This window comes from Scaptodrosophila lebanonensis, unplaced genomic scaffold (genome assembly GCF_003285725.1).
Source record: "Scaptodrosophila lebanonensis strain 11010-0011.00,11010-0021.00 unplaced genomic scaffold, SlebRS2 tig00000110-arrow-arrow-pilon, whole genome shotgun sequence".
In the NCBI taxonomy this organism is placed as follows: domain Eukaryota; kingdom Metazoa; phylum Arthropoda; class Insecta; order Diptera; family Drosophilidae; genus Scaptodrosophila; species Scaptodrosophila lebanonensis.
Genome location: NW_022060573.1, coordinates 1,967,237 through 2,039,325, shown reverse-complemented (window position 1 = coordinate 2,039,325; position 72,089 = coordinate 1,967,237). Strand labels below are relative to the sequence as shown.

At 38.9% G+C, this 72,089-nt stretch overlaps 1 protein-coding gene across 4 annotated transcripts; it reads right to left on the bottom strand.

Annotated features, from left to right (window-relative positions):
- Positions 1-26,233: 26,233 nt before the first annotated feature.
- LOC115628160 (neuronal membrane glycoprotein M6-a) lies at positions 26,234-61,030 on the bottom strand. 4 transcript variants are annotated; one of them, XM_030524132.1, is made up of 5 exons: positions 60,769-61,030; positions 51,609-51,842; positions 26,984-27,143; positions 26,617-26,921; positions 26,234-26,561 (listed from the first exon to the last, which is right to left on the bottom strand). In XM_030524132.1, exons 1-5 carry the CDS (start codon positions 60,770-60,772, stop codon positions 26,284-26,286), a joined length of 981 nt encoding a protein of 326 aa, XP_030379992.1. In that variant the 5' UTR covers positions 60,773-61,030; the 3' UTR covers positions 26,234-26,283. The 4 variants fall into 4 exon arrangements, with proteins under 4 accessions (XP_030379992.1, XP_030379993.1, XP_030379994.1 ...); XM_030524133.1 differs by lacking the exon at positions 51,609-51,842 and having other exon boundaries at positions 60,769-61,028; XM_030524134.1 differs by lacking the exon at positions 51,609-51,842 and having other exon boundaries at positions 60,867-61,027.
- Between the last annotated feature and the right edge of the window lie 11,059 nt (positions 61,031-72,089).

Sequence of the window (72,089 nt, the reverse complement as noted above, 5' to 3'; positions counted from 1 at the left end):
GTCCCAAGTCAACTTCATGTCGGAGTCGCTGGCTCAACGCTTGCGCCTACGCCGAGAAAATGGTGCGCTAAACATTTTAACAGTTGGCCAGTCGAACACTTTAGTTCGGCATAAAGTCAATACTTGTGTTCAGTCACGCACCATGGCATACACCTTCGTGGCAGATTTTTGGGTACTAAGCTCAATATCTGCTTGTCAGCCAAGCGATGCCGTGCGTCTCGACCAGTGGAAGGTACCACCAAATGTCGAACTGGCTGATCCTGAGTTTTTCAGACCAGCTAAAATAGACCTGCTGCTGGGAGCTGAAACATATTTTGAGCTTTTGTGTGTTGGTCAAATAAAACTCGGTCCCACGCTTCCAATTGTACAAAAGACGCTGTTAGGTTGGATTGTGTCTGGAAAATGCACCCAAAGGTCACCTTCTGCGTCAGCAATATGTAATATTGCCATCAAAAACAATGAATGTTCTCTCGATTCTCTGGTTGAACGTTTTTGGGAGTTAGAGAAAGTCCCAGAAATATCGAAGGCTGGGTTTTACTCAGCTGAACAGTTAGCCTGTGAGCAAAGCTTCGTTCAAACAGTCCGCAGGCTACCTTCTGGACGTTTCGAAGTAAAACTTCCTTTTAAACGAAACCCTGATTTGCTTGGTAATTCCTTTGAGACAGCAAAAAGGCGTTTCTTATCATTAGAGCGTAGGCTGCTTAAAGATGAAAGCTCGCATGACATGTACAACAATTTCATGAAGGAATAATTAGATCTCGGTCACATGTCAGAGCTTGTTGGTACTCCTCCAGAACCACACTGTTATATTCCTCATCAGTGCGTTCTGAGGCCTGAAAGTAGCACCACTAAGCTGCGCGTAGTTTTCGACGCGTCTAGCAAAACTTCGTCACTAGTGTCGCTGAATGACATTCTTATGGTAGGTGCTACAATTCAGAGGGAACTATATGCCACTCTAATTAGTTTTCGGCTGCATAGATATGCAGTAAGTGCCGACATTTCTAAGATGTACCGGCAAGTCGAAGTGGCTGAATCAGATCGCAACTTTCAGCTGGTTCTCTGGCGACAGAATGCCTCTAAAGATCTGAAAACGTACCGTCTGAACACGATCACTTATGGAACTGCTTCGGCGCCGTTTCAGGCAATTCGATGCCTTTTCGAACTGAGTGATCGGTACAGCAGCTCGCACCCAATTGGAGCGCACGTCATAAAGAACGACTTTTACGTCGATGACATGCTCACAGGAGCTGACACCTTGGCAGACCTAAAAGTCATCTGCAAACAAGTTTCGGAAATATTGGAATCCGGTGGTTTCCAGCTAGCCAAGTGGGCAACAAGTCACGCTGAGTTGTTTGCCAATGGTGGCGACGAAAAGCCGCTGCCGTTCGATATGTCAGAATCGGTAAAGGCATTAGGTATGAGATGGACGCCCCAACAAGATACTTTTTACTATTGTTTGGACAATACCTTTGAGTCGCTGAAGCCCACTAAGCGCAATATTCTGTCAGTCGCGTCCCGTCTATTTGACCCGCTTGGGCTGCTTTGCCCAGTTGTTACAAAAGCGAAGATATTTTTGCAAGAGTTGTGGAGGCAGAAACTTGATTGGGATGAGGCAATCCCAATGAGCTTGCATACGTTTTGGGACACGTTCAAGTCAAATCTGCTTAAGCTCGACCAAATCGTTATACCGAGATATGTAGGTCTCGCCGGAAGTCGAACCATCCAAATACATGGCTTCGCAGATGCATCCAGCCACGCTTATGGCAGCTGCATCTACATTCAAACCGACAATGGCAGCAATGTGGTTTCTGTCTTGTTGACGTCAAAGTCTCGCGTTGCTCCTCTAAAAACGGTGTCAATTCCACGCCTTGAATTATGCGCTGCGCACTTGCTTGCTAAGTTGTGGGCTCAAATGTCGCCTTTATTGTCCCAATTTGATATAGAGAGCGTTAATTTTTGGTCAGACTCACAAGTTACTTTGTACTGGATCAAACGAGATCCGTCTTCATTGTCCACATTTGTCGCCAATAGGGTTGCGGATATACAGGCAACTGCAAGTCAAATGGTGTGGCGTCATGTACCGACCGAATGGAACCCCGCCGATTTAGTGTCTAGAGGCACTAATGTTGACGAGTTGGTATCGTCCATTTGGTTTAATGGTCCCGAATTTTTACTACAACCTGTTGACTATTGGCCAAGCTTACATCGGTTTGAGTTAGCACCAGATTTAAAGTCGTCTGAGGATAAAAAAAGTGTTTCGGCCTACACTGTCACTGAGACGTGCTTAACCCCTATTGAGTCCCTAATTGAAAGGTGCTCAAATTTTAGAAAACTGGTTCGTATAGTGGCATACGTGAATCGGTTCTGTTTCAGTTCGAAATGCAATAGCAGAGGCTTGCTTACTGCAAGTGAGCTAAAGTTGACCTTCCTGAAACTAGTAGAAGCAGTCCAATCAATAGAATTGCGCCAGGAGGTTGAAAATTTAAAGGCGTCCAAATTGCTTCAACCGAAATATCAGCGTTTAAATCCGTTCTTGTATCAGTACAAGCAAAACGGAGTTAGCTTGCAACTTGTGCGAGTAGGCGGACGATTGCTCAACGCTTCGCTACCGTACGACACAAAATTTCCTTTGCTGATGCCACGAAATTCACGCTTTGTAATTCTTTTCGTTCGCATCATGCAGGTGCCAAAGTCATGGTTGCTCTTCTAAGGCAACAAATATGGCTTATTAATGCTCGACAGGCATGCACAAGGGCAGTAAAAAACTGCGTGCATTGCTTCCGCTACAAACCGAAGTTGCTGAGTCAGATAATGGGCAACTTGCCAGCCGATCGCGTGAATCCTGAGCACGCGTTCGCGGTTTGTGGCGTTGATTATTTTTGGCCTCAGAATTCGTGGAAGAGCCCCTTTAAAGTCTTATGTCGCAGTATTTGTGTGTTTTACGTCAAAGGCAGTCCACCTCGAACCTGTTGAAGACCTGTCAACTGATTGTTTTTTAAATTCTTTTAAAAGGTTCATCGGCAGACGGGGTCTTCCACAGCGCGTGTACAGCGACAACGCGACAAATTTCGTGGGAGCACGCAACGCTCTGAAGGAGCTTCGGGCAGCATTCAGCGACCAGAAGGACAGGATGGTGTCGTACGCCGCACAGCGAGGGATAGACTGGGTGTTCATCCCGCCGCGAGCACCCCACTTCGGAGGACTGTGGGAAGCAGCAGTGAAGGCCGCCAAGAGTCATCTTCTGCGAGGAGTCGGGAACGCCAATCTGACGCAGGCAGAGCTGAACACGCATCTGGTGGAAGTAGAGGCTCTACGCAACTCCAGGCCTATCGCCCCCCTCAGCAGCGTTCCAAGCGACGGCGAGGCCCTCACTCCAGGCCACCTGCTAATAGGTCGGCCTCTACGTTCGCTTCCGCACGAATCCGAGCCAGGAAGGGCTGGCAGCAGGACCAGTTCCGGGTTGTTGAAACGGTGGCAGCAACTTTCGGCGCTCAAGCTGCAGTTTTGGCGCAGCTGGTCCAGGGACTACGTCCTCAGCCTACAGCAGCGAACTCAGTGGGACAAAGGAGAGCCCAACGTGGAAGTCGGCGCCCTCGTTCTCATCCACGAGGACAATCTTCCACCCCAAAAGTGGCTAACAGGGCGCGTGGTTCGCACAACCGTCGGGCAAGACGGTAAGGCGCGTGTGGCAGAAGTGCGCACAACAACAGGAGTGGTGAAACGGCCAATTCACAAGCTGGCCGTACTGCAAATATGTTAAAGCCTATCGCTTTAACGGGGCCGGAATGTTGGATCAGGAGTTCCTAATTATAAGTTTAATTATAGATTGAATTGTTAGAATGTAGTTATACTTATTGTAAACGTAATTTGTAAGCCAATGAATTTTAGTATAATAGTAAACGTAGTGCATAAGCTTAAGTTAACATTGTAGCGTAAGGCGCGCTGTTAGAATGTAAGAAAAGCTCGCATTGTCGTAGGCCTAAGCACATGAAAAAACGAATATAACTGGCACTCGTGAAGCAACATCGAAGTAAGCAGCACGAATTTGTCAAAAATAAATTTCGCCTTTTCGCCAGCAACCCAACTATCTCATTACCGCGGTCGAACTAAAATTTCGTTTGTATGTACATAAACATTAAAAGTTTATGTATATAAAATTGCAAAAACGCTTGCAATTTTACAGGCGGTAATAGTTTATCATCCCTAAGAATTTCTTCAGTTGACATGCTGTTGTAGGTTGCTGAAAATCTCGTATGGCTGAGACTCGTGCTTCCAATGGTAGAAATCCATTTGCATTAATTTTATGACCAAGGAATTGGACCTCATTCTTTGCAAACTGGCATTTGTCAGCGTTGATTGTTAACTTGTTGTGCTGAAGTCGTCCAAACACTGTTCGTAAATGTTGCCGTTGTTCCTCCATACTGTTAAAAGCGATGAAAATGTCGTCGACATAAACGAATGCCAATTCGAGATTACGCAATACGTTGTGCACAAATCTTTGAAATGTTTGGGCTGCGCAAACCAAAGGTCATGTAACAAAATTCAAACAATCCGAAAGGTGTGGTAATTGCGGTCTTTGGTATGTCCTTTGGCTGGACTGAAATGTGGTGATACGCTCGCTGCCAGTCGATGACTGAGAATATCGATTTCTTGAACAAAATGTTTGTGACATCATGAACGAATGGTAGTGGGTAGCGATCAGGCACTGTCTTTGCATTTAGTGCTCTATAATCGCCACAAGGTCTCCATTCGCCGTTAGCTTTTCGAACCATGTGTAATGGACTTGCCCAACTACTGCTGGAGGGACGACAAATGCCCCGTTCTACCATGTAAGCAAACTCTTTCTTAGCGGCAGCCAGTTTGTCGCCAGTGAGCCTCCGTGGTCGGGAAAAAACTGCTGGTCCATTGGTCTCGATAACGTGTGTTACATCGGAAGGTAACGGCTGTGTGTTATGGTTGTGAATTGCCAGTTGTTTGAATTCAACAAGTAAGTCAGCAACATCGTCGTTAGTGATGTGCGATACTATCGTCGGGTCGCACGCTTGGACAACGATGCCTCGTGATTGCAGCGATGTTTTTGTGTCGATCAATGTGCGCCGCTTAAAATCAACCAACAGGTCGAAATGGCTCAGAAAATCTGACCAAATGATTGGCATGGAAACGTTTGCCAATATGAATGTCCAAACAAAATCGCGTCTCAGTCCAAGTGACAGTTTGAGGCGCCTTTCCCCAAACGTTTTGATAGACGTGCCGTTTGCTGCGAATAAACTGAAAGAGTTTGTTGGATTAAATTTATCTTTGGGCAAAGCCGGCAGAACTGAAACGTCAGCACCTGTGTCAATTAAAAATTTGTGTTGAGTGCCCTTGTCGTAAATTGTGATGCGTGCTACGTAGCTTTTGACTTCTGGTTCGGTGGGCGGCGGAACAGAAGTAGTTTTTAGTTTTTTGAATCGTTAAATGAGCATGGTGGCTTGCATTTTTTAGCCTTGTTGCCAAATTTCTCATGGAACCAGCAAACTGAGGAAGAAGCGTTACGGGTATTAATTCCTGGTGAACGGTTTCGAGAACGGGAACGAGAACGAATGCATTTCTCCAAATTATTCAAGCGAGCAAATTTTTTGTCTATTGGGTTAGATGGCGTTGCGGTACTAGAAGTAACGTTGACTTGGCCGAATCCTCCAACTTCGAGGACCTTGTCAGCTAATTTCGCCAAACCATGTAAATCATCGCCTGATGCTTGAAGAATGGCACGTGCATGTGGTGGCAGACGTTGCATCCACAAAGATTTGAGCAAATCTTCACTTATGTGGTCTGTGGCCAGTCCACGAAGTTCATTTAGGAGCTGCGTCGGGCGGCGATCACCCAAGTCAATGTCAGAAAGAAGTTTGCGAATCTTCATCTGTTCACTCTCACAAAATCGCTCTATAACACTGCGCTTGAGATTCTCGTATTTGTCATTTGCGGGCGGATTGAGCGTCGGTAATTTAAGCAATTACGTTTGATTCCATTGAAGCCACAACAGTGTGAAACTTTGTTTGGTCAGCTGAAATTCCTGCGATGCGAAATTGCGATTCAATTTGAGCGAACCAGATCTCGGGACGTTCGGCCGAAAATGGTGGGACTTTCACTGCCACACGGTTAACTATGTTGTTTGAATCCATGTTTGGTTCAATCGGAGTTGGATAAGCAGAGGACGTACCTTCAATTACTGTGTCGTCTGAAGAACAATCACTCAGGGTTCGATGTTTCATTAAGTTGTGAAATTATTTGAAGCGTGTATATATATATGTATGTATGAATGACGCGGGTGTGTATGTGTGTGATTCCACAGAAAAAGCCGTAGCATTTAATAGTTTATTTTCTTTAAATTTTGACGTCTCCGCAGAGTTAGATCACGTCGGGGTCACCAATGTGGGATCTTGTTGTGATAATAATAATATTTGTAACAATAACCACTTTATTTAATAACTTTAAATTATACAATATGTGAAATTAACGTGCGGAGATGGTGGACGACGCTGCTGTATTTCGATCAGTCACCAAGTGCTTCTATGCTTTCGATAGCTTGCTATCGATTAGGGGTGTATACATTGGCCGACTGCATGTAACCGCCACAAATGCATCGTGCACTATTTAATCAAAATTTTGATTTTTTGGCCCCCCTTTGGTAAAAGCTGACTACGCCCTTGACATTTGGCATTAGGGTTTTCATTAGTAACTTTATGCAGCAACAATAAATTACAAAGAACGCAAATATCAAATAGTTGGGGACATCATATACACTCATATACACACTCACACGCAGAACAAGGAACAGTTCGTGTTTATGTGTGCGGTTCTCTACGTACGGTTGAAAAAGTAAAGATAAACATGTATGTATGTATGCCTGTGTACGTACATATATAGCATGTATGTACATTCGTATGTATGTATGTATACATTGGACAATCGAGCACTGTTGTTTGATTGTAATAAGTAATGTTCTATGGTTTTAAATCAAATTTTTAAAACGAAAAACAACAACAACTGCAAGTCATTGGCTCGCGCTTCTTCTTTCGTTTTGATCATTTACGCCTGTTAATTTCAAAGGCAAAATGCCAAAAGTTTACAGTTACCGTCGCTAGGCAACGATTGCGTAAGCGATAGTAAAGCAGAAACCGCGTTGCGGGCAGATGTACATATGTATGTTTGTATATGATTTGTTCTAATTGATCTCAATAAATTATAAGATATTATTATTTAAATTTTTTGTTAATTGCTTTCAAACTTCGATGGAATTATTGATTGTATCGACGGATTCAACTATCGATAGTTTTGATGCTCTAGCACATTGAGCATCCGACACATGCCCATCTCTAGCATCTCAGCTGATCGCATATTTACAGCGACTTACCGTTTTAGTGTTAGCTAACAACGCTACAAATGTATTCTGAACAAATCTAAGAGTCATTTACCGTTAAGCCTGTTTTGTGAGTATATTCATTCGATTTACAAAAGTAGAAACACACCTTTTACATTCACAACAATCATTTGGAATTGAAGACACAAATTAGTGTTGAATTAAAAAATTTAATACATACTTATATATGTATGTATGTATATAGGCGGATAACGCCTTCATGAAAAATTTAAATGTATGTACATATCAGCGTTGCCGAACGCTCCAATTTTGGCGGGACGTCCCGATTTATAAATCAAAATTTAATGTCCCGCGTCTGACTTTTCGGGGATAACTCGACCGTGCGTACAACGTGCTGAGGAAGCACACAGTTAAGTCAGGACTGGCATTCCGCCCTGTATGTATGTATGTACGTATAACCATACATAGTACTTATTGTACTATATTTGCTATTTGGAAAATGAACTCTTTAAAATACTTTAGAGAGCGCCGAAAGATGAATATCACATAACTTATAAGCACATTTTATTTAGCCCAGCAAAGACGGACAAGACCTGCTAGTTTTAAATATAGCAGGTGCCCAAAATTATGCAGCTTTTTTAACCAGTGCACGCCCTCTACAACCAAAAGTGGATGCGACTCACTGTGATTGCGATCAGCTGTTCTGTAGCGCGGTGAATGTTATTTATATGCTGCTTCGGGCAAGTCCGGTTGAGTTAAATGTTTTTCAGATTTTCGCGGCTTTCTCCACTTTTGCTAGCTATTATGATTTTACCCAGGTTTTGCAAATTAAATTTACCGCCAAGAACGTCTGCTGCAGGTCATTCCATCACGCTCCAGTTGCAGTCCGTACCGTCACCAGGGCAGCTACAGCTGACAATTTGTCCAAATTTAATGGACCCTGGCGTACACAAATTTGTAAACAGGAGCTCAATAAAAACACGTCCGTCTTCAATAGAATCACTCAGTCACTCCTCAGCCAGAAAATATATTTATGGCTATAACTTCTTGTTAAATAGGTCTATCATAATGAAACTTGGCATGCGGACACATAATCGCTAACGGCGTTACGAAAAATCAAACAAATAAAACAAACTCATATAGCGTACACACATAAGGCATATTTCTGCCTGTTATATTTTCAGCTCCCGCAAATCTAATATATCTATATATATCTATAAATCTATATCTAATATATCTAATATAATCTAAATCTTGTACATTTTATGTACAGAGTATAAAAATCAGCGAAAAAGGTGGTGCCACGGGTATAAGAAGAAGAATGCATAACAGCTAGATTCACTGTAACAGCTATTAGAAACATTGTATTTTGCATTATGGATACCCAAATATAAATAAGCGGTCATATTTGACCCATATTTAATATTGTGCAACCAAAATTATGCATAACATTTATTAAAGCTAGTGTAATTTAAAATATGAGGCGAGGGCTTGCAATCTTTTTGACTCATTACTAAATTGTGATTTTTTTTGGTTTGAAGCATTTTAGCACACAAAAAGTGGTCTCACTTTGTTATCCCAGGTATACGTACAGAAATGGTATATATTACCCATAGTTTTGTCATTGCCCATAGCTGTTAGTTGTGTATAATAAGCAGTGAATAGTATTTTTATAGCCTGTACCCAGTGTATACCTGTGTACCTGTGTACCTGTGCAGCGCTGCCCGCATTTGTTGTTGTTGTTGCTGCTTTGGTTCAACTTTGTGCTGCATACATACAAGAATATAAATACACATAGACACGTGATGTAAATGTAAAACTGTACATAAACATGTCTTCTATGTATGTATTAAATAAATTTGCTTAATTAATATAATAAATTAATTTAATTTTTTTTTTAAATTTAATTTCTATACTCTGTACTGTACATAATGTACAAGAGTATATTAGGTTTGCGGGAGCTGAAAATGTAACAGGCAGAAGGAGGCGTGGCAGACCCCACAAAGTATATATATTCTTGATCAGCATGACGAGACGAGTCGATCTAGCGCTGTCTGTCTGTCTGTCAGTATGAACACCTGGATCTCAGAGACTATAAGAGGTAGAGACACCAAACTTTGCATAAAGATGCGTTATATGTGTACGCTGTGCAAGTTTGTTTTATTTTTTTGATTTCTCCCCCACTTCCCCCCTATGGGGGTTTTTCCGATTTTCCATTCGTATAATCGCCTATATCTCGTAGACTATAAGACCTACGGACACAAAATTTAAGTCCCAGATGCCTTATGTGAATACGCAGAAAATGTGTGTTTTGGAATTTCCCTACCACCCCCCTCTCCCATGCAAATCGCGATTTTCTCTAATTCCCGTAATTATTGGAATTTCGCATATTTTGCAAATGCCTTCAGTTAGTTATTATGTGTCCGTATGTCAAGTTTCACTATGATAGACCGATTTAACAAGAAGTTATAGCCATAAATATATTTGCTGCTGCAGCGCTGCCCGCGGCTGTTGTTGATGCTGCTTTGGTTGACTGCGAACATGCTTACACAGACACGAATAGACGCGCATAAACATACATACACTGACATAGACGCAATTGATGTATATGTACAATTATACACCCTTTACGTGAGCTCGAATACCAAAAGAAGTAAAATCGATCAAACATTTTTTTTTAATTTTCTTACTCTTTTAATTTCTATATTTATTCTATACATATGTACAGAGCATTTCAAAGTCGGGACACCCGACTTTAGCTTTTTTACTTGTTTAATTAATTTTTTTTTTAATTTTTCTTTTTTGTGGAGAGTACAGGCTTGCTCGACTGTAGCGTTCTATCTTGTTAAATATAATTCACGGTTATTATTTCAAAAACCTAAAAAGGTGATTTTTTGGCTCTGCGTAATGTAAAATGTAATAATAAAATAATGACTTAAAATATTTTTTTATTTATTTTGTTTTTAATTTAAAAAAAAATTATTTTTTAACTAATTAATTATTGAAAAATTAAAATATAACATTATTGAAAATAAATGTATCATTAAATGTTTTTTTATGTTAAAAACTTGGCAGTTTTATTAGGCAACAAAATTCAACTTTGAGATTATATTGTGCAGCTTCTAAATATCATAGCACAATTTGCAATGATTTGATTTAAGGCGTACGAATTTCTCTTTCCAACTAAGGGATGAAACCAGTGGATCTGAAGAGATCCTCGTTTTGCCTTATTCGTGACGTCTTGCATGTGTTCAAATATCTGAATCTTTTATAATCCTTGTTCCTCGACTCTTGGGCTTCCTCTGACATTTCTCCAATTTTTAGGCACTGATACTCTATCAAAATTTGACCATAGGCCAAAATTTTATGTACCGTGGGAGTCAGCTTCTTGTCAGGATATTTTTGAAATAAGAACTCTGCAGTCTTCGATCACCATATTTAGATCCGCTGATTTTTTACTTGCAGTTTAAGACATTCAAAATGGTGCCCAATCTTTTGATGATGTCATTGATGTCACTCCGGTGATTCTTGCTGTTATTTCGTTATTATCGAAGAATTTCCGAGATGAGCTTCCATCATTTGTTTTGCCATATCCATATTTGGGGCAGTCAACACAATAAACAATTCATCTTGAATAATTTTTGTTGATGTTTTGTTTTTATTTTGGTTGTGTCTTGTCCTCAAAAGATTCTCCTTTCCGCGGAATGGTATATGCAAGTTTTAAAATGAACTCCATGCATCTAATTCTTGCATACAATATATGCCAGATATGCCATATTCAAGAGTTTTCTCATTAACTAATAAATCATCAAAATTCTTGAAGTCCTTCTGGTTCCTTTTGCAAATAGCGCATGTCAATGTCGATTTTGTGTCTGTAATCTCATTGAGGACCTTACCATCAATCATAGTAAGGAAAAATTAATATTTCACAATAAGTGGGCGACAATATGTCACAGATGCAGGTCGTGGGTTTTTCTAATATTCCGAAGTATCACTCTTCAATATTAGGGTGACAACCGAAGCCATGAACAAGTTTGCAACTGTAATAGTCTCATCGTCCTTGGCAATTTTCTGCTTGTAAGCACTTTGACCAGAAGATCCATCACATCCCCATTTGCCGATAAGTGTGAGACTTTCTAGAAAAGCCTCAATCTCATTTTTGAGTAATCCTTCTATAAGACGTCTCGCTGTGTGATCCATAAGGTCCTGAAGTGATACTTGCACTGATGGTCTTCCTCTGGCTCGCCCAGTTGATTTGGAGGGTACATCATCCATTAATGTATCCAGGAATGTATCCGTTGTTAGCCAGGCTTCGTTGCTTCATTCCAATTTTTGCTTGCTATAGCCCATGTTCACCCATTTTAGTTTAATTTTTAATGAATGTGGGTTTTACACAAATGTAGTTTATTTAATTGATTTACGAAGTGCTTTAAATTTTTAACGATAATATTAGTATTTAAGTATACGTTTACAAAAGGTTTGCTTTAGTTTATTGTATGAAAGATGCACAAAAACACGATTAACCACAAAACTCAACTGGACGCCTTAGCGGACGTATCACGACCTTCTTCTTTAACGACGATCACAAGTGCCGCTCGCTTGTGTAGACTATCCTATCAAATTGTAATATCGATAACCATTCCCTTATTACCCTGTACACTACAACTGTCATCTCCTGCCTATCCTACAGAGTGCTGTCATTAAAGCTTTTTTCCCGCTAGATCTGGCTTTTTTTGAATGCCAGCGTGGGAAAAATTCGAAAATAGCGGGTTTCGGGAATTCTAGCTTGAAAAAAAATTTATTTAGCCAGCCTCCAGGCTGGAGCATAAGCCAATTTTTATACTCTGTACATGAAATGTACAAGAGTATATTGGGTTTCCAGGAAGTGAAAAATGTAACAGGCAGAAGGAGGCGTGGCAGACCCCACAAAGTATATATATTCTTGATCAGCATGACAAGACGAGTCGATCTAGCCTTGTCTGTCCGTCTGTCAGTCCGTCCGTCCGTATGAACACCTGGATCTCAGAGACTATAAGAGCTAGAGACACAAAATTTGCACAAAGATGCCTTATGTATGTACGCTACGAGTTTGTTTTATTTTTTTTTATTTTTTCCCCCACTTCCCCCCTATGGGGGTTTTTCCGTAACGCCGTTCGTATAATCGCCTATATCTTGGAGACTATAAGACCTAGGGATATCAAAATAAAATTCCAAGATGCCTTATGTGAATACGCAGAAAATGTGTATTTTGGAATTTCCCTCCCTCCCCCATCTCCCATGCAAATTGCGATTTTCTCTAACTCCCGCAATTCTTCGAATTTCGAACTAAAATTTTGCAAATACCCCCAGTTTGTTATTATGTGGCCGTATGCCAAGTTTCACTATGATAGACCGATTTTATGTTTAAGTTATTGCCATAAATATATTTGCTGCTCCAGCGCTGCCCGCAGCTGTTGTTGATGTTGTTGTTTGGTTGACTGCAAGCATGTTTACACAGACACGAATAGACGCGCATAGACATTCTTTGCTTTGTATATGTGAAATTACAAGTACACCTAGCCCTCGTTTAACGCGGGGGTTACGTTCCTTAAAAACGTCGTGTTAAACAGACGTAGGTTTAATAGTCTCCGAGATATAGGCGATTGTACGAATGGAAAATCTCCATAGGGGGAAACCCCCATAGGGGGAAGTGGGGGAAAATAAAAAAAATAAAACAAACTTGCACAGCGTACACACATAACGCATATTTGTGCAAAATTTGGTCTCTCTAGCTCTTATAGTCTCTGAGATCCAGGTGTCCAGGATACGGACAGGCAGACAGACAGGGCTAGATCGACTCGTCTCGTCATGCTGATCAAGAATATATATACTTTGTGGGTCCTGCCACGCCTCCTTCTGCCTGTTACATTTTTCAGCTCCCGCAAACCTAATATACTCTTGTACATTTCATTTACAGAGTGTAATGATAGAAGAACCTGAGCATAATGTTCCTAATCTTGGCTCGAATGTGTTAGCGTCCCATGAAATTATCCATCAAATAAATCCCCACCCTATAATAACCAAAGAACTATTACCATTCCAAAACCCGCAAAGATCATAACTTTTCTAAAATTGTACAGACCTTTTGTTGCAAGCCACAGTAACCGACTAACCAGTATGCAGCACAATACTTAACCAAAGCAGCAACAACAGCAACAGCTGCGTGCAGAGCTACAAGCAGAGCATGGGCAGCGATTTTTTTTATAACTATAACTTTCTTCAGAATTGACCTTGGCATGCAGACACATAATCACTAACGGGATGTAGTTACAAAATTTTACAAATTTTAGTTACCAAGAATTACGGAGTTATGGAAAAAATACGAGTTCCGTGGGAGAGAGGGTGTATCAGAATAAATAAACTTGCCTAGGGCTTAGGGGAACCTGGATACAAAGTTTGGTAATTCTAGCACTTGTACCTTCTCAGGTCCTTGCGCTCATACAGACAGACGGACGGATAGACATGGTTATATCGACCCGGCCTGTCACCCTGATCAATAAATTATATATTTTGTGGGGTCTGCCACGCCTCCTTCCTTTTGTTACATACATTCGCACAAAACTAGTATATTTCACCCTTTGGTTGCTGGCTATAAAAATAAAGAAATGCCAACGAGTAAGAGCATAAGCTCTGTAAACAACAAAGAAAAAATAAGCCATAACAACAACAAGACGAACGTCGACTTTCAACACTAAGATGAACTACTACTCCTACCAACTTAAAAGTAGCAAGGGATTACAAGATGTTATCAAAGGAATCGAGCCAACAGTTCCAGTGAGCGAGATAAAAGATGGACTTACAGATAAGGGATTTGAAGTCAAAAGAGCTTGCAAATAACTGTTAACCGTTTCTCCCTTTGCGGTCTAGTCACGAACATAACCGAAAAAAAAACATGCATGTTTGCTCTCGTTCTGAACAGAACACTTCGTTTATCTTCGTTTTTGTTTTCGGTTAAGTCTTTTGCGTCGAGCTGTTTGTTTTACGCTCGTTTAATAACAACTTACAGAGAAAAATCCGATTGACAGTTCATATTTTGAGAATCAGTAGATCAACCGAAAAATGAAATGCTCAGCCCAAACGCTCAGTAATTCACACACACATACACACACACACACACAAAACTCGTTACACTTCTAGTTTAATTAATGAAGTAATTATTAATAATAGTAAAATAATAAAAGTAATGTATCAAGTAATATAATTATTTATTCTGCGTTGAGCTCAGCACATAAGATTTATATTTTGTAAGATTTATATTTTGTAATTCAGTTCTTAATAATCGATTTGGACTGCCGCATCACTGCGCAGTAATAAACTCCAAAATAAAACTCACTCCGTGTTTTAATGCTGCGCCCTTCGACCAGCGACGGTTTTAATCATAACGTTCGGAGTGACTAATTAACTTATACACTTTGTGGAGTCTGCCACGCCTCCCTCTGCCTGTTACATACATTCGCACAAAACTAGTATACCCTTTCACCCTTAGGGTACAGGGTATAAAAACGCGCAAATAAAGGTTTACGCATATAAACTCTATTGAAAACGAATTTTCAAAAGAGACAATTTCAGACGAAAAAAGAGAGTCTACAGCGATACAATTACAATTAAATAAAAGTATTCAATGGTCCACTGTATATATACAAACATATAAATATATGTGTTGGAGCACCCTACTTAGCTTCTAAGCCTTTCTTTTGCGCTCTCTATTGCGCCCTTTACTGCGCTCTCTGTGGCGCTCTCTTTGTACGTTTTTCTTGTGCTGGTCCGCTGACTTGTAGCGGCAGCAGGCAAAATCACTTGCTAAGTAATACTCGCACATTTAACATCGTCCGTACAATTTTCCAAGCCATTAAAAGCCATATTAATAATTGAAAGAATACCGCGTCTCATTTAATAACTAGTTAAATATCGTTTGTTGCAATCGCTAAAAAGCTAGCGATTTTTCAATATGTATGTATGTACATACATATGTAGAGGTATAGCAGGTATTGCCCGTATTAACCCAGTTCAATATAATGTTTCAAATTGTATTTATTTTGTGTGTGCATGACCTACCCATATGTTTTCACCAAAACGCCCTGACAATTCCCATCTCAATTTGCTAAAGTAAAACTTTCGATAGTTGACTCCACTGATACTATCGATATCAATACATCGAAGTTTGAATGTAATAAACAGAATATCTAAATAATAACATCTTATAATTTATAGAGATCAATTAGAACAAATCATACATACATACATACATACATCTGCCAACAATGCGAAGCAGAATATGCGTAGCTCCGTTTTTGCTACTCAGTCGTTGCCTAGCTACAGTAACTGTAAACTTTTGGCACTTTGCTTTTGCAATTAAAATGCGTATGTATATGATAAAAAAATGTGAACGGAAGAATAAGAGCGTGCCAATGACTTGCAGTTGCCGTTGTTGCTTTTCGGTTTAAAAATTTCATTTATGATTTAAAACCATAGAAAACTATTTATTACAATTAAACAACAGTGTTCGATCGTCCACTGTATATATACATACATATGTGGGATTGGGTCTATTTAACTTGTTGAAAGAAATAGACTTGTAGTTTTTGTTTATAATGTTTAATATAAAGGTATTTCATAAAGTGTTAAGTATTGAATTTAAATGAAACTTTGAAATGAGTCGTCGTCTTAAAACCGTCTTGAAATCGTCTTGATCCGCTTGATCACGTCTTTTCGTCTTTAGCTCTTCTTTTCGACTGCTCTCGTCAGCTCACTTCGCTTCTCACTTCAATTGTCTCGATAATTAATCGTCTTTTCAGGGATGTGGTGGACTGGCTGTACATAGTTGCCAGACCAATCCCACAACTCGGCCATCCTTCTATGCATTCGTCCCGAATGCTGCATCCTCGTCGTTAATGCTAAACCAGGACTTCATGAACTCTGCGCATGTGGATGTGCGCCGAGGACCATCGCCGGCTTGCGACTCCTTGACCACATCGTAGGTATCGTTAGATTTGACTTTGATGATGCGGTATGGGCCCAAGTACTTTGGTTTCAACTTAAGCCCAAGTTGTGTGCGCTTGATTGCCACAAGATCACCCTCCTTGTACAAAGTCGCCGGCTTACGTCGAAAGTTGTATGTCTTCTTGTTTTCTTCTTGAATACGGATTATTTGGCGTTTGGCAATTTTTCGAAGTTCATCTCGGTTGTTGTTAAACGTGTGGACCATCTCTTCGTGGATCAGCTCCCTGAGCTGCAGGCTGTCTTGTGTGCGCATCTTCACACCAACTAGCAACTCGAATGGTGTCATCTGCGTGCTCCTGCAGTGGGTTGAGTTTATAGTCTTCTGCACCCTGTCGACAAACTTGTACCACTTGTTTGGTTCGTCTATGGACATCTTGGATAGAACTGAAATTATAAGAACGTTAAGTCTTTCTACCTGTCCATTGGCACGAGGCAGTCCCGTCGTAATAGTGTGGTGTGCAATACTCTCATTCTCGCAGTATTTCGTGAAGTCATCTGATGTAAAGGCGGAGCCCCTGCCAGATATTATTTGGATAGGATTTCCAAATAAGGAGCTTTGCGCTTGAAGCCTTGATATCACCTCTTTAGCCGATGTCGTCTTTGTGGGGTAGAGCCAACAAAATTTGGTAAAACCATCAATGACCGCTAGGATGTGTTTGTATTGCTTATGGGTGGATTCCAAAGGACCCAAAAAGTCAATATGAAACGTCTGTAATGGCTCCTCTTCTTTAGGCAGTGGATGGAGGTCACCTTCCTTTTTCCCAAGGTTTCTGTTTGTCACAATACATGGGATGCAGCATCTTATTTGTCGTTGAACTTTGTCCTCCAGCTTTGGAATGTAGAACTTTTTAGCAATGACGTCTTTCGTTTTCTTTGTTGAGAAGTGTCCTCTTTCGTGCGCCTGTTTTATAATTTCGCGTTGTAAAGCTGCTGGTACCACGATTAGTTCGTTGTCGTCGACCATCTTGTGCAATAGACCAGCTTTCATAAAATAATTGTTGTGTGTAGCCTTTTCAACAAGAACATCTATAATTGCTTTCCGCTCCTCGTCTTGTGCCTGGACGCATCTCAATTTGCTGTGGATATGGTTGTCAGAAATCATCATCATTGGGAAACGGCTTAAAGCATCTACGTGCCGAATGCGGGAACCAGCTCTGTGTTCGACAGTAAAGTGGAACTCTTCCATAAGGAGAATCCAGCGTGCAACTCTGGTACATAAGTCTCGCTTCTCCAAAGTCTTGGTAAAGGCATTGCAGTCACTCACAAGTTTAAAATGAGTGCCCAATAGGTAGACTCGAAACTTTCGTAATGCCTCCACAACAGCCAAAATTTCCAGTTCGTAGCTTGTAAATTTTCTCTGGGCATCCGTAGTTTTTCTGCTCATGTAGTATACTGGATGAGCGCAATTATCATCTGGTGACTTCTGAATCAGCATAGCTCCAAATCCGTCTATGGAAGCGTCTGTGTGAAGTTCGGTCTCGTGCTGGGGGTGGAATATTTTCAGGACTGGTTTTTCTGTAATTAAAGTCTTTAACATATTTAATGAAGCAATCTCTTTTGAGATCAATCGTGCTGAAAATGTTTGCATCTTGGAGTCTGTCCAGCTGATCCTCGATCAACGGCAAAGGGAAATGATCTCGAACTATAGCTTTATTTATACGCCTGAAGTCAATGCATAATCTCGGGGAACCATCGCGCTTTTTTACCAAAACAACGGGACTACTGAATTCGGAATCGGAATACTCTATAATATTTTCTTTTAGCCACTGCTCGACTTGCTCGTCAATGATGCAACGCTCGGAATAAGCAAACCTACGAGGCCGCGAATAAATTGGAGTGTCGTCTTTCAAAACAATTCGCATTTCTACGTTTGTGGATTTCGTGCTTGTTGGACTGTAGTTTTGTACCAGTTCTTGTACCTTCTTTCTAGCGCTTTCACTTGCATTAACATCAATGTCGACATCTGTTGGATTGTGATCAACATTTATTTTCATAAGAAAACTTACTTCATCGTCCTCTGTGTTTGTTGCAGCCTTTTGGATTGTTATACCGTGCCGATTAATTTTTATTTCCGCATCTTTGCAGAATTCTTCGCCCAAAACAATGTCAACATCTAAAATTTTTGATGATACCACAAGAAACATTGTTTTAAACTGGTGTCCATCCACTTCAATATTGTTACAAAACGAGCCGTATGGTTTTACTCTGTTCTCATTACCAAACCCGACCAGATACATATTCGTTTTACATAAATTTGGTTTATTTAGACTTTCATGCAACGTATCATTTACATTGTTATATTTACTGTTATATTTACTGCCGGTATCTATAAGTGCTTCAAATTTTTTACCGTTCATGTCCACTGATTTACACATCAGCGTATGCTGTGTTGACACCTTGTGCACTAAACTCACATTCTTGGCAGTATCGTCGTTCGCGGAACATTCTTTTGCAATATGCCCGAAATTGTTACATTTAAAACATTTCTTTCCTTTCATTTTGTTTTCACAATTTACCGACGTATGGGCTTTAGCACCGCAATTGTAACATTTCACATTTTTCACCTCGTTATTTGTCGAATTTTCTTTTCTGCTTGTAATTCCCTTATAGTTTTCATTATTTTTGGCACTCTTATTTTTTCCGCGTATCTTCTCGTAACATTTTAGTTTGTCTTTAAACTCCTTAAGATCTTTTGAATTATATAAAATAGATTTATTCACGTTTAAATCGTTTATTCCGCCTATTACATACTGCATAAGCGCGTTGTTCTCGATATTACCGCGCGATGCAAGTTCCTTCATAGTAAGTAAATATTCCTGCAAACTCTCACTCTTTTTATTTTCCTCTCTGACCTTAATTTATGTAGTTGCGCACTATTTACTTGAGTTTGAAACTCATTCAAAAGCGACTCTTTAAGCATATGCCAGTTCTTAATACCGCGCTCACTCATAACATATGTTTTAGCTAGTCCCTTTAGCGACCTTTTGGCAAAAATAAATTTTTGAAGTTCATCCCAATACATCATAATAGTCATTTCTTCAAAATCATTAAGCCAAGCCTCAACTGGTAATGAGTCATCACCACTAAATGAACGTATCGAGTCTTGTATATCGTAAAAACTTAACCCGAATCTCGGCGGTTGCACACTTTGCATAGGCACTGTAACGCAATTCTGTTTTACGTTTTCATTAGTATGTTGTTGTTGTACGTTGGCTGTACTACAATGTGACGTGTTACTGTTTTGTCTTTCGTTATTCACATTACTCGCGCGTCGTTCGTTTTCCCTATTCTCTTCACCGTTCTCAATGCTCATACTTATGTAATTATCATCTTCGTCTTCACTTTCAGCATTATCGCTGTCCTCTTCCCTAAAATCTGCGTCTACCAACAAGTTCGATTTTTCAAGGTTACAAAATATGTGTGTAGCCAAATCCTCTTTATCATGCTGCAAACATAACACATTGCAAATCACTGCCAAATCGTAATTCGTTAAATTTTCAGCTATGTATGTGACTTTCCGATCATACTGTTCATTTTCGACGTCATAATTGAAACCCTCAAATGCACGTAAGCGTTTGCGGTTGTCTCGATCGCCGTTGCGTTCAAACACTAATTTGTGCAATAATTCAATTATTTGTTTCTTTTCGTTTTTTAACGCGTCCTTAATTTTGTCCAATTCCACTAGGCGCGTCATATTGTTGTCGTTAGATTTTCTTAACTTCTTAGAATTGTTACTCTGCGTCGTTTTGCACACTTTATACACACATATATATACATAAGTATTATGCACAAGCAGCACCGTCGTTTGCTTGTGTACTAACTTTATTTATGTATCACGTCGTCGTTTTATGTATGTATGTACGCACTTAGAAACGTCTTTTCTACCGCACTACAATTATTTATACATGCACATCAGTATGTATAGCAATTTTCAAAACGCACTTGTCACTCGTTGACCTTCGACACTTTTCTGTTCTGCTTTACTCACAAAACCTCTGCTCATAACTGTTCTTTTGTAGGTGAGCCCCCAAATATGTGGGATTGGGTCTATTTAACTTGTTGAAAGAAATAGACTTGTAGTTTTTGTTTATAATGTTTAATATAAAGGTATTTCATAAAGTGTTAAGTATTGAATTTAAATGAAACTTTGAAATGAGTCCGCTTGATCACGTCTTTTCGTCTTTAGCTCTTCTTTTCGACTGCTCTCGTCAGCTCACTTCGCTTCTCACTTCAATTGTCTCGATAATTAATCGTCTTTTCAGGGATGTGGTGGACTGGCTGTACATAGTTGCCAGACCAATCCCACACATATATGTATGTACATATGTATGTACATATTCCAAAATACCCATTTTCTGCGTATTCACATAAGGCATCTTGGACTAAAATTTGGTGTTCCTAGGTCTTATAGTCTCCGAGATATAGGCGATTATACGAATGGAAAATCGGGAAAACCCCCATAGGAGGGAAGTGGGGAGGAAAATAAAAAAAAATAAAACAAACTCGTATGGAATACACACATAAGGCATCTATGTGCAAAATTTGGTATCTTTACCTCTTATAGTCTTTGAGATCCAAGTGTTCAGGACGGACAGACAGCGCTAGATCGACTCGTCTCGTCATGCTGATCAAGAATATATATACTTTGTGGGGTCTGTATAAAAACTGGTTCTTGGTTGAACTGAGAACGATTTATTCAACAAACGTAGTGAACGGTTCAGTTGTGACTATTTCGCAAAAAGGACCGTCAGTAATAGTTATTTTGTGATGTAGAGAAAAGGTTAACAGTTATTTGCAAGCTCTGCCTATAAGTAAAAATGAAGTTCACCCAATTTACAAGTTGCAATATCTACTGCACCGTAAAATCACCGATGAGGAACCGCATAAACGAAATGGACCTGTTCAATGCACAAACTGCCAGGAATATGGGCACACAAAAACCTATTGCACCCTACGCGCAGTCTGTGTTGCCTGCGGGGATGTACTTCTCAATGAGCCCTGCCCTGTAAAAAATGCTAAAAAATGTAGCAAGTGTGGGGGAAACCACACTGCCGACTATAGAGGCTGCCCTGTATACAAAGAGTTAAAAAGTCGCCTAAGTCGACAAAAATCCGCATCTCGAAATCCAATCATCCGACAAAACTTGCCATACATACCATCAACTACGATTCCAGGAGTATCTTTTGGTAAGGCGTTAAGTTACGCCAACGAGTCGTACGCCTCAGTCTCTAAACTAACCAGGAATAATGAATCGTCAGACACCGCAACCGGGGCCAGAAACTACTGCCCAACATACCAGTGCAAATCCATATCAATTGCCTAGTGGAATTGAATCAATTCTAGCAACTCAAATAAATACAATGGTAGCAATACAACAAACGATGCAGGAAATTATGCGCAATCAAAATCTCCTCCTGGAATTACTACTCAAACAGAAATTAACTTAAATGGCTTCACTAAAAAAGTGTGTCAGGCATGCGAATGGCATTTCACAGCACAAATGCGAGCTCTTGCAGTTCTTCAAAAACATGACATTGACATCAGAGACTCACCTAAAAAACAAAAATTATTTTCATCTCAATGGCTACAACTTCTATGCGACCAATCATCCCAAAAGTAAGGCTCATGGAGGTACTGGCATCCTGATAACCAGACTTGATTGATTTTGCTGTTACAAGAATAGTGCCAGATGTGTGTGGAGCACTTAACAGATCTATCATCGAATCACTCGCCAATCCTTCTTCACCTTTATGACCATCCACATTTCTCGGAGCGTCCACACTTTCTAACTTCTAGAATTGGATTGGCTTATATACAGGAAGTACGTATGTTCCCATATTAATGGCTGCCCAAACATTAACTGCAAAGATGACATAGATACCTCTGTTGAAGCACTAGTGTTTGTAATGTCACTAACGGCAAAACATTCCACTCCAGAAATCACAGCATATAAACTTTACAAAAGCAGTCATGTTCCCAGGCATATTGAAGAGCTGCTACGAAAAAAAAAACCTGACTCAAAGGGGCGATTAAAAATAGCCAACCATCTACTACGCAAAGCCCTAGAAGATGAGAAACACCGAGCTCAAATGGACTATAATTGTCGCTCATTTATAAAAAGCCTACAAACGACATCCAGCAACAAATAGCTTTGTGCTCCCACTAACCAATCATCTTGAAGCTACCACGCCTATGGTATTCCAAGCAGGAGAAGTTACAAGTGTCGTTAAGGGCCAAGTTTCAAAGCGCCGGTCCACGATTTGATTTCCCCCAAAATGATAATTGAATTGCCGACCTGTGCAGTATATTTTCTCACCATCATTTTCAACAGCATGATGAAATGGAGCTCAACAATGGAGAAAATCTGTCATCACAATGATCCATAAAGCCGGAAAGGACAAGTCTTAGCCATCATCATATACACCTATCAGTCTCCTGCCGTGTCTATCGAAGATATTCGAAAAACTACTCCTGAATCGCACCAACCAGCACCTACATAGCAACAGTCACCAATAATCACCAATTTGGTTTTCGCGAAAAACATGGAACCATTGAACAAGTCAACCGAATAACCTCTGCGACACGAAATGCATTTGAAAAATGAGAGTATTGCTTCGGTGTTTTTCTGGATGTCGCCCAAACCTTTGACCGCGATTGGCTGGATGGCTTAGTTCACAAAATCAAAATATTACTTCCACAGAATATCCATAAAATTCTGGAGTCATACCTACAGCAAAGAAGTTTGGCAGTTAGATGCACAGATTTCATCTCCGAATACCATCCAATTGAAGCTGGTGTGCCCCAAGGGAGCGTGCTTGGACCGACACTGTATATCATATACACAGCAGATATACCGACAAACAGTCATACAACAATTTCGACATTTGCTGATGATACTGCCATCCTAAGTCGCTCCAAGTGCCCAACAAGAGCTACAGAACTCTTATCATCTCACCTCGTGGCCATAGAAAAATGGCTAGCAGACTGGCGCATACATGTAAACGAGCAAAAGTGCAAACATGTCACCTTTACCCTTAATAAACAAACTTGTGTTCCATTGTCGCTAAACAACATCAATATTCCACAAAAAAACGATGTAACTTACCTTGGTGTCCATTTGGATAGACGGCTTACTTGGCGCAAACACATCCAAGCGAAGAGGGATCAACAGAAACTAAAAGCTATTAATCTACATTGGCTTATAAACGTCCGTTCACCACTAAAACTGGAGTACTTTTGTACAGTGCAGTTCTCAAACTAATTTGGACATATGGCTCTGAACTATGGGGAAACGCGTCGATTAGTAATTTAGAATTAATCGAAGATACCTGGGCACCCAGGTATATACGGAGTGAAAATATCCAGAAAGATTTAAATGTGAGATCTGTTAAAGATGAAATAGCCAAGGTAAAAGTAAAGTACCAGCTTAAGCTTCGGAACCATCCAAATATATTTGCGCAGAATTTAACTTAGCAGGCTAGCCATATACGACTCCGACGAATAGACCTCCCCACCCAGGAATAACAGATGGAGCTGAAAATGTAACAGTCAGAGACGAGTCGATCTAGCCCTGTCTGTCTGTCCGTATGAACACCTGGATCTCAGAGACTATAAGAGGTAGAGACACCAAACTTTGCACAAAGATGCGTTATGTGTGTACGCTGTGCAAGTTTGTTTTATTTTTTTGATTTCCCCCCCCCCACTTCCCCCCTATGGGGGTTTTCCCGATTTTCCATTCGTATAATCGCCTATATCTCGGAGACTATAGACCTACGGACACCAAATTTTAGAATGCCTTATGTGAATCCCTCCCCCCTCTCCCATGCGAATCGCGATTTTCTCTAACTCCCCTAACTCCCCGAACTAAAATTTTGTAAATACCCCCAGTTAGTTATTATGTGTCCGTACGCCAAGTTTTACCATGATAGACCGATTAAACAAGAAGTTATAGCCATAAATATATTTGCTGCTGCAGCGCTGCTCAAGCGCTGCCCGCGGCTGTTGTTGATGCTGGTGCTTTGGTTGACTGCGAACATGCTTACACAGACACGAATAGACGCGCATAAACATACATACACTGACATAGACGCAATTGCTTTGTATATATGCAATTATACACCCTTTACGTGAGTTCAAATACCAAAAGAGGTAAAATCGATCAAAATATTTTTTTTAATTCTCTTACTTTTTTTAATTTCTATATTTATTCTAAACATAAGTATGTACAGAGTATTTCAAAGTCGGGACACCCGACTTTAGCTTTTTTAATTGTTTTTTTTTTTTTAATTTTCAGGAGCTTTGGTATTCTGCATTTGAAGTAATTCCTTGTACAGACCGCACGCACGCTTCGGCAGCTGTTTCTCTTTAATTTTGGCGGTTGAGTCGGGTGAATTGAACGCAAGCCTCAATAGAATTCGCTTTCCAGCTGCTGTAATCACAGAAGTAGTGGGATGTCTTTTAATATTGTTCAATACCTATACTCATTACTTAAAAATGAGGAAATAACTACGGTTGAGTTTAGTTACCTTTGATATTTTAAGAATCGAGTGACCACACACGCCTAATTTTTGCCTTTTCTGTATCATTCAACGCTTTAGCTTTCCCTATATTAACTCAGTTGAATTGAAAATTGATTAAATTTATTATCGCAAAAATTAACACTGAAATTAAAGCGTGGTTTTTCCTTCCAGTTTAAAGAAAACAGCAAAGAAAAATAACGGTACACTTTCATAGCACAACAGTTTTTGTTTTAGGAGTGTAAATAAAGAAGAATAATATTCAGTTATATAATAATATAGAATAATATTCAGCACTGAAAGCTTACAGAGAGTGCTAATCGGTTGACGAAGCTATAGAGATGAAGAAGAGGAGGAGAGTGTCGAGCACCTTCTCTGTCACTGCCCAGCAATCAGTAGTCGCAGGCTCTTTTCTCTGGGAAAACTATTCTTTAATCATCGCTCAGAGCTGGTAAACATCGAATATGCGATGGCTACAGTAGCGAGGAAAAGGCAAAAAGAGATTATATGGTATCACAATGGGCCTTTAGGGCCTAAGTGAGCGGGTATATAACAATTACTCCAGCCTTTCTAACCTGACCTAACCTAAGCAGAGGAACTTTGCCAGCAGTCCTGTGGGATAGATTTACGCTTACTTTTCGTGGTCCAACGGTTCACGATGACACAACACTCACAATTTCACTTGAAATCGTTCTGATAGGCATGAACAGGTCGCGGTCAGCTAATGCAAAGATGTCGATCACTATTAAAGTATTTCTTTATGTTCCTCGTGTTTCGATGGTTTGTCTAGTTTTAGAGCATTCGTTACAAACTTTTCACCATCCCATTGATCTGAAAATGAATTTGTACGTTTTATAGGAAAATATTGGTATAACATCCCTTCAAAGATTTGTCAAAAGTTGATATCCTTTATGTATGCAGGAATCGAAAAAATCATCAAGAATAACGCGGATATTCAGGGTATGGAGTGTGCTCTAATCAACTCAATGCAATACGAGACCATAAATTAAAAAATATCAATATTTTTTACAAAATATTTCATGTTTTTATGAAGTTGTCTTATTTAAATGGTTTTTTTTTTGCATTATTATTATGTGAAACGTATGCATGTTTTGATATGAAATTAATTCAATGTCCTTAAAAGTATAAATATGTTTGTGCAATCATAACCCACAAATAAAAATAAGTCATTGAAAGTTGCACTATCGAGAAAAAAGGAGCCGTACTAATTAATATGGGTAGGGCTCGTATGTACCTATAGCATGTCTGTCAGGCCTCTTTCTTACAAAAAATAGCTATAATAAGGACCGTTGTAAAATTATGGTAATAATATTTTATTTACGGTACAATTAAAGAAATGATTGTTTTTTAAAACCGATCTTTCGATGTAGCACAATATTCAAGCTCGTTCAAATTTTGAATATCCTGTAGCTCCTGGAACTTCTCATGGTCTCGTATATGTGCGTAGTTAGCAGAAAGACACATGAGGTAATGCACAAGGCTGAGTATTACCAGCAAACTTGAGAGGGTAGCCAAAATAAACATAACTTCAGCATTCTCAACACCATCTTTGCAAAATGCTTTTATTTCGTACTTCTCGCATATTTTCATGTCCTCCAGTTTTGTATTCGGTGGAAACATAAAATCTATAGTTTAAGTAAATAAGAATTATTAGACTTTGTATTAATTAGATAAGCTTACGAAATTGTGTTAAGTCAATGCAGCTTAGCGAATGCTCCACACTTGAACACATGTTCCAGAAGCATGTGTAAGTAAAAGTCACAATAACCAGAAAACATAAGATGAGAGTCCAGATAAAGTTGAGAAAGTATGTAATGCCCATAAGTACAGCACACGATATACGTCCTCCTACTCTAGATCGCCAAGCTCTGTAGACTTTATAACGTGTAGCTCCCGTAGCTAGAAACCCAACAAAAAGTATCATAAAGCCAAGAGCAGCCATTCCGACAGCAATTATAATAAATATCATCTGCACAGCTTCGATCCTAAAAAGAATTTGGTTATGGCATTGATTATAATTGTTGGAAAAAATAAAAATGAAACCAACCATATAAGTCGTAGATGAAATACTTGATCCATCATTATCACTGTTAGTGAAGCGCCGCGATACATAGTCCCACAAAAAATGCCTACACCAAGTACACACATAAGTGTAGCTATCAAAGTAGCATACGGAATCCGCGCCATGCATGACTGCATATAGTCACCTAAAAGATCGTTAATATGGAGAACTAAGTTATAGTTATATACTCGTAGAAGCATTCAATTACTTAAAATAAAACAAGTATAAAAGCTAAAGTCGGGTGTCCCGACTTTGAAATACTCTGTACATATGTTAACAATAATTATAGAAAATAAAAAAAACTAACAAAATTAAAAAAAAAATTTTTGATCGATTTTACCTTTCTCGGTATTCAAACTCACGTAAATGGTGTATAATTGCACATTTACATAACAATTGCGTCTGTGTGAGTGTATGTATGCCTATGCGCATCTATTCGTGTCTGTGTAAACATGTGTGAGGTCAACCAAAGTACCAGCATCAACAACAGCCGCGGGCAGCGCTTGAGCAGCGCTGGAGCAGCAAATATATTTATGGCTATAACTTCTTGTTAAATCGGTCTATCATGATGAAACTTGGCGTACGGACACATAATTACTAACTGGGGGTATTTACAAAATTTTAGTTCGAAATTCCAAGAATTACGGGAGTTTGCGGGGGAGAGGGTGGGAAATTCCAAAATACGCATTTCCTGCGTATTCACACAAGGCATCTTGGACTAAAATTTGGTGTTCCTAGGTCTTATAGTCTCCGCGATATAGGCGATTATACGAATGGAAAATCGGGAAAACCCCCATAGGGGGGAAGTGGGGGGGGGGGGGGGGAACAAAAAAATAAAACAAACTCGTATGGAATACACACATAAGGCATCTTTGTGCAAAATTTGGTGTCTCTATCTCTTATAGTCTCTGAGATCCAGGTGTTCATATGGACGGACAGACAGACAGACATGGCTAGATCGACTCGTCTCGTCATGCTGATCAAGAATACATATACTTTGTGGGGTCTGCCACGCCTCCTTCTGCCTGTTACATTTTTCAGCTCCCGCAAATTTCATTACATTTCATGTACAGAGTATAACAAGATAGGTAAGCTAGATTTGAGCAGGCCCAACAATTTTTTTTCAAATTTTGCTTTATGTACACAGCTGGACAGTAAAATAGGTGAGCATATTTAAAACACAAAGCTTGGTGTTTATATATATTTAAATTTTTTTCGAGGAATAGGTTAGTTTTGAAAATAAACATACTTCAGCGACAAAACAAGTAATAAAAGGCTTTACCAACTATAAACAAAAGAGAACGCCACAGTCGAACAAGCAATCGTTAATACAGACAGTCAGACGGACGGACAGAGAAACAAACGGACATGGGTATATCGACTCGGCTTGTCACCCTGATCAAGAATATATACACTTTGTGCGCTCTGCCACGCCTCCTTCTGTCTGTTACATACATTCGCACAAAACTAGTATACCTTTTCAGCCTTTGGGTACATGGTATAAAAATAAGTAAGCCTTTAGTTAATACATAAAATACAAATGTTTTCGGATGGACAGAATAATAGATGTGTCGAACAAAAAGAGTAATGAATATTGAATTCTTGTTATTTATTTACTGAATTGATTAGAGCACACTTAATACCCTGAATATCTTCCATTATTCTTAATATATCTTCGATTCCTGCAGACATAAAGGATACCAACTTCTGACAAATATTTACAGGAACGTAAAAAATGTATATGCCAGAATTCCCCTCCTTCCTGAGTGGGGACTCACACGCGATTGTACATGAAATGTACAAAAGTATCATCGGGGGCCACAGAAAATTACGGCAGTTTCGGCTATACTTGTTTTTGAAAACTCTGAAAAAATACGTTGGTGCCACAGTACTTCGAAAGATTTAATTTTTTGGAACTTCCTCTCCAATGCAGCTGTGAGACACAGCTGACTGTCGACGCTTACATTTGACTATTCCTATATAAAACATGTAAAGCACTCAGCTGTCAGCAACAGCTGACTGACGACGATTACATCTGTCTGACTAATTGTGCTTAAATTCTGTAACATACTAAGTTAAATAAAAAACAAATATGTCATTTGCTTTAGTATTTGTTATCCCGCGAGCATTTTCGGAAACGCCAATTAATTATTGAAACAAGAGAAAACGCTACAGTCGAGCAAGCCCGACAGTGTAATACCCTGTACCCAGGTAAACTTCCGTCACTGAGTAATATGCGCCCATAGCATCAGCAAAAATAGGAAGAAGAAGAGCGAACTTGTTGCTGCAGTTTGGTGGGGTTGTACTGGCGAGAATTTGTTTCGCTAATAACTTTTCTTAGAATCGACCGAATTGGATAAAATTAGTAGATAATTATATATAAATTATGTGTGCAAAGTTTGGTTTAGGTAGCATTTGAAATGTGGACGCTATTGACGAAATTCTGTAGCGGGGGAAGGGGGGCGAAATTCCAAAAAATAAAATAAACTCGTCCTTTCTCGGACCTAGGAGAATCTGGATACCAACTTTGGTTATTCTAGCTCTTATAGTTTCTGAGATCCTTGCGTTCATCCAGGCGGACGGACAGACCGACGGACGGACATGTCTAGATCGATTTCTCTCGTCATGATGATTCAGAATATATATACTTTATGGGGTCGGAGATGCTTCCTTCTGTATATTACATACTTTGCACAAACCTAATATACCATTTTTACCCTACGGGTACAGGGTATAACAACTACCCTGTAAAAGAATTATATGTGCAAAAATTGTTGTCCTTGTTCCTCATTGAAAAATAACGGTACTCTCTTTTTTGGTATGCAGTTTTTATACCCTGTACCCAAAGGGTGAAAGGGTATACTAGTTTAGTGCGAATGTATGTTACAGGCAGAAGGAGGCGTGGCAGACCCAATAAAGTATATATTGATCAGGATGACAAGCCGAGTGGATATAGCCATGTCCGTCTGTTCGTCCGTCAGTCTGTCCGTCTGTCTGTATGAGCGCTGGGATCTCAGAAGCTACAAGAGCTAGAGTGACCAAACTTGGTATCCAGGTTCCCCTGAGCCCTAGGCGAGTCAAGTTTATTTTTTTTATTCTGATACATCCCCCACTGCCCCGCAATTTGTATTTTTTCCATAGCTCCCGTAATTCTGGGAACTTCGAACTAAAACTTGGTAACTACATCCCGTTAGTGTGCCTGTATGCCAAGTTTCATCATGTTACGTCAATTATGAAGAAAGTTATACCCATAAATAAAATCGCTGCCCATGATCTGATTGTAGCTCTGACCGCAGCTCTTGTTGTTGTTGCTGCTTTGGTTCAACTTTGTGCTGCATACATACACGCATATAAACACGCACAGACACTGTACATGAACATGTCTCAATTTTTGTATATATGTATCGAATAATTTGTATTTAATTTAATAAATTATTTAATATAATTTTTTTTTAATTAATTTAAAATTTTTTTTGCTTTTTGGTGGGAGGTACAGGGTATTTCAGAGTTGAGCCTGATCGACTTTAGCATTCCTTTCTTGTTTTCTTTTAAGTATTTTGTACATGTTTTCAGTGGAATATTCTTCCATCCATGATAAACCATAAAGTCGAGTATTTCATAGAAAATAATTATAGGTGCAAAACGACTTAGCTGTTTTATTTCTGTGTTAAAGTGAACAAATAATTTTAATTTCTTTTTCAAGTATAACTATAGTAAAAAAGTGAGTAAAGGATTGCGTAAAGTTAAGAAAATCTAGAGTTTATTAACATTAGTTATTTTAATAGTAAGAAATGCCACATAGAACGAAATTTTCGGATACGGACAGTGAGCGATGCTGGTATAAAAATTGACCAAATAGCTTCTGCCATAAATCAGCATCACAATGCAGTAGCAAACTTTTCAAAAAGATTGAGATAATTATGGCGTTCCGCAGCCAAGCGGTCAAATTGCGATCGTAGATGAGCGGACTAAAGGGCACATCCGTCACAATAGCATGAGCTGTAGGAAAATAAAGGTGGAATTAGAGCTGACTATCACTAGACAACGTGTGCAGCAAATAATGAAGCACCACCTTGGCTTTGATTATGTCGAAAAGCTCACCAAACCTCGGCTATAGCAACGGAACAAAGATGCACGTATAGCATATATATGTATAGCGCTATACCGAGCACACCCAGGGCGGGTATCATCAGAGCCGTAGGTTCCAGACCAGATCCTCCGTATTTTCCAACTGTGCAATCCGCAACTAAAGACGGACGACTCGTGTGTGGTCAAGGTAGAGCAGACAGCGGGGCCCACACGTCAAGTCGTCCTGGTCATAAATAAAGGCGGAAGAGCTGAGCAAGAATGGCGGTCTGGTGAACTACGGTTACAAGACGGTAATCGTACGAGTCTACCGCGGTGACGGGTTAACCCTTATAGATAGGTTCACCACAGCTTGCGAAACCGTGCAACAAAAATAATGCCCCATCGGCAAGCCGAGGTGAAAACTGAAGCCTCCCTGTTGGACTCCCTAAGAATAAAGGCCAGGACTCTCTTTAATGCAGCCAGATCCCAAAGAGGTAAACAACACTGGCTCGCATACAAAACCAACCCGTCAGAGTACAAGAAAATACTCAGGCAGGCGAAGCGATCCTCCTGGCAAAAATTTTGCTCGGATATCGAAAGCACCTCCGATGCCGCACGGCTACGAAATGTGCTTTCAAAAACTCCCACCCCATTAGGATATCTACAAAAGCAGGACAAGTCATGGACAACCTAAAGGGAAGAGTCACTTCAGCTGCTTCTGAATAACCACGTTCCCGGTTGCGCAAGCACAAAACCAACCAGTAACCCGACAAGCACAGGGATGAACTCAAGTACCTCTGGAATTGCTATCTCACAGCAACATCAGATGGGCTATAAGAAGTTTCAAACCACACAAATCGGCAGGGTCGGACAATATTATTCCGACTCAGCCCGTTCACACAGGGGATACCACCGTCCACTGGCTGGCAGATATCTTCCGTAAAATTATCTCCACCGGAATCATGGCTAAGATCAAAAGTGGTCTTTATGCCCAAAGGGGGTAAAGCCTCTTATACAACTCCAAAAGACTATAGACCTATAAGTCTCTCGTCCTTCCTAAAGAAGACGCTAGAGAGACTACTAGGCCTCTATCTCCGTAGCATAGCCCCGCTCTCGGAGCTATCGCGCTAGCATGCCTACTGCAAAGGCAGATCGACAGAGACGGTACTACATGTGGTCATATCAGATATCAAGGAATATACCCGAGCAGCCTTCTTAGACATAGAAGGCGCCTTTAACAACGTGTCCCCAAACACAACCACACGCTCACTCACCGATCTGGATCCTTCGTAATTCTACGAGTTAGACAGCTTTAAACAAAGCGATCTAGTAGTGCTATGGAACGTGGAGATAAACTCACTGCTTGTATCCTTAGAAGACATTGGAGGATGCCGTGATGTTGCATAGCAATATTTTTTTCGGGAAGATTTCCTCAGAGACTGTGAACGCATGACTGATGCCCTTAGCACATTAACAAAATGGGTGACGCGAGTGGCCTCGGCGTCAACCCCAGTAAAACTAAACTTGTACTCTTCACTAGGAAGTACAAAAAGGCTAAATAAAGTTCAACGACACGCTGAACTTACCACCTCGGGGCGCTAAGCAAGCACCCCAAGTGATTCTCTATATACGATTCTAGCAATTCTCCCTACTCTGCGCATGAGAGAAACTACGCAGTGGTCAATGGTAGTTGCTGGCCCCGCCAACATACTCCAGGGAAACGACCTCATCCCCTCAGTCACTGACTACTACACTCCTAAGGAGTAACTCCACACTCCTTTCTACACCATTATTCCCTCTAGGGAATAATAGACTCTTGGTCCACTGGGCCCAAACAACTATATTAGAGTCCTCACTGATGGTTCCAAGTTAGACAACCGCGTCGGCAGCGGCGGCTACTATGAAACACTCAATATAAATAAACAAATCCTTCAGACTCCCAGACCAGGCGGAAATTCTCGCTATTCAGGAGGCTCTCATTACTATGATAAGCATAGAAATTGAAAACATCTCCATCTATTCGGATAGCCTAGTGGCTATTAAAGCCGGTATTGCAGTAATATCCAACTCAAAAATAGTGCAGAATTGTCGCAGATCTCTTCACGAGCTGACAGCTCTCGGTATACCTCGTTTGGTTCCCAGGACACAAGGACATTAAGGGAAACTGTAAAGCTGACAAGATACGGTACTATCGCCCTTATACTTCCGGATAAGGAAAGCAGCTGTATGCCGATGGCCAGCTGTAAACTAATAGTCAGGAACCACTTCGAATCGAATGTGGACCGGCGATCTTCACGCCCACGCTTAGCAAAGCTCTGCAAGCTTAGTAGAAGCCACTGCTCGGCGACAATCAGAGCCATTACCGAGCACTGGCTGGTAGGCGTTCATGTCGCCGGGCTAGGGCTCCATTACAACGACTTTTGTCCCAGCTGTACAGACGAGGAAGAGGAGGAAACTGTATCTCACCTCTTTTGGGACTGTCCAGCTCTACTAAGAACAAGACGGCGGCTCTTAGGAGAAAATTTCCACCCAACCTTATCGGCATTGTCCAATAAGAGGCCGAGGAATATTTTCAAATTCATCCAAGCCTATGGATGGATATAGTTCATGCGCAGACACGCAGATTCCATGGGTGACGGGACTGTGAATAGTCCAAGCGGTAACACAATGGGCCATAATTTGGCATAACCTAACCCTCAAGTTATTTGGTGATAAGGCTGGTTTCTTCTTTTTCAATTCAAATCGCAAAATTTGTGGTAGATTGTAAAAAGACGATTGGGACTCCACGAATCGGTACCAGCAAACCAGCATGATCTGTGGCAGAGAATCCAGCATGAGCGGCAAAGGAAATTATAGAAAATTTAGTCGAAAGTATGCCAATGGAATGAAAAACGTAATTAAAAATAACAAAGTAAAAAAATAAAATAAAAAATTTTGCTTGGATTCTGATAAGCATTGTTCGAAAGTTGCAAAATGAGTACATCCTAGTTGTTTTTGTTTTTAATTTTTCTACGTTAAGAATAACATGATTATGTTTTGTTTTGTACATGGATGTGTTAAGATATATTGAGAGAATAAACATAAAAAAGTTGGCTTCATTTGCTTTGCTAATAACTTTTTTAGGCGGGCCAATACTCAAATGTTGCACACATGTACTCATTTGTACACGCCACTGTACAAGGTGTGTTCAAAAGTAAACAGGACTTAAAAAAAAAACAGAACAAATGGGGTTTTCGGCAAAAGCAATTATTTTATTCAAAATAGTCTCCTTCTGCTTCAAAACAGTTTTTTGCACGATCTAAAAGCATGTCGAACGAGTGTTTTAGCTCGTTGGCCGGTATGGCCGGCAAGCCTTTTGAATGGCCTCTACGTCTGCATAACGCTTTCCTTTCATGGGCAAATGCATTTTTCCGAAAAGGTAGAAGTCGCACAGTGCCATATCAGGTGAATACGGAAAATAATCGGTCACAAGCTTCGATCGATTCTGAGCAATTTTTGGTCGTCAGTCAATTTGTGCGAAACAAACCGTGCACACACCTTTCGTAAGCCCAAATGTTCGGTCAAAATGCGAAAATCGATGTTTTTGGGATGTTCAATTCCATTTCCATCAATTTCAATGATTGTACTCTTCACTAGGAAGTACAAGTAAACAGGCTGATTTTTGATGAATTCACGCAGTTTCGATGGAATTTTCGGTTTCGGTTTATTGGCCCACATGTTGATCGTCATTTATGTCCACACGACCAATCATCGCCATAAACTTGTTCCATCAATTAAAACGTTTCGGTAAAAGTTTTACCAATTTTAAAACAAAATTTTATGTTGGCTCTTTGTTCGAAGCTCATTTTCGCACCGATAACACAAACATACTGACACTTAACACGCAATAACTTCACTTTCAATCGATGAAATGTCATGAAATTCTCACTGAACAATCGTTAAAAATAGCAGATTCTGACGCACTAGTCGACATATAGATAGCGCCACCAGGGGCGCTAGATTTAAAAAGGTCCTGTTTACTTTGGAACGCACCTTGTAGACGCAATTGCTTTGTGCATGCGCAATTATATACCCTTAACGTGAGTTCGAATACCGAGAAAGGTAAAATCGATCAAAATACATAAAATGTACAAGAGTATATTAGGTTTGTGGGAGCTGAAAATGTAACAGGCAGAAGGAGGCGTGGCATACCCTACAAAGTATTGTGGTGGGGTTTGCACCACAAGTAAAACACACGTCCGCTCCGTTTGCCAATCTGTTATATAGTATATATATATTTGATCATCATGACGAGACGAGTCGATCTAGCCCTGTCTAGCCCATATTTTAGTATTTTGGAATTTCCCTTCCTCCCTGCCTCTCCCATGCAAATCGCGATTTTCTCTAACTCCCGTAATTCTTAGAATTTCGAATTACCCCCAGTTAGTAATTATGTGTCCATATGCCAAGTTTCATCATGATAGACCGATTTTAATTTTAAGTTATAGCCATAAATATATTTGCTGCTCCAGCGCTGCCCGCGGCTGTTGTTAATGCTGGTGCTTTGCTTGACTGCACACATGTTTACACAGACACGAATAGATGCGCATATGCATACATACACTCACACAGACGCAATTGCTTTGTATATGTGCAATTATACACCCTTTATGTGAGTTCAAATACCAAAAGAGGTTACATCGATCAAAAATTTTTTTTTTAATTCTCTTACTTTTTTTAATTTCTATAATTATTCTAACGTATGTACATAGTATTTCAAAGTCGAGACACCCGACTTTAGCTTTTTACTTGTTTTTTTTTTTTATTTAAATATTATTAATAGAAAACAATGTAATTCGTTTTAAAATATATATTAAGAGTATCAACAAATTGGCGTTTAAATGTTTTCTCTAACGTTCATATTTCTATGCATACCAGCCACTTCGACTGAGTCGGAGAGAATGTTCAGCAAGGCCTCATCATTAGCGACAGAAGAGCTTCGCTAAAGCCAAAAAACGTTGATAACGTTCCTCAACAGAAACTTATGGATCTCAAATTGGCACTATTTATAAGTAAGTTGGAAAAATAATGTTAATTATTGTTACATTAGTAATAATGTGACTAATTACTGTGAAATGAAGTGTTCCTGAGTTTAGGAGTAAGTTTAGTTTCGAAGTATTTTTATTTGAAAAAACATTGTTAAGTTTTTTTACATTAGTAATAATGCGACTAATAATTGTGAAATGAATGAAAGTGTTCCTTAGTTTAAATAACAAGAGAGAACGCTACAGTCGAGCAAGCCCGACAGTGGAATACCCTGTACCCAGGTAAACTTCCGTCACTGAGTAATATGCGCCCAAAGCAGCAGCAACAAGAGGAAGAAGAAGGAGTTTGGTGGGGTTGTACTGGCGAGAATTTGTTTCGCTAATAACTTTTCTTAGAATTGACCGAATTAAATAAAATTAAACAACAGTAGATAATTATATATATATATGATGTGTGCAAAGTTTGGTTTAGGTAGCATTTGAAATGTGGACGCTATTGACGGAATTCAAAAAAAATTAAATAAACTCGTCCTTTCTCGGAGCTAGGAGAATCTGGATACCAACTTTGGCTATTCTAGCTTTTATAGTTTCTGATATCCTTGCGTTCATCCAGACGGACGAACGGACATGTCTAGATCGATTTCTCTCGTCATGCTGATTCAGAATATATATACTTTATGGGGTCGGAGATGCTTCCTTCTGCCTGTTACATACTTTCCACAAACCTAATACCCTACGGGTATAGGGTATAAAGAGAATTGCAAATGTTGAAAAAACGATACTATCGATAGTATCGAATTTTTGTTGAAAAACTTCGAGAATATCGAAAGTCTCAATTGTCGATAGTTTCCCAGCTCTACAGTGCAGTAATAAGTTAAAGCAGCAAGAACAATTGTAGTTTGAAATTCCAAGAACAATGGGAGTTATAAAAAATCGCGAATCATACCAGCATCGAAAAAAAAAATAATGTCTCAAATCCTTGCGTTCATACAGACAGGCGGACAGACGGACATGGCCATAACGACTCGTCTTGTCATCCTGATATATACAACATAAATATATACATATACAACAATATACAAGTATGTATATACTTTGTGGGGTCTGCCACACCACCTTCTGTGTGTTACCTGCATTTCCACTAAGCTAGTATACCATTTTACCCTTTGGGTACAGGGTATAATTATATTGATCCGAAAAGGCAAAAGCCTAGAATTTTTTAGTAGTTGATTACATACTCAATGCTTAAGAATTGTAACTCACAACCAGTTGAATCTCACAAACTAGTACCAATTCTAAGGGCCGTATGAAAGTTCTAAAGTCATTGAGAATGATCGATATGTTGTACAAAATTTAGAAGGCTTCCAACAAACATACAAGGTGCGTTCCAAAGTAAACAGGACTTTTTGAATCTAGCGCCCCCTGGTGGCGCTATCTATATGTCGACTGGTGCGTTTGAATCTGCTATCTTTATCGATTGTCCAGTGAGAATTTCATGACATTTCATCGATTGGAAGTGAAGTTATTGCGTTTTAAGTGTCAGTATGTTTGTGTTATCGGTGCGAAAATGAGCTTCGAACAAAGAGCCAACATAAAATTTTGTTTTAAAATTGGTAAAACTTTTACCGAAAATTGATGGAACAAGATTATGGCGATGATTGCCTATCCCGTAGCAGAGTGCACGAGTGGTTTAAACGGTTTCAAAGTGGTCGTGAGGACATAAATGACGATCAACATGTGGGCCAATCAAAATTCGTGATCATCAAAAATTCCATCGAAACTGCGTGAATTCATCAAAAATCAGCCGAAATCATTATTGAAATTGATGGAAATGAAATTGAACATCTCCAAAACATCGATTTATCGCATTTTGACCGAACATTTGGGCTTACGAAAGGTGTGTGCACGGTTTGTTCCGCACAAATTGACTGACGAACAAAAATTGCTCAGAATCCAACATTGGAAGGACATAATTAAAGAGATCAAAAAGGACAAAAACTTCCTTTACAATATTGTGACTGGTGACGAAACGTCGTGTTTCCAATATGATCCCGAAATGAAACACCAGAGTGCTGAATGGAAGGCAAAAAATCGCGCATAGAGAAGTCTAAAGTGAAGACAATGCTGATTTGTTGTTATGATTCCAAGGGTATTGTCCACAAAGAATTTGTTCCACCCGGCCAAAACGTTAATGCCGTATTCTACCTTGGAGTTTTGAAGCGTTTGGTGCACCGTATTCGACGTGTTCGGCCCGAATATCGCGAAGATGAAAGTTGGCGTTTGTTGCACGATAATGAGCCGTCTCATCAATCGACGCTTGTGACCGATTATTTGACCAAAAATCACATTTTAACCATTAACCACTCGCCGTATTCACCTGATATGGCACCGTTCGACTTCTAAAGGCTTGCACCATCATACTGGCGGCCATACCGGCCAACGAGCTAAAACACTTGTTCGACATGCTTTTGGATCGTGCAAAAAGTTGTATTGAAGCAGAAGGAGACTATTTTGAATAAAATAAATTGATTTTGCCGAAAAAACCGTGGATTGATGATAAATCAGTAATAATATAGAAAATCCAAATTTTATTGCAAATGTAACAGAAAACGAGTCCAGAGAGAACACTACAGTCGAGCAAGCCCGAAATTTCAAAGTACACATTTTCTTCGTATTCATATAAGGCATCTGCGACTAAAATTTGGTGTCCCTAGCTCTTATAGTCTCCGAGATATAGGCGGTTATACGAATGGAAAATCGGGAAAACCCCCATGGGGGGAAAGTGGTGGGAAAATCAAAAAAATAAAACAAACTTGCACAGCGTACACACATAAGGCATCTTTGTGCAAAATTTTGTGTCTCTAGCTCGTATAGTCTGACAGAAGGACATACAGGGCTAGATGGACTCGTCTTGTCATGCTGATCAAGAATATATATACTTTGTGGGGTCTGCCACGCCTCCTTATCATTATTATCCTTACATTTTTCAGCTCGCGCAAACCTAATATATTCTTGTACATTTTATATACAGATTATAACAAGTGGAGAAGCTAAAGTCGGGGGTCCCGACTTTGAAATACTCTGTACATATGTGTAGAATATTTATAAAAATGTAACAAATTTAAAAATGTTTTTGGTTCTTTGCACATTTACATAGGAATTGTGTCTATGCGAGTGTATGCATGTCTATTCGTTTCTGTGTGAGCATATATGCAGTACAATGTTGAAACAAAGCAGCAACAACAACAACTGCGGGCAGCGCTGGGGCAATTATCACATTTGTGGTTATAAGTTCCTGCTAAATCGGCCTATAATGATTAAACTTGGTATTCGGTCTCATAATCACGAATTGCGGTGATGAGGGGGAGAGAAGGAATTTCCAAAATTTACATTTTTTGTTACATTTTTCAGTTTGCACAAGGCTAATATACTCTTGAACATTTCATGAACAGAGTATGCATATTTGTTGATGTGGCAACGCTCTGATAGCAACACTCGTCGTAGGCTAGCACCATCTGCTAGCACAGCGCTGCTGGCGTCAGCATCCTCTCTCCCACACATTAGTTAGTTAAGCCTATACGAATGTAATTAGGTTAAGTCAGTACATGATTGCCAATGAATATACGTACAAGTTCACGTACCACTAAAAAGTGAGGAACCGCCATTTTCGTTTTTGGATATTCATCCCCATCGCCCCACGCCAACAATATTAAATGTTACATACTATATGTACATAAGTGCTAATTAATTAAAAATTATTTAACATTTTTAAAAGTAATTTTTTCTTTGTTTAGTACATTTGGCAAGGGTGTAGGCAGGAGGGTGGGCAGGGAGGTGCCGTTGCCCCCCCTAGAAAAAATTTTTCCATATAAAGTCGACCACACGTTCATTATTATGACGCACTATTTCGCCTTAAAATGGATCTGAGTTGGATTTGTTGAATTTTGTTCATTCATCATATGCATAAGGTATTATTTAAATGCATCGTGCACTATTTAATCAAAATTTTGATTTTTTGGCCCCACCTTTGGTAAAAGCTGACTACGCCCTTGACATTTGGCATTAGGGTTTTCATTAGTAACTTTATGCAGCAACAACAAATTACAAAGAACGCAAATATCAAATAGTTGGGGACATCATATACACTCATATACACACTCACACGCAGAACAAGGAACAGTTCGTGTCTAAAGAGAAACATGCATGCATATGTACATACATATGTATGTTTGCCAGTGTACGTACATATATAGCATGTATGTACATTCGTATGTATGTATGTATACATTGGACAATCGAGCACTGTTGTTTGATTGTAATAAATAATGTTCTATGGTTTTAAATCAAATTTTTAAAACGAAAAACAACAACAACTGCAAGTCATTGGCTCGAGCTTCTTCTTTCGTTTTGATCATTTACGCCTGTTAATTTCAAAGGCAAAATGCCAAAAGTTTACAATTACCGTCACTAGGCAACGATTGCGTAAGCGATAGTAAAGCAGAAACCGCGTTGCGGGCAGATGTACATATGTATGTTTGTATATGATTTGTTCTAATTGATCTCAATAAATTATAAGATGTTATTATTTAAATTTTCTGTTAATTGCTTTCAAACTTCGATGGAATTATTGATTGTATCGACGGATTCAACTATCGATAGTTTTGATGCTCTAGCACATAGAGCATCCGACACATGCCCATCTCTAGCATCTCAGCTGATCGCATATTTACAGAGACTTACCGTTTTAGTGTTAGCTAACAACGCTACAAATGTATTCTGAACAAATCTAAGTGTCATTTACCGTTAAGAATATTTTGTGAGTGTATTCATGCTATTTACAAAAGCAGAAACACACCTTTTACATTCACAACAATCATATTTGGAATTGAAGACACAAATTAGTGTTGAATTAAAAAATTTAATACATACTTATATATGTATGTATTTGTATAGGCGGATAACGCCTTCATGAAAAATTTAAATGTATGTACATATCAGCGTTGCCGAACGCTCCAATTTTGGCGGGACGTCCCGATTTATAAATCAAAATTAAATGTCCCGCGTCGGACTTTTCGGGGATAACTCGACCGTGCGTACAACATGGTGAGGAAGCACACAGTTAAGTCAGGTCTGGCAGTCCGTCCGGTGCGCAACGAAGATATGTACATATGTATGTATGTACGTATAACCATACATAGTACTTTTTGTACTATATTTACTATTTGGAAAATGAACTCTATAAAAAACTTTAGAGAGCGTCGAAAGAAGAATATCATATAGTAAATAAACTTATAATTATAACCACATTTTACTTAGCCCAGCAAAGACGGGCAAGACCTGCTAGTTTTGCATACGGGCACATAATCACTAACGGGATGTACCTCATGCAAGGAAGTATATGTGCATAAATGTTTGAATGTCTCTCATCTTTAGTTTTACCGATACATTTGTTATACTCTGTACATAAAATGTACAAGAGTATATTAGGTTTGCGGGAGCTGAAAATGTAACGGGCAGAAGGAGGCGTGGCAGGCCCCACAAAGTATATATATTCTTGATCAGCATGACGAAACGAGTCGATCTAGCCGTGTCTGTTTGTCCGTCCGTATGAACACCTGGATCTCAGAGACTATAAGAGGAAGAGACACCAAACTTTGCACAAATATGCGTTATGTGTGTACGATGTGTAAGTTTGTTTTATTTTTTTTGATTTTCCCACCATTTTCCCCCCATGGGGGTTTTCCCGATTTTCCATTCGTATAATCGCCTATATCTCGGAGACCTATAAGACCTAGGAACACCAAATTTTAGTCGCAGATGCCTTATGTGAATACGCAGAAAATGTGTATTTTGTATTTTTTAATTTTGTTAATTTTTTTTTATTCTATAATTATTGTAAACATATGTACAGAGTATTTCAAAGTCGGGACACCCGACTTTAGCTTTTTTACTTGTTTTTGGTATGCAGAATTGTGTTGTTGTAGTCTATTTTGAGAATGACTGTGCAAAATTTTGCTTTGGTCGCCATTCTTAGTACAGTTTATAAATTTGTTTGGTGTATTTGATTTACTTAGAAAAACAGCGATTAGAGTGCCTTTGACGGTCAGTGTGATACAAAAATTATGTGTTTTCATTAAAACGTTTATAAATTATTTTAAAACAAGAAAGGAATGCTAAAGTCGAGCAGGCTCAACTCTTAAATACCCTGTACCACCCCACAACAAAATAAATTAATTTAATTATGTAATTAATTAATTAAATTAAATATAAACAAGAGAGAACGCTACAGTCGAGAAAGCCCGACAGTAAAATAGCCTGTACTCTCCACAAAAAAGGAAAATTTAAAAAAAAAATTATTAATAAAATTAATTAATTAATTAATTAAAGTAAATTAGAAGACATGTTTTTGTTCAGTTTTAACATACATTCAGTTTAGCATACATTTACATCACGTGCCAATGCGTGTTTATATACGTGTATGTCTACAGCACAAAGTTGAACCAAAGCAGCAACAACAACAACAGCTGCGGGCAGCGATACCGGCAGTGCTGCGCATGAGCACCGATTTTAGTTATGGTTAATTTCAAAATTCCAAGAATTGCGGAAGTTGTAAGAAAAAACACGAATTGCGGGGGAGTGGAGTGGTGTATCAAAATAAAAAAACAAACTTGACCTGACTAGGGCTTAGGGGAACCTGGATGCCAAGTTTGGTAATTCTAGCTCTTATACTTTCTGAGATCCTTGCGTTCATACAGACAGACGGACATGGCTATATCGACTCGGCTTGTCATGCTGATCAAGAATATATATACTTTGTGGGGTCTGCCACGCCTCCTTCTGTGTGTTACATGTACACTCGCACAAAACTAATATACCCTTGTACAGGGTATAAAAACCGAGGTAAACTGGTGCACTGATTTTTAATATTGAATGTTCATACGAAATGTGGATTTTACCACCTTTCCTTACCACGTAGAATGCATTTAACAGCGGATGATCGTGGAAAATAAGATGAGAGGAAAAGTTACAAAAACAGCTGATATAGCTGCCAGAGTCAATCGACACCGAAACACAATAAAAAATTTTCTTAAGAACCCTGATTCTTATGGTGAGATGAAATTAGGCGTCTTGCTGTTCAAAAGGACATGTCTTGTAACGAGATAAGGGGTCATTTAGATCTCAATGTTACTAGAAGACGAGTCCACCAAATTCTGGTTGAAAATATTAACGCTAAATATACTTCCCGAGAGCCAGTACCTAAGCTTTAGAATTTGCTGAAAGGCAAAAATTTTGTACAAATAAATTTCGCAATATTATTCTTTCCTACGAGAAAAACGTAAATTAGACGCCCAAGATGGCTGCCATAAATATTTTTCGCAATTTCAAGACCTGGATTGGTTTTATTCCAACCAAGTGAACTTATTGCGGGAGACCTTTACGAAGAATATTGGATTTTCAACAGGACAATGCCCCAATTCACACTGCACGCCCTACTATAGCATTTCTCTCTTTATGAAATATACTTTTCTAGAGCCCGAACTCAAACCAGATTGAAGACCAAAGTTTAAAGGAATGGACGGCAGTTTGACACAATAAAGCAGATTAAAGATGTTTTAATTGCGGAATGGGGACAAATCAGTCCATCAACTCCAAGAGAATTGGCCAACGCAATGCCTAACCGCCTAATAAAGATTATAACGGAAAATGGGGAGCATATAAGTAAGCTATTAAGATAATCTTTTTTTTTAAGTTTTATATATTTATCGAATCTTCTCTCACGGAGACTTACGATAAGTAGTCAAATCTTAATCTAATATAGTTCCTTAATTAATTACAATTAAATATTTGAATTACGGCTCCATCTGTTATTCCTGGGTGGGGAGGTCTATTCGTCGGAGTCGTATATGGCTAGCCTGCTAAGTTAAATTCTGCGCAAATATATTTGGATGGTTCCGAAGCTTAAGCTGGTACTTTACTTTTACCTTGGCTATTTCATCTTTAACAGATCTCACATTTAAATCTTTCTGGATATTTTCACTCCGTATATACCTGGGTGCCCAGGTATCTTCGATTAATTCTAAATTACTAATCGACGCGTTTCCCCATAGTTCAGAGCCATATGTCCAAATTAGTTTGAGAACTGCACTGTACAAAAGTACTCCAGTTTTAGTGGTGAACGGACGTTTATAAGCCAATGTATATTAATAGCTTTTAGTTTCTGTTGATCCCTCTTCGCTTGGATGTGTTTGCGCCAAGTAAGCCGTCTATCCAAATGGACACCAAGGTAAGTTACATCGTTTTTTTGTGGAATATTGATGTTGTTTAGCGACAATGGAACACAAGTTTGTTTATTAAGGGTAAAGGTGACATGTTTGCACTTTTGCTCGTTTACATGTATGCGCCAGTCTGCTAGCCATTTTTCTATGGCCACGAGGTGAGATGATAAGAGTTCTGTAGCTCTTGTTGGGCACTTGAAGCGACTTAGGATGGCAGTATCATCAGCAAATGTCGAAATTGTTGTATGACTGTTTGTCGGTATATCTGCTGTGTATATGATATACAGTGTCGGTCCAAGCACGCTCCCTTGGGGTACACCAGCTTCAATTGGATGGTATTCGGAGATGAAATCTGTGCATCTAACTGCCAAACTTCTTTGCTGTAGGTATGACTCCAGAATTTTATGGATATTCTGTGGAAGTAATATTTTGATTTTGTGAACTAAGCCATCCAGCCAATCGCGGTCAAAGGCTTGGGCGACATCCAGAAAAACACCGAAGCAATACTCTCATTTTTCAAATGCATTTCGTGTCGCAGAGGTTATTCGGTTGACTTGTTCAATGGTTCCATGTTTTTCGCGAAAACCAAATTGGTACCTCCATGAGCCTTACTATCGGGATGATTGGTCGCATAGAAGTTGTAGCCATGGAGATGAAAATAATTTTTGTTTGTTAGGTGAGGCTCTGATATGAGCATGGGGTCAATGTCATGTTTTTGAAGATCTGCAAGAGCTCGCATTTGTGCTGTGAAATGCCATTCGCATGCCTGACACACTTTTTTAGTGAAGCCATTTAAGTTAATTTCTGTTTGAGTAGTAATTCCAGGAGGAGATTTTGATTGCGCATAATTTCCTGCATCGTTTGTTGTATTGCTACCATTGTATTTATTTGAGTTGCTAGAATTGATTCAATTCCACTAGGCAATTGAGATGGATTTGCACTGGTATGTTGGGCAGTAGTTTCTGGCCCCGGTTGCGATGTCTGACGATTCATTATTCCTGGTTAGTTTAGAGACTGAGGCGTACGACTCGTTGGCGTAACTTAACGCCTTACCAAAAGATACTCCTGGAATCGTAGTTGATGGTATGTATGGCAAGTTTTGTCGGATGATTGGATATCGAGATGCGGATATTTGTTGGCTTAGGCGACTTTTTAACTTTTTGTAGACAGGGCAACTTCTGGCAGTGTGGGTGTGAGGGGTCCTCCTTATTTACAGGGTAAGGCTCATTGGGATGTACATCCCCGCAGGCAACACAGACTGCGCGTAGGGTGCAATAGGTTTTGGTGTGCCCATATTCCTGGCAGTTTGTGCATTGAACAGGTCCATTTCGTTTATGCGGTTCCTCAACGGTGATTTTACGGTGCAGTAGGTATTGCAATTTGTAAATTGGGTGAACTTCATTTTTACTTGCAAATAACTGTTAACCGTTTCGCTACGTCACAAAATACCTGTTACTTACGGCTCTTTTTGGGAAATAGTCACAACTAAACCGTTCACTACGTTTGTTGAATAAATCGTTCTCAGTTCAACCAAGAACCAGTTTTTCGTTTCCTTTTTGATCTGATTATTTACTGAACGTTTCGTCCTGAGCGAGAAAATAAAAGTCTTTTGGAACTAATAACTAATACTAACTAACTAACTAATAAAAGTTAATGCAACATATTAGAGAATTAGTGAACCCGATTTATAGAGCGCTTTCAATTGATTTTTCTAGATTTTTACAAGGAATTGAAGCTAAAATCCCCAAACCTGAGTTCTCTCGCACATGTTGTACTGGCTACTCCGGCGACTTAGGTATGAAATGGTATTTTCATCGCTTCACTTCATTTTAAACGATAAAAGAAGTTTTTTAAGAAGTTTTTTTTAGAAACAATAAATTCGTTATTAGTTGTTAAGCTCAACGAAGAATAAATAATTATATTACTTGATACATTACTTTTATTATTTTACTATTATTAATAATTACTTCATTAATTAAACTAGAAGTGTAACGAGTTTTGTGTGTGTGTATGTGTGTGTGAATTACTGAGCGTTTGGGCTGAGCATTTCATTTTTCGGATGATCTACTGATTCTCAAAATATGAACTGGCAATCGGATTTCTCTCTGTAAGTTGTCATTAAACGAGCGTAAAACAAACAACTCGACGCAAAAGACTTAACCGAAAACAAAAACGAAAACAAACAGTGTTCTGTTCAGAACAAGAGCAAACATGCATGTTATTTCAGTTATGTTCGTGACTAGACCGCAAAGGGAAAAACGGTTAACAGTTATTTGCAAGCTCTGCTTATAGGCATACACTCAGGTGTCAGTTCTACTTTGAACATTGGTTGGGGAATTTTTTTTCCTATTTATTATGTTCATGTTATGTTCTTTAAGTCCATCTTTTATCTCGCTCCCTGGAACTGTTGGCTCGATTCCACTTGTAATCCCTTGCTACTTTTATGTTGGTAGGTGTAGTAGTTCATCTTTTCACCGTCGAGGTATTTGGCCACTGATCGATAGTTATTTTCGTCATTGACTTGTATTTTAGTTTTATTTATGCTACCCCTTTTTATAGACGTAACATAGAATTTGTTTTCGCCAATTTTGGTACTGATTTTTTTTAACCAATTCTGTACAATTTGCCTGACGCACATAAATAGGTGGCGGCTTTAGTTGTTTGACCTTAGCTGTTTCGGCGTTATCTTCTTCAGGTAAACTGAGAATCGCGAATGTACTGTTTTTTAGCGCCTCAGTTGGCACAGTGTTTTTTGCTCTTTTAGTTATTTTGGGTGCGTTGTTTCTCTTAGTTGCTTGTGGGCTTAGTTTTCGATTGAGCGATTAGCTATTGAGCCGTCTGTATTAAAGCTCCGTTAGCGCTTCGCGTACTTTTCGGCTTGGAGAGGAGGAGGTCGCAGTGAGTAGACAATACCGGGCGCTGAGAGACTGCTGTTGTTGTAGTTGTCATTGTAGAAGTCGAAGACACAGTTGTAAGCAAGGGCATTGTACTGGTCGTTGTTGTTATTAGCAATTCATTGGTAAGACAGTAGGGGTCTGGAGACGGGCACTGGGCACTCCATGACCCACTTTGCAAGTGCTGGGTGAGCATATTAACACAGAGGAGAGAGAGTGTTCTCTTTCCGGATTAGCTTGCAGTACCGTTGGTACCGTTACATCGGGTGCGCGTATAGAAAAGTACGTGTTGTTACGAAGTGACGAAAGTCAACGTTCGTCTTGTTGTTGTTGCTGGCGAGCACGATTCTGGCGCATTTTTTCTTTGTTGTTTACAGAGCTTATGCTCTTACTCGTTAGCATTACTTTATTTTTTTCACAAAATTTAGTTCGTTTTTCTTAGTTCTAATCACAATACATGATCAATTTACATGGGTAACACGAGCATAACTGCATGCCCTGAGCATCTTGTCGCGAATTAATTTGGTTAATTTGGCGTTAATTGCAATATATTTTTAACACACGTTGGATCGAAATAAAAATATGTCCGACGTCTACGACGTTCACTTCACTAAAAAAAAAAGATAATCTTAACATTAAAAATTAACAAAAGAATTTAACAAATTAAGACAAATTGAAAAGTTCACATATACTTATTTCCTAAGAAATATTTTTTATTTAATTTACAAAATTTAAAGTTGAAGCCATTTGAACGTTTTGTGTTATATTTTTCAATCTAATCATAAGAACTACAAATTAATACAAATACAAGCCCGACAGTGAAATACCCTGTACCCAGGTAAGCTTCCGACACTGAGGTAAATGCGCCTCTAGCAAAAGCAAAAGGAAGAATAAGAGCGAACTTGATGCTGTAGCTTGTGAGTGTAGTACCGGAGTGAAATTGTTTCGCTAATAATTGGGGAAATTCCGAAAATAAACTCGTCCTTTCTCGGACCTAAGAGAATCTGGATACCAAATTTGGTTATTCCAGCTTCCAGACGGACGAACGGACATGTCTAGATTGATTTCTCTCGTCATGATGATTCAGAATATATATACTTTATGGGGTCGGAGATGCTTCCTTCTGCATGTTACATACTTTGCACAAACCTAATATACCCTTTTTACGCTACGGGTACAGATATAACAAGAGAGAACGCTACAGTCGAGCAAGCCCGACACTGAAATACCCTGTACTCAGGTAAACTTCGGACATTGAGGTATATGCGCCCATAGCATCGGCAAAAAGAGGAAGAAGAGCGAACTTGTTGCTGCAGTTTGGTGGGGTTGTACTGGCGAGAATTTGTTTCGCTAACAACTTTTCTTAGAATTGACCGAATTGAATAAAATTTTAAACAACAACAGATAATTATATATTAATTACGTGTGCAAAGTGGTTTAGGAAGCATTTGAAATTTGGACGCTATTGACATTCTGTAGCGGGGGAAGGGGGGAAAATTAAAAAAAAAAAAATAAACTCGTCCTTTCTCGGACCTGGATGCCAACTTTGGTTATTCTAGCTTTTATAGTTTCTGAGATCCTTGCGTTCATCCAGGCGGACGGACGGACATGTCTGATTCAGAATTTATATACTTTATGGGGTCGGAGTTCTTCCTTCTGCATGTTACATACTTTGCACAAACCTAATATACCCTTTTTACCTTACGGGTACAGGGTATAAAAATATACAGGTGTGCCACAGAAAACTGCGGTGGTTTCGGCTACAGTTGTTTTTGAAAACTCCCAAAAAACACGTCGGTGCCACAGAACTTCGAAAGAAAGAAAGCTGTGAGACACAGCTGACTGTCGATGCTCACATTGGACTGACTAACTCTGTAAAAATCTTGTAACGTACTCAGCTGCCAGCAACAGCTGACTGTCGACGAGTACATTTGACCGACTAATTCTGTTAAAATTCTGTAACGTACTATGTTAACTAAAAAACAAGAAAGGAATGCTTAAGTCGAGCAGGCTCAACTCTTAAATACCCGGTACCTCCCACCAAAAAGGAAAAAATGAAAAAAAAAGAATGTTTAATTAATTTTAAAAAATTATACTAATTAAATTAAATACAAATTATTATATTATATAATCAGAATAAAAAACAACTTGACCTGCCTTGGGCTCAGGGGAACCTGGATACCAAAATTGTGCCCTGTTGTGGCGATCTATGTTTTGCAAAAATTAGTATTTGAAATTGAATTCAGAAATTACAAAAGTGTACTTAGATTTTGTTTCCCTGGTCCGTATTGTATATTCAAATAGCAGTTTATGACCGTTCACATTTTCGCTAACAAACAGACTTGCCCAATCGGCGACACACAATTTATTAATTTGTTTAATTAATACACAGTTATGTGGTACTTATTTGAAACAAGAATTGCATCAAATATATATTTTATTTTCAACTTTCTTTTGACTCACAACTTTAGACTTAACTCAGCAAAATGTGATGTTCGAAAAATGTAATGTTCTATTTGGGCCAATGGGGCATCTCTATTGTACGTTGTTTTGGATGCTGTGTGTGAATGCTGGTGTTTTAAGTATGCATTTAGTAATTTGCTAATTTAATAATATTTACGTAGGAAATGCAAAATATTTTTGATGCGGATTGTTCAGAAAAACTATAAGGTTTACTATATATTCCAATGATTATTTTCATTTGGAAAAATGTCTTTTTTAGTGTTTTTAATCAACACTCCTAGCAAAGCAAACAAGATTTGAAACATCCCATTTCTGTGGCACCGAGAATTGGTTTTGAGGCGAAACTTGGGCGTAAGAGATTTCTGTGTTACCCCTGATAGTTTGAATTACTGAATTAATATTTTTATTTAAAAAAACATCTATGCACATATACTTCTTTCCATGAGGTAATTGTCCACAGATCAAACTTCCAAGAATAACGGAAGTTATGGAAAATCACTAATAGCGGGGAATTGCGGGGTGCATAAAAAAAAAGTTAAAAAGCTAAAGTCGGGTGTCCCGACTTTGAAATGATCTGTACATATGTACTTAGAACAATTATAGAAATTTAATAAAAATAAACAAATTTTTATCGATTTTACCTCTCGGTATTCGACCTCAGGTAAAGGGTGTATAATTGCACATTTACAAAGCAATTACGTCTATGTGAGTGTATGTATGTCTACGCGCGTATATACGTGTCTGTGTAAGCATGTTAGCAGTCAACCAAAGCATCAACAACAGCTGCGGGCAGCGCTTGGCCAGAAATTATATTTATGGCTATAACTACCTGTTAAATCTGTCTATCATAATGAACTTGGCATATGGACACATAATCATTAACTGGGGGTATTCGCAAATTTTGAGTTCGAAATTCCAAGAAATACGGGAGTTAGAGAAAAGCACATAACACCCGTAATTCTCGGAATTTTGAAATCAATTTTGGTAGGTACATCCAGTTAGTACTAATGTGTCCGTGCGCCAAATTTCATCATGATAGGTCAATTCTGAAGAAAGTTATAGCCATAAGTAAAATCGCTGCTCATGCGCTGCCTGCAGCTCTGTCGGCAGCGGTGCCCGCAGCTGTTGTTGTTGTTGCTGCTTTGGTTCAACTTTGTGATGCATACATACACGCATATAAACACGCATAGGTACGTGATGTAAATGGCTGCTGTTAAAACTGAACATAAACATGTATTCTAATTTAATTTAATTAATTAATTTTAATTAATTAATACATTCATTTTTTTAAATAATTTAATTTAAAAAAAAATTTTTTTTTTAAATTTTTCTTTTTTGTGGAGAGTACAGGGTATTTTACTGTCGGGCTTGCTCGACTGTAGCGTTCTCTCTTGTTTATTCGTATACACCCGCCACTTCCCCCTCCATTAGTTATTTTTCATAACTTTCGTAATTATTGGAATTTTCAACTCAAAGTTAGCAATTATATCTCTTTAGTGCTTATATGTCCTAGTGTCATAAAATCATCAAGATTTCTAAAGATCGCGTTTGCCATATTTTGAGCAAGAAATGGGACATGAGAAAGCTCTCGGCACTTTGGGAGTCGAGTTTACTTACTTTCGATCAAAAGCGTATTGAATGAACTGTTGAAGTTAAAAATTATGTTTTATGCTATTGTATCATTGTTAACATATACACATATAAGTATAAACATTTAGGGCTGCTCTTGTATATAATAATTATATATAATGTGAGGAACATTCCAAATGTTGAAATTTTTACAAAATGCAGTTTTATGTAAGCCATTTAGAACATCAGTGATTGAAATAAAGAAACAGAACTGTACGAAATATTAGGAGTGGACGCCAGTTGCCCACTTTCCTACCTTTACTGACGAGGTCTGTATACCTTTCCAGGGAGTGGTCCGAACGATACAAGCTGCGTCGTCTATTCTGCATGCTGAACCCGTTATATACACTATTGCTGTGAGCACGGGTCATCACACCATCATCTTCAAAGTTTGTTTCGAGCAAAATGGCTTCACGTTGACCTCTCAGTCGATCACTGGCCATGTCTTGGTTCCGCACTTTGTACAGCGGAACATCGCTGTGGTCGTGCGCTTGTAACAAGAATAGTACGGGTTGATTAAAATTAACAACACATATTTAAAATACAAACGGCACACATATATTTAGTAGATCTGAAATATGGACACACATATTCTTTCTAGCATCTCACTTTTAATCGAAAATCATCATAACAAAGAAGGCACTTTTGGAATATGAATATGTTTTTTCTTTCAAACATTTGTGAGACTTTTATGTTTGGACAAAAATTGCCACATGGCAATGTATGTAGATTCAGATTTAAATGTTAAACTCACAAAGACACAAAGTCACACTACTACCGTTAAAATCGAAAATAAATTAATTACATTTACATACATACTGTTGGGTTTTAATTCGCGAGCTCAAATCCTTATACCCGAAAGTACAAAACAAGTCTCAATGTATTTATTTAAATTATACGTGCAAGAGATGGGCATGGGCCGGGTATTTACGGCCTGACACGGCCACTAAATGAAGTTTTAGAAACACGCACGCACGAATAAAATTGTTCCTTACACGGCCGAACACGAACTTGTTATAACCATAAATCCATAATAAGCACGACTATTTTTAAAAGAAAGATTATTCTATTTACCTATATTAAACCGCTTATTTAAAATTTGTTCAGAAGTAGAAAAACTCGTTCACTTGTTTGCAGCGCTGACAGGGATATTGAGTACATATGCATGTACATATATACATATGTCTTAGCAATTTAAAATTTGTTGCTTTTTTCAAGTAAGTACGTTTAATCACATGAATTCATGGATCAACAGCCCTGCTCATATAGTTATCTATTTCAATATATATTCTTGACCTGCCCAGTGATTTTTTTTTTTAATTATTAGAGTCTACAAATTCAGATAAATTGTGTTGATTAGTCATCCACCTGCTTGGTTTTCGGATTCAAATATTAAATCGCCAATTAAGCCTTTATTTATTTCATCTTCCATTGATTTTATAAGTTCCTTTAAAATTGGTGTCCCGAAATACTCTGTAGAATAATTGTAGAAATGAAAAAAATAAAACAAACTCGTATAGCGTACACACAAAAGGCATCTTTGTGCAAAATTTGGTGTCTCTATCTCTCTATCCCCTTAAGCGGACACTACCCTTGGCCGGAAAAAAGTTGGCCGACGGTGAGTCCAAGGAGTTTAATGACCCCTTCACACTTTTCTTGTACGACCCGTGATTAAATGCTGCTTATGTATTTGGTGTCCGCAGTTTAATAACATCAGGAACGTATTGGAACTGTTCAGAAGCAATTCCTTCTGATTTACGTGATCCCAGCCCAACCTTCGTTAGCCATCGTATTCTCGCAGTCTGTTGCTCATAAACCGTCCATCATTGGCAATTCGTAGGACTGTTCATTATTGTACATTTATAACATTATTGCACATTTATTTTTAACGCTTTCTTTTATTTTAATTTGAAATTATACCGTATTATTATTCTATATTTTTATTGTTATTTGTATCGGCACCTCACATTTGTTAATGTAATAAAAGGGTAGAAAGGGTATATCAAGTTTTTGCAAAGTATGTAACTTGGAAGAGGAAGTACTCGTATCTTCGACGACATATAGCATATAAATTATTCATCAGTATGACGGGACGAACCGATATAGCCATGTCCGTCTGTCTGGATGAATGGCTCGACTTCGGAAACGGTTTACACATTCACATTCACCGAACTTGGTATGTAGACTCTTCACGATTCTATATAGAACTAGCAGGTCTTGCCCGTCTTTGCTGGGCTAAGTGTGTTTGCTTAAAAAAATATACAGTGAAAACTCCCTTAACGCACGCCTCTTTTAACCAGACACCTCCTTTACCCGGACACTTTTTCTAGAACATTCGTTTTGGTGTTCTTTTTAGAGCAAGTTCGCCTCTCTTGTGCGGACATTATCTCTCTTGGCTGGACGATAACCTCGTGACATGCATAAACACATCAAATTTGAAAGAAAACATCTCTTAGCCGGACCCGTACCTTTTGGTAATGGACGTTTCAAATGCATGCACAATAGTTTCGTATTTTAAAAGGAATTTTCGTATAAAAGGATTTTTTTTCTACATATACCCACCATGTGATCTACTACAAGATTTTTATAAAATATCGTAACTTCTGTTATTTGTTCACATATTATTGTTATTAATATATTATTTCACAGTTATGCTTAGTTTTGCAAGATATATAATTGTATTCTATAACTCTGTACATGAAATGTACAAGAGTATATTAGGTTTGCGGGAGGTGCAGAATATAACAGGCAGAAGTAGGCGTGGCAGACCCCACAAAGTATATATATTCTTGAACAGCATGACAAGACGAGTCGATCTAGCACTGTCTGACTGTCCATTCTTATGAACACCTGGATCTCAGAGACTATAATAGCTAGAGACACCAAATTTTTCAAAAAAATGTCTTATGAGTGTACGCTATACGAGTTTGCATTATTTTTTTTATTTTTCCCTCTTCCTTGATAATGTTTTTTTTTCCGTAACGCCGTTCGTATAATCACTTATATCTCGGAAGACCTAAGAACACCAAATTTTCATCGTAGATGCTCTATATGAATACGCTGAAAATGTGTATTTTAGAATTTCTCTCCCTTCCCACTGATTGTCCCAATTTTTCATTGAAATTCAGGTAATCCCTCCAGTTAGTGATTATGAGTCTGTATGCAAAGTTTAATGATGGTAGGCCGAATTAACAGGAAGTTATAGCCATATATGTACATATGACCAAGCAGTGCCCGCAGCTGTTGTTGGTGTTACTATTTTGCACAGGCACACGAGACAAAAAAACATAATAATTATACACCTATGTACAGAGTATTTCAAAGTCGGGACACAGTTAGCTTCTCTACTTGTTCACATTCCGTTTATATATATACATCTTTCCTTTTCCTTAGAACTACACCTCGCCGTCCTTCTCTAGTGACGACACCCTGTGATGGTCGCCAGGGCGTCGTTACAATACATTTTAAATTACGTTAAAATCTGGAGAATATGGTGGCCAGGTCATGATTTTAACGTTTCCACTCCAAATAAACGACTTTACTACTCGAGCGTTATGAATAGGCAGTGTATAACATCATTATCTTGTTGAAAAATTCAAGGAATTGGTCCGAAGAGATCATTAAATTTTGGAAATACGGACTCCAACAATGCTTTGATGCGCTCGCCGTTCATTTTCTGATCGATAAAAATTAAGTCACACCATGACTCCACCTTCTCGGCTTAAATATGGCACATTTTTTCGCAAATAGTGATACTTGTATTGAAATCCGTCAGGGCCATCTAAAATAAAACGTTTTTCATCAGTAAAGACAACTGAAAGTTAAACATTAGGTCGAGTGTCAGATTGAACAGTCGACATGTTTTCCTTCGCAAATTGAAGCCGTATTGAAATAGCCTGTACTCACTCCCACAACAAAAATAAATATATATTTTTTTTGAATTTTAAGACTCAAACTTGTACTTTCTCGGACTTAGGAGAATCTGGATACCAAGTTTGGTTATTCTAAGCCTTATACTTTCTGAGATCCTTGCGGTCATACAGGCAGACGGACATGGCTATATCGACTCGGTTTGTCACCCTGATCAAGAATATATATTTGCAGGGGAGATGGGGGAGGGAGGGAAATTCCAAAATAAACATTTTCTGCGAATTCTCATAAGGCATCTGGGACTAAAATTTGGTGTCTGTAGGTCTTATATTCTCTTAGATATAGGCGATTATACGAACGGGGTTGCGGAAAAACCCCTATAGGGGGGAAGTGGGGGGAAAATCAAAAAAATAAAACAAACTTGCACAGAGTATACATATAACGCAAAATTTTGTGTCTCTAGCTCTTATAGTCTCTGAGATCCAGGTGTTCATACGGACAGACAGACAGGGCTAGATCGATTCGTCTCGTCATGCTGATCAAGAATATATATACTTTGTGGGGTCTGCCACGCCTCCTTCTGCCTGTTACATTTTCAGCTCCCGCAAGCCTAATATACTCTTGTACATTTTATGTACAGAGTATAAAAATGATGCGTATTCATATAAAGCATCTTCAACTAAAGTTTGGTGTTTCTAGGTCTCATAGTCTCCGAAATATAGTGGATTATAAGAACAACGTTTCCGAAAACCCCTCATAGGAGTGAAATTCAAAGGCATCTCTGTGGGAAATTTGGTTTCTCTATAGTATATCTTATAGTCTTTGGTATCTAGTTAATCATACGGACGGACACACAGATAGGGGTAGATCGACTCGTCTTGTCATGCTGATCAAGAAAATATAACTTTGTGGGGTCTGCCATGCCAAAATTTTAGAAATTCTGCTTGTTATATTTTATTCTTTTGGTGGTGGTAGACTTTTCTGTGGAAATGCCTATATGTACTATGCAGCTTATTCTTTCTTTTAGTATACAAATATGTTTATATTGTTATTTTTCTTGTAAAGTTAGCAGTTCTTTGTTAACTATAAATAAATAAATTTGTAGAATTAAGACTGTATAATTTGACTGCATTCTTTAACAACAAATAAATTGAACATACAAAAACAATTGGATCACCGATTCACCGGCTTCCGCCACACGCTATTTTCAGTTACCCAAACAGTCGACCAAAATCACATTGCAACACCAAACATACTTATTCAACATACTTTTTCAAGTACCGTTAACAGAAGCTTCGCTGCACCGCTGCTAACGTCGCTGAAATAACCACAGCCAGCTAGCTTCGCTGCGCCGCTGGCATCGTCGCTTGCCTAAGACAAAACTTAAGATTGTAAATTTAGTCTTAAAACAACTTGAATTGAATATGTTGAAAATTATTTGGAACCCGAGCAGGGTCCAACGACGTACGAAAGAAACGCACTAAACGCCTATACGTCGTGATCTATTGTCAACAAATATTTGAGTCCCCCGAAACTCCCGATCAAAATAGGGACCAAACTTAATTGTTCTAAAATTGATCGGTGCTCCACGCATCTCGCCAAGTTCGTCCGCAGGATATCGTGACATTTTAACGAATCGCAGGAGAAGAATCAAGAGAAACTAAACGAGATTACACCTGAATCGTCAAGAAGATTAACAAAATTTGATGAATAAAACACAAAACAAACAAAATAACAAACTAAACCTTAAAAGTAAAACGATGACCCTTCAAAGTAGAAGGAAGAAACCAGAAACCACTTATTTTTGCAAGGAAAACAAGAAAGAAATGCTAGAGTCGAGCGAGCTCAACTCTTTAGTACCATGTACCCACTCCCAAAAATAAAAAAAATACACTTTTTTTTCAAGCTAGAATTCCCGAAACCCGCCATTTTCGAATTTTTCTCGCTCTGGCATTCAAAAAAAGTCAGATCTAGCGGGGAAAAAGCTAAAATGACAGCACTGTATATAAGATACAAAAATGAAAATTCAGTGATGGACAAGTAGTAAAGAACATCGACCATCGAGAATAAATCAACGATATTTACAAATAATTGTGAATAACGAAATACACATCGAACTCGTCTTTCACTATGAAAAACTGTCACCTTGCTCGCAACGCAAGCAATTCGTCTTCAGCCTAAACTCAGCACTTACTATGTTTGTACCCTTATGTATGTATGTATTAAATCATTATACCCTGTACCCGTAGGGTAAAAAGGGTATATTAGGTTTGTGCAAAGTATGTAACATATAGAAGGAAGCATCTCCGACCCCATAAAGTATATATATTCTTGATCAGCATGACGAGAGAAATCGATCTAGACATGTCCGTCCGTCTGTCCGTCCGTCTGGATGAACGCGAGGATCTCAGAAACTATAAAAGCTAGAATAACCAAAGTTGGCATCCAGATTCTCCTAGGTCCGAGTAAGGACGAGTTTATGTTTTTTTTTTTAATTTTCCCCCCCTTCCCCCGCTACAGAATTTCGTCAATAGCGTCCACATTTCAAATGCTATCTAAACCAAACTTTGCACACATAATTTATATATAATTGTCTACTGTTGTATAAATTCAATTCGGTCAGTTCTAAGAAAAGTTATTAGCAAAACAAATCCTCGCCAGTACAACCCCCCCAAACTGCAGCAGCAAGTTCGCTCTTCTTCTTCCTCTTTTTGCTGCTGCTATGGGCGCATATAACTCAGTGACGGAAGTTTACCTGGGTACAGGGTATTACACTGTCGGGCTTGCTCGACTGTAGCGTTCTCTCTTGTTTTTATTTAGTTTAATTTAATATTTAAAATTAATTTTTTTTTCTCTGTCTTTAATCTTTATTTAGGATCTGTATGCTTTATGCTGCATACATACACGCATATGCACGTGATGTAAATGTATGCTGTTAAAACACAACATAAACATGTCTTCTAATTTAATTTAATTAACACCTGGATCTCAGAGACTATAAGAGCTAGAAACACCAAATTTTGGACAAATATGCCTTATGTGTGTACGCTACGAGTTTGTTTTATTTTTTTGATTTTCCCCCCCACTTCCCCCCTATGGGGGTTTTCCCGATTTTCCATTCGTATAATCGCCTATATCTCGGAGACTATAAGACCTAGGGATATCAAATTAAAATTCCAAGATGCCTTATGTGAATACGCAGAAAATGTGTATTTTGGAATTTCCCTCCCTCCCCCATTTCCCATGCAAATTGCGATTTTCTCTAACTCCCGCAATTCTTCGAATTTCGAACTAAAATTTTGCAAATACCCCCAGTTTGTTATTATGTGGCCGTATGCCAAGTTTCACTATGATAGACCGATTTTAATTTTAAGTTATTGCCATAAATATATTTGCTGCTACAGCGCTGCTCAAGTGCTGCCCGCAGCTGTTGTTTAGTGCTTAAATTTATTAGTTTCAAAAACTTAAAAAGGTTTATTCAAATGGCAAAAGTTTTGAAAAGTAAAAAGAGAACACATATGTATTAAAATAAAAAATCATTTAGTGGAATTTATAGCAGCTTTAGTAATTAACATTTTTTATATGGTTGCTCCCCTTGCGTGGCATCAAAATCTGTAATTTTCGACTGTTTAGTGGCTCTTAAAGCTTCATAGCAGCTCTCCTTATATGGTTTATTTTCTTTTGTTGCCATGTAGAAACTGCAATTTGTATAATTAACTTTATACCATTTTATTTCATTCAACGGTTAAACCATTTCACTTATCACAAGAATTTTAATCTTACTGTATGCGCGTCTGAAGAAATAAAGTTTTGCTCACCTTAGTAACTATTTATGAGTATGCACTCATTCTTACTCTGATTGTGGAGAAAGCGGGACTTCCCTTTTTCTACACACATGTCATGTGTGGTGATACATACTTTACCCAAAGCTACTCATGCAATAATCGACGATTTTGTCAATCGCGTTAGAACTAGGTATTTCACCGCGTTGAAAGAGAAAGGTAGCAATTTTGCAATCGCGTTAGACCGAGTTAGCATTAAAAGAGTTAGCGTTAAGCGAGGGCTAGGTGACGGAGAGGCAGTGAGTTTAGATGAACTGTAGAATTTTTAGCTTGATTTTAATGTGAATTTTCTATTATTATTTATACAAGAATCTCATATTATTATTATAAATTATCAATTAAGAATATAGAATTAATATGAAAACATTAAAACATATATTTCTTAAATGTAACCAAGAAAATAGTGCTTTTAAAGCCGGCCTGTTTTTTAGCTTATTTTGCATTGGATTAAGCTTTTTTTAGCTTTATTTTTTTTGGCAATCTAGCTGTTTTTGCTCAAAAAATTATGGCAGCACTGGTTATTTACCTAATTCTGTTTTTACACGGGAGATTGGTTTCAGACACAACCGTGTAAATAAAGACATTGATCATATGCAACAAGAAAGGAATGGAAGTCATCCTGATCAAGAATATACTTATATACTTTGTTGGGTTGTTATGGATATACTTTCTTTCCAATTGAATTATCAGAATGGCACTTAATATACGGACACATAATCACGGGATATAGTTACAAAATTTGAATTCGAAATTCCAAGAATTACGGGAGTTATGAAAAATTACTTATGGGTGGTGTATCGGAAAAAATGAACAAACTGGTCCTTTCTAGGAGAATCTGGACACCAAATTTGGTTATTCTAGCTCTTATACCTTCTAATATCATTGCGTTTATACAGACAGACAGACACACATGGCCAGATTGACTCACCTTGTCATGCTGATGAAGAATATATGTACATATATACTTAGTGGGGTCTGCCGCGCCCCTTTCTGCCTGTTACATTTTAAAGCTCTCGAAAACCTAATATACTATTGTATATTTCATGTACAGAGTATAAATATCGGAAAGTTATTTTGCTATAACTAAAATACATATATCTGTTATCAGTAATTTTACTGATCAGTGATCAGTTTTCCCTGGTGCATGTGTCCATTGACAAAACTTTGTATGTAGACTCTCCATATCCCAATGCAACGCAATCTTAGTTTATTTCCCTCCATCACTGCAGAGTTGCGTCAGTACTGCCCATAAAGGCATTGCTTCATAAAACAAACTTTCCAAAAGTACTTCACAGTCGCGTTTAGCATTCTCCCGTTTTAAAATTTTTACTGAACTTAATTCTAGTGGCATTCATAAAACTCAGTCGCAAAATTATTATGTATAACTAAAGATAAGGCTACTATAGTTACATATACTATAGATACATATGTTTGTATGTAAATAATTCGATGGAAAATTGTATATACAGTGAACTCTCTTGGCCGGACACTCACCGCCACTCAAGGGGGGTGACCGCCTATATATGTATGTATATTTATATTATTATTTTCAAGTATTCATTAAAAACGATTTATTTGTTTTGGGTAGTTAGTTGGAGTACGGATTTAATAGTTAACATGGGCGGGTCCCAGTTAGAAAAAAGGTCTATAAAATGTATGTATGTATTTAGAAATAAACACCTAATAATTATTTATACTACTTACTCATGTTGTATAATTCAATTTGTATGTTAATGATTTCTGAACGATTTATGCTTGATTGTTGTATATGATTTACAAATGTATATACATATGGTATTTACATATGCAGTTTTTATGTTGGTGTTACTCAGTGGTCAAACACCTAAAATTATGTTCGTACAGGTCTAGCACTATAAGGGAACACAGTTCTTCATAAAATATAGTATAGTACATTTATTGACAACACTTTTATTTGTTATATCTCCAGAAGATTCAGTAAATAAATTCAATTCATAAAACCCAAGGAATGCATATACTAGAGATGAGCGACAATATAGCGACATCGATGCTATATCGATGTTAAGGACAGATAGAATAAAGACCGATGTGATATTCAATGCTATATATTTGAAATTAATCGATTTTCAATACAAAATATCGGAAAATATTTATTCTCATATCTTCAATTATATGCTTACGTTTAATTTGTTTTTCTTAGGAAATTCGTGCGAGGGCTGATACGAAACTAAGTTTATGTCTCGTGTTTTAATCAGGGTTCAAAAAACGCACACTGCGCACTGCTGCACACGCACGCAGCGCTGCGTTTGTTAAGTCCGCCTTTGCCTGTCGCAACGCCGGCTAGCCATCGGCTCAGGGTCAGATTCGACCGCGACAGGGGTGCGGCAGACCAACAATCAAATTTATTTACTTTTATTCCAACACACCTACTCATACTGCTATAATATACTGTTATGGACGCCAGTGGGATTTGGCGGTATTGTGGCTACTTTGGTGATATGTAGCCGCGTGGCCCTTCCTACCTTGAGCCGGTCTTGGCATTCTGTTGCCGGCTCCCTTTAACGCGTTTGTTTTGGTTTTTCGTTCAGTGACTTTTGTCACCCCATCCCACCCAACAGATTAGATTGACTCTACTCCAGATTCATTTCAGATTCTTAAGTTTATTATAAAGAAAATCAAACATACATATTTGGGACTCTGCAGTCAAAACATTTTCTCTTCAAACTTTCTTTAAACCTCCGATTTCTTTGTCTACCTATACTCGAGTATAAATATCGGACTTATTTAAATATCATTTACTTAGGTCTGCTGTAGTGTCCCAAGACGTATTACAGACATATGTATCATTTTGTTGTAGTTAATTTTCACAAATGGCATTTCCTTATATCTGTATGTACGAGTAATCATATAATTATGTATATACTTATATGTATGTGCCATCAAATTGGCACAGTTACAATTTTTTATTTTTTTTTACAAATTCGCCGGTCTTAAACCGGCATCGCGTCGTTCGAACTGGACATACATATATCGCAACAAGTACTAGGACTATGAGTGTGTGTGTTTTATAATATTGTTAATTGTTTGGTGTTGTGTTTCTGTTTTATATTTTATGTTATGTGGCTATTATGTTGTTTAGGCTATGGAATGGATATGAGTCTGAGTGATATGGAAATTTGGTGGGTGTTTAAATATGGTGTATGAGAATATTTATGGAGTGTATATATATGAGTGTGTGGTGTTAATACTTTTTGTGTTGTATGTTTGAGTGTAATATGTGTGGATATTTTCATAAATTCTGGGTTATATGATTGTACTGGCTTATGTGAACTGGCTATGTGGGGTGCATATACATTTTGGTGTCGTATGTTTGACGGAAATATGTATATGTGTAGGTATGTAAATAATTTTAGAGTCGAAGGTCGCCTCCAGCACACAGTCCCTCCAGTACTACCCTGTCACACGTTGGCGGCTTGCTTCTTCGCACGCCGACGTCCCTACACTCCTTCCCCTAGCCTGGTGGACTGAAAAAAACACCATTACTAATCGTGTCGGTTGATTTTCCGTGCCCCGTACCTGGTCTGCCTTCTCGCTCCGCCCTTTTTCCTCTGCGTGTACGCCCTTTGTCTAAACTCTCCTTTTCCCTTTTTCTGGATCTCCAATTTGCACCACTTATAATATATGTTCGGTCACCTTTAACAATTTTTCGCACCTTACAATTTTTCTGCCTGTCACTTCCTTCACTTTCGCTTTCCTTCTGCCCTTGACAAAGGTTACCATTTGCAATTGCACAAAACTGGTATGGGAATAAATAGGTTGCAACGCCACGAATACAAAATAGTATCACAAGTAGGCAAAACAGCTGGGTCAAGCTAAAACGGATCAGGCAGCGAGTGTTCGGCCTGTGTCTGCTGCACACAACTGCACACGTCTTCTGCCTGTCTGCACACTACAGCACACAACAGCGCTGCATGCGTGTGCAGCAGAACCCTGGTTTTAATTACTCCCCCCTTAAAGTTTCCATGGAATATCATATTCTTCTTAACACTTTATAAAAGAGGAACCATACTTTGAGGTCACCCGCCGAAGCCTCCTCCTCCTTAAATTCTTTGATGATACGCAAGCTGGTGTTTTTTTTCAGGGTTTCGCAGTGATTCACGTATTTGGTCCCATGGCGGTCGGCTGATCAATCGAAAGTAACAAGACACGGCCATTGGTTGCTATCCCTGGGCCATCGTCAGTGCTGATTCGGGCTGTCACCATCATTTATATGAGTGATTGTTTTCTGGTGGCTGGGTTCAGTGTGACAATGAGTGGTGCTTCCGGCGTGGAGTGCTCGTGCGCAAGTATCGCGACGCGGAAAATGTCTTGTGTTGTTTCGGTGCTGACGCTTACGATATCACCTTCATTTTCAATGTCATCCTCCAGTTGAAGTATGTGATACTTTCTACAGTTAAACTTAACATTAGGATAGGCTATTGCTATATCCTCGGATTGAAAGACTAACTAACTAACTATTGCTTATTCAACTAGAGACCTCAGATAGAATGGTCAGGAATGGTTTGATTTATTATGTTTGATTTGGCAAGAGTGATTAACGCTATGTTTTGCATTTTACTTTGGCGTATTGTAACATATAAAGGTTCTTTTCTTTTTTCCAAAGTTCATAACATGTGAGCTTATCTGAGGTTATCCTTATGGACCACCCTCCCCTTACTGAGAACTGGCGTTCTCATGCCGGCTTGTATTTTGTCTTCAAAGCACAAGGGGTTCAGTTTATTGCCATGCCTTCTATTATTTCTCAGATCTCGAAGACTTTGGGTTGCATATGTCCATGTTGACTTGCTGAAATTCTTTTATTTACATCTGTGAAACTCACACTATAACAGTTGTGCAATTGTAACTTCTCTGACGTGCCTTGGTACATTAGAGTCTTTTCGATTAGATTTAATGACACTCCGGTCTTCGTTAACAGATCGAAGCCTATGAAGGCCTCCATGGTTTACGAGTAGACTTTCTAACTTAAAAAACATAAAATCCAGATGTTTCAAAAAGTTCAAACAGTATGGCTTAGTATTGTACTGAAAAATCAAATTTTCTTGTTTTTAGCTTAGTGTGTTACACAAATTATCCTGAGCGTGGCAAGCTCCAATTTAAACAGGACCCTTCTATAACTTCGTAAATTCTTAGCGGAAATCTTCGACTTTTCCATCATCATTTTTCGTTGCCAAGCACAATTCTACTAAAGATTCTCCGAGTCTTCTAACGGCAATTCTTACCCCTTCCGCATTATGCCTTCAAATTTTATATTTGCTCCAATAATTACAGATTCTTGTATTTTATCTAATCTAATCTGTAAAATGTTCATTCTCTCATGGGCCTGACAACATTCCTAGTTGTGTTCTCAAAGAGTGTAATACTTCCCTCTGCAAGCCGTTTCTTAGGCTTTTTAATCTGTCCCTTGAGAACGGAATCTTTCCTGCTTCTTGGAAAGAATCGTTTATTATACCACTCCACAAAAAGGGCTGTAAGTCAGACATTTCCAACTATAGAGGCATTGCTAAACTTTCTGCCATTCCTAAATTATTTGAAAAAATAATTACTTCCCCTTTACAGCATCATTGTAAGTCTGTAATCTCCCCTGCTCATCATGGATTTTTATACATATCGGTCAACAACGACTAATCTGCTAGAATTTACATCTTTCATAAATGATGCATTTCAAGCAAGGATGCAACCCTGTTTTATATATATACCGACTTCAGTAAAGCGTGTGATTCTGTGAATCACGACCTTTTAAAGCTAACTCGAATGGGATTTTCTTCAAACTCTTTTAATTGGATTTCATCGTACTTAAAAAATAGGACACAGAAGGTACTGTAACGTCCTGACTAGAAAAGGACGGCGAGGACGGCGTAAAAAATAATTGTGATAAAAAAGAATGAAAAATTGAGTTAAGGGAGTCGAAGTACAGCCACGAAGGCGGTGCATTTTGTATAAATCTTAAGTTAAGCCACATGAAGTGTATAAATATTCATTAGCCACGAGGCGCGATAAAATTAAAAGGCACACATAAATATCGAAACGCAACCACCCAGCGGTTTTCAAGCTTTATTTCGGGGTTCGGAAAATAAATAAAATAACCGAGCGACTCTGGCCAGCGAGTATCACCGGGGCAGCGTTGCAAGTGGCGTCCGAGCAGGGAACCCAAGGTAAAGTGAGGTTAAACACGACCGCGACCACCGACAAGTTACAAAAGTAAGGCGACAATTGTTGGCTCAGGATGGTGCGTTTGGTTGCGATCATTGAAAAAGGAGGAGCTGGCAGAGCTGCTACGGGAGTTGGAGCTCGAAACCACTGGCTCAGTGGTAATTATGAGGACGCGGTTCACCACGTTCGTGAAGACCGCAGGTCCACGGTATCAAGCTCGCCTGGAAGAGCTGGCGGCACACTATAAGAATTCCCAGTCACCAACACAAACGGTGGCCCCAGCAACGGCGCCAACGCGCGCGTCATTTACAACAGCACCAGCCGGGGCTGCGCAAGTACTCGGTGCCAGGCGAGACCACGAGCCAGATAGTGTCCACGGCGGTAGTAACAACAGGCAGTGGCCTGTCCGACAATGTCGCGAGCGGAGCGGAAAGCTCTGAGTACGGAGGTGGCACAATGGGGAGTACATTTTACATTTTTCAGCTCCCGCAAATCTAATATATAATATATATAAAAACGGCTTATGCTCCAGCCTGGAGGTGATTTTGATAGATTTTATTATCGAAAGTCGTTTATCACTGCTTATATTCATGATTTTAGGTGTTGATAAAGATAAGGAAAAAAATTTATGGTGAAATATAAAGTACAGCTAGAAAAAGGCTAAATAAATTTGTTTCAAGCTAGAGTTTGCTGATACTGCTAGCACTTGGTTGCAATTATCACAGGAACTAGTGGCAGTTATACTGTCACAGCCGGCACATGTGACCAGATGAACTAGGAGTTGCAGGTACAAAGAACATGCAGTGGTTCAACTGCTATGGTGTCTTGATTTAGTAGATCTTAATGTACAACTGATTAGCGTAAACAGACGGCAGCAGTGGCTTGACCTTCCTCATCGCACAAACTAAACCTCCTCACCCATTTCAACCTATCTCCCTACTAAGTCACACATAATACAAAATCCTAATGCCAATGTTCTTTAATGTTAATTTGCTGATTGCCCATGAGGACAGATTGCATATATAAAACATCCGTTACAAAAAAAAAAAAATCTTCAATTGTTCTTTTTGTGGATAGGTAAAATAAAGCAATGCCCTGAATCTCCCACCTTACAAAAATGCATTTCTGCTGGACACTGTCAGGCAGCTTTACTCAACTGACAACGAATATAGAAGAAGTGGTGAATATAAGTTTCCAAGGAAAACAATTACTAGAGTACTTGCCTAAAAGTTAGAAAGTTCTTTCATCTGAGCAACAACTTTATGAACGACACAGTTAGTGATTATCTCCATATATATAAAACAGTTTGTGCTGACTGACTGATTGATTGATGATCAACGCACAGCCTTACGATAAAAGCCAGGACGCTCAAATTTGGACTCAAGTATCCTTTCATAGCGTAGGTTGGGGATAAAGGAAAGGGAAAGGGGGAAAAACAGGCTCAAACCTTTGTATGAAAAATCTACAATTTTTCTGATTCACTTCAAACTTAGTTAGTATACTCCAGAAAGAGAAAAACTGCAAGAAAAACTGCATGCTTGGTTTTTGGAAATTTTTCTTGGGGCCTGAAATATGGAAGTTTTCTTGGGCACAAAAGGAAACCGCATCAACCACAGCCCAAACGGTGAGCGCTAGAAAGCTGAAATTTGGGGTGAAGAATCCTATCATAGTGTAGGTGCGCTCTAAGAAAGGATTTTTGAAAATCCAAGCTCCAAAGGGGGAAAACAAGCTCCAAAATTTGTTTGAAAGATCTTCAGTTGTTCAACGATGAACTTCAAATTTGATTTTTGCGATCTATAAAGAATTGTTAGCGAAAATGTGAATGGTCATAAACTGCCTTTTGAATGTACAATGTAAGTAAATTTTTATAATTTCTAAATTCAAATTCAAATGCTAATTTTTGCAAACCATATATCGCCACAACAGGACGCAATTTTCGTCCAATTTATGGAAGTACTGCTCCTAATTGCGCAAAATTCCAAATGATGTTTTAAAAAGTGTACAATAAATTACATTTTTAATAAGCAGTATTCTTTTGTGGGATCAGATGCGCTCTTAAACATTTGTGTTGTATTTTTCAACAATTAATTGGCGTTTCCGCAAATGCTCGCAGGCTAATATTAATGCAAATGGCATATTTATTTATTATACCCTGTGAAAATGTATATTATTTTATATAAATTGTATAAAAACAAAGAAAATGGGACGCTTGCTTTTAACTACTTTTATGCGGAAAATTACGAACTCTCTTTTCGCTCTAAACTAAAATTCAAATATTTCTCTTAAACTATCCTAATCTACAACAGCATCTGCGCCAACACCGGCCCCCTTGGAGGGACATCGTCCTTCAACGGGCAATGGCGCCAGCCGGTGAATCGCCCTTCGGAGATTGCCGCTACTCGTGGCGACGTCGGCCACCCGCACCTTCCCGTCTGTTCCGGCGTGAGTTGTGGTTTATAATAATAATATAAGATTCTTGTGTAAATAATAATAGAAAATTCACATTAAAATCAAGCTAAAAATTCTACAGTTGTTCATCTAAACTCACTGCCTCTTCGTCAGGATAATTTTGTTGTTACGATTAAGTCCGTATCTTAAATTGAAAATTCATTAATATAATTATGAACATGGTTTATTTTGCTTACAACGATGAAAATGGAGTTAAGTGTTGGAAGATTTTGCAATCTATTTGAACCGGCAACTGCCATTTATCGTAGCCCTGGTAGCTCTGGTCGACGAGTGATGCCCAACCTTGCTAATAATCGAGATACCTTTTCGATCCCTTTTGTGGCTCTATAAAAATACCGGAGAGTTCGAGTTGAGCGACCGAGGCAAACGGGCGGGTGTGTGTGCACGGAACAATAGCGAGCGAAGTGTGTGTGAGTATGAGCGAAGCGAAAGAGACTTTATGTATGTGCCGGAACATTTTAGACATAGAAAATTCGATGTATTACATAGTAGGTTAAGCTTGAAATTACAAGAAAATTAAATATTGTTACACCCCTGAGCAGTTTAAGTCAGTATGCTCATCATTGCCGCTACAAACGAGTAGCCACACAACAAGTGTATTTAAATTCATCCCATTACTTAATTTGGATTTAACTAAGTTCACCTGGCTGAAGACCCGCTCCACTTCGCGAACAATTTGTTTATACACTTTAGACTTATCTTAACGCAGCGAAGAAGGAACAAGTAAAAGAACTAAAGTCGGGTGTCCCGACTTTGAAATACTCTGTACATATGTTTACAATAATTATAAAAAATAAAAAAATTAAGGAAATTAAAAAAAAAAATTGATCGATTTTACCTCTCTCGGTATTCGAACTCACGTAAAGGGTGTATAATTGCACATTTACCTAGCAATTGCGTCTGTGTGAGTGTATATATGCCTATCCGCATCTATTCGTGTCTGTGTAAAAATGTGTGTACTCAACCAAAGCACCAGCATCAACAACAGCCGCGGGCTGCGCTTGAGCAGCGCTGCAGCAGCAAATTTATTTATGGCTATAACTTCTTGTTAAATCGGTCTATCATAGTGAAACTTGGCATACGGACATATAATAACTAACTGGGGGTATTTGCAAAATTTTAGTTCAAAATTCCAAGAATTACCGGAGTTAGAGAAAATCGCGATTTGCTTGGGAGAGGGGGTAGGGAGGGAAATAGGGTAGGGAGGGTATAGCGTACATACATAAAGCATCTTTGTGTCTCTATCTTTTATAGTGTCTGAGATCCAGGTGTTCATACGGACGGACAGACGGATAGACAGACAGACAGGGCTAGATCGACTCGTCTTGTCATGCTGTTCAAGAATATATATACTTTGTGGAGTCTGCCACGCCTCCTTCTGCCTTTTACATTTTTCAGCTCCCGCAAATCTAATATATAATATATATAAAAACGGCTTATGCTCCAGCCTGGAGGTGATTTTGATAGATTTTATTATCGAAAGTCGTTTATCACTGCTTATATTCATGATTTTAGGTGTTGATAAAGATAAGGAAAAAAATTTATGGTGAAATATAAAGTACAGCTAGAAAAAGGCTAAATAAATTTGTTTCAAGCTAGAGTTTGCTGATACTGCTAGCACTTGGTTGCAATTATCACAGGAACTAGTGGCAGTTATACTGTCACAGCCGGCACATGTGACCAGATGAACTAGGAGTTGCAGGTACAAAGAACATGCAGTGGTTCAACTGCTATGGTGTCTTGATTTAGTAGATCTTAATGTACAACTGATTAGCGTAAACAGACGGCAGCAGTGGCTTGACCTTCCTCATCGCACAAACTAAACCTCCTCACCCATTTCAACCTATCTCCCTACTAAGTCACACATAATACAAAATCCTAATGCCAATGTTCTTTAATGTTAATTTGCTGATTGCCCATGAGGACAGATTGCATATATAAAACATCCGTTACAAAAAAAAAAAATCTTCAATTGTTCTTTTTGTGGATAGGTAAAATAAAGCAATGCCCTGAATCTCCCACCTTACAAAAATGCATTTCTGCTGGACACTGTCAGGCAGCTTTACTCAACTGACAACGAATATAGAAGAAGTGGTGAATATAAGTTTCCAAGGAAAACAATTACTAGAGTACTTGCCTAAAAGTTAGAAAGTTCTTTCATCTGAGCAACAACTTTATGAACGACACAGTTAGTGATTATCTCCATATATATAAAACAGTTTGTGCTGACTGACTGATTGATTGATGATCAACGCACAGCCTTACGATAAAAGCCAGGACGCTCAAATTTGGACTCAAGTATCCTTTCATAGCGTAGGTTGGGGATAAAGGAAAGGGAAAGGGGGAAAAACAGGCTCAAACCTTTGTATGAAAAATCTACAATTTTTCTGATTCACTTCAAACTTAGTTAGTATACTCCAGAAAGAGAAAAACTGCAAGAAAAACTGCATGCTTGGTTTTTGGAAATTTTTCTTGGGGCCTGAAATATGGAAGTTTTCTTGGGCACAAAAGGAAACCGCATCAACCACAGCCCAAACGGTGAGCGCTAGAAAGCTGAAATTTGGGGTGAAGAATCCTATCATAGTGTAGGTGCGCTCTAAGAAAGGATTTTTGAAAATCCAAGCTCCAAAGGGGGAAAACAAGCTCCAAAATTTGTTTGAAAGATCTTCAGTTGTTCAACGATGAACTTCAAATTTGATTTTTGCGATCTATAAAGAATTGTTAGCGAAAATGTGAATGGTCATAAACTGCCTTTTGAATGTACAATGTAAGTAAATTTTTATAATTTCTAAATTCAAATTCAAATGCTAATTTTTGCAAACCATATATCGCCACAACAGGACGCAATTTTCGTCCAATTTATGGAAGTACTGCTCCTAATTGCGCAAAATTCCAAATGATGTTTTAAAAAGTGTACAATAAATTACATTTTTAATAAGCAGTATTCTTTTGTGGGATCAGATGCGCTCTTAAACATTTGTGTTGTATTTTTCAACAATTAATTGGCGTTTCCGCAAATGCTCGCAGGCTAATATTAATGCAAATGGCATATTTATTTATTATACCCTGTGAAAATGTATATTATTTTATATAAATTGTATAAAAACAAAGAAAATGGGACGCTTGCTTTTAACTACTTTTATGCGGAAAATTACGAACTCTCTTTTCGCTCTAAACTAAAATTCAAATATTTCTCTTAAACTATCCTAATCTACAACAGCATCTGCGCCAACACCGGCCCCCTTGGAGGGACATCGTCCTTCAACGGGCAATGGCGCCAGCCGGTGAATCGCCCTTCGGAGATTGCCGCTACTCGTGGCGACGTCGGCCACCCGCACCTTCCCGTCTGTTCCGGCGTGAGTTGTGGTGACCCTGCCAAATACCCACTTTTGTGGCGGCACGTTGTCTTCGGCCACCACGACGAGTTGTCCCACGACGACATTAGGTTCCTCCTGGAACCACTTCGCTCGCACCTGGAGGCTCGAAATGTACTCCCGGGACCATCGCTGCAAAACCTGTGCTTGAGACACGAGGCATTGCGCCATCGCCTTAAGCAGGTTTGGCTGTCGATGTCCGGGAGCGGTGGTGCTGGAGTCGCCAGAAGAGGCCGCCCGATTAGAAAGTGGCCCGGGGTTAGCGCCTCGCCGTCGCTGAAGTCCGCGCTGAGTGGTGGCCTCGACGCTCGCCAGGAGGGTTCCGAGCTCTTCTGCGGTCAGGAGCGCATTGCCCACCGTCCGTAGGAACAGGTGCTTTGCAGACTTGACACCTGCCTCCCATAGACTGCCGAAGTGAGGTGCTCTGGGTTGTATGTACGCAAACTCGCATCCTTTTCTTGATGCGAATTCGCGTACGCCTTCCGCCTCCTTCTCCCATCTCGCTCGGAACTCCTCCAGCTTCCTGTCGGCTCCCACGAAGTTCGTTGCGTTGTCGCAGTAAACTTTGCGAGGGACGCCTCTCCTGCCGACGAACCTTTCAAAAGCCAAGAGAAAAGCATCAGTGGTTAGATCTGACACAAGCTCTAATTGAACCGCTTTCGAGGAAAAACAAACGAAAAGAGCCACGTACGACTTGTACGGTGGCTTGCCACGGATGCGAAGCGTTGTGCTTATAGGGCCACAAAAATCAACACCACATACTTCGAACGGGTGGAACGGCTGGAGCCTGTCTGCCGGACGATTTCCCATTACTTGGGAGGCCAACCGGGGCTTCCATTTGAAGCAGAGGATGCACGAACGTACTGTTCGGCGACACACTTCCTGAGCGTTAACCAGCCAAACTTGCTCACGAAGCAGGCTCACCAGCGATCAAGGCCAGCATGGCAATTTGACACATGCAAATAAGATACGTACGATCTTATGAATTGCGAC

Excerpts from the sequence above, each read along its gene's own strand:
- LOC115628160 (XM_030524132.1), bottom strand. Across the intron at positions 27,144-51,608 it reads TACAGACCTCGTCAGTAAAG|GTGACTATATGCAGTCATGC; the intron begins GTAGGAAAGTGG and ends ACGATCTTTTAG. Across the intron at positions 26,562-26,616 it reads CATTGACTTAACACAATTTC|ATTTTATGTTTCCACCGAAT; the intron begins GTAAGCTTATCT and ends CTTAAACTATAG.